Here is a 67,380-nt window from a genome sequence, read left to right on the forward strand (position 1 = left end):
GGACAAAGACGCAGTGAGATCCAGCAGATGGAGCGCAGGTTGGGAGCTGCAGGTTCTGGTCCTTGGCATGCAACTAAAGAGACTCATATAGTGTTGGAGTCATAAGTTACTTGCTACATCTCAGTTTTCCTACCAGTAAAATAAGTGAAACTAAGTCATTAGAACTGTAACATATACTCACATCCTGCTTGTCTAGGATGAAACAGCTCTTTTTAATGTTTGAGCCCTTCAAGTAATTTGTAAGATATTCAAGAATCTCTGGATATTCTCAGAGATGCAGGTAAACCTTCATTCTCCATGTTGCCTCAGTGATAAACATCTCCATTATGTTCTGGTGTACCTATAGCAAGTACAGCCCAGCCCCAGCTGACTACTATTTGACCCAAAGTCAGCTTCCTGAACCTTACTAGCTCCTTTGGGAAGAGTAGTTGAGACAATAGGGACAGTGGGGCCAGCTTTGTGGCAGAGGAGGGTAACTCCCTTTGTGCTATCAAGAAGGAAATTTAAAAAAAAACCTATGACCCCAGTTACCTTACTCCTAGGCTGTCTCTCTCAAGCAGGATCCTGGGACACCAGCATGAAAATCATGGCAGGAAGGGTGGAGGTTAAAATGCAGATTCCAGAGACACACCTCAGACCTACTGAATCTGAGGGGTATCTTCAGATGTCTGCATTTTAAACAAGCTCTCCAGGTGAATATGATCTCTCTAAAGTTTGAGCCCTATTCTACTAAGCACTCTCCTACCCCCAAAAGCCTCAGTCCTGAAGGAGACACTCCTCATTTTAATGAAGACAGGGTTGGATCAGAAACAGTGGGGTTGTCAATGTGTGTCTTCCTCATGCCTTCAGGATTCTCCCGTTGAAGTTCGTGGAGCTTCAAGTCTGTGACCAGCTTCAACGCATCCTGCGGTTGAGGACAGTCACAGAGAAGATTTACTATCTAAGACTCCACTCTGACCATCCTGAGACTGTCTTCCACTTCTGGATCCGACTAGTTCAAATTCTTCAGAAGGGCCTGTCCATCACCACTAAAGACCCCAGGATTCCTGTCACTCACTGTCTGGTACCCAAGAACAGCTGCAGCCCCTCAGGACACTCTAAGGTAAGTGAGTGAGTGCCACCTCAGCCACAGCCAGCGCTGAGGGGTAGAGCTTAGGTGAGCTGGTATGTGAGTGAGCACCCTGTGAAGGCAATCCCTGCCTTTAATTGAAGTACAGTGTACAACCAACTGTGAGATTCACCCATTGTAAGTGTCCAGTTCAACACTTTCAATAAATGTGTAGGGTTGTGCAACCATCACCCCAATCCAGTTTTGGAATATTTCCATCACCCTAGAAAATCCCCTTGTGCCCATTTGCAGTCATTTCCTGTTCCTATTTCCTGCCCTAGGCAGCCATCGATCTGTTGTCAGTTTCTATAAATTTATATTTGTTAGACATTTCATATAAACAAAATCCCACAATATATAGTCTTTTGTGTCTGACTTCTTTCACTCAGCATAATTTTTTCAGGTTCTGCATATCATAGCATAGAGCCAACTCTGTGGCAGAGTCACAGACTATCAGTAATTCATTCTTTTAAAAAGTTTTTTTCCTTTTTATTAATTTTTAGAGAGAGAGGAAGGGAGAGGGAGAGATAGAAACATTAATTGTCCGCCTCCTACATGCCCCCCACTTGGCCCACAACCTGGGCACGTGCCCTGACTAGAAATCGAACCGGTGACCTCTTGGTGCATGGGTTGGTGCTCAACCAGTGAGCCACACTGGCCAGACAATAATTCATTCTTTTTTAAAAAATTTGATTTTAGAGAGAGGAAAAAAGGGAGGGAGGGAAAGACAGAGAGAGTGAGAGAAAAACATGGATTCATTGCATGCGCCTCGACCAGAGATCGAACCCATAACCTGGGTGTGGGCCCTGACTAGGAATCGAACCCACTACTTTTTGGTGTAGGAGACAATGCTCCAACCAACTGAGCCACACTGGCCAGGGCAAATTCATTCCTTTTAATTGCTAAATAGTATTTCATTGCATAGATATGCCACATTTTGTTTATCCATTCACTAGTCGATGGACATTTGGGTTGTTTCCAGTTTGGGGCTATTATGAATAATGCTTCTATAAACATTTGTGTACACGTTTTTCTGTAGACATAGTTTTCATTTGTCATGGGTAGATTCCAAGGAATGAAATTTCTGACTCATATGTTAAGTTTACCTTTAAATTAAAAAAAACTGGCAAACTGTTCTCCAGAGTGGCTGTTCCATCTTACATTCCTACCAGCAATGCATGAGGGTTTCCGTTTCTCCACATTCTCACCAACACTGGTATTGTCTATCTTTTTTGTTAAAGACATTCTAGTGGAAATATAATGGTTTTACTTTGGATTTCCTCAGTGGCTAATGATGTTGAGTAACTTTTCATGGGCTTATTAATCATTTCTATATCTTCTTTGGTGCAATGTCTATTCAAGTATTTTTTTAATTTTACTTTTTTTATTTAAATTTTATTTTATTTTTAATTTTATTTTTGTTACAGAATTTTCTCCTTTTTTACCCCATTGACACCCTCCTCCCCACCCCCTACCCCGTCCCTGGCTTTGTTGTCCATGTCCATTGGTTATGCATACATGCATATAAGTTCTGTGGTTTATCTCTTCCCTCCCCCCACCACCCCATCTTCTGAGGGTTGTCAGTCTGTACCCTACTCTTTTTTTTTTTAAGTCTCACATTTATTACTGAACCAACCTAGTACTGCAGAAAAAAACAAATCAACAGAGAAAAATCGTTGTTCCACTAATTTCTCAATTAAAATTCTTTTTCTTTTTATCCTCACTCAAAGACATTTTTCCAGTTTTTGTTCAGCTAGAGTGGGAGGGAGAGAGAGAGAGAAACATCGATGTGAAAGGGACACATCGAGTGGCTGCCACCCGCACGACCCTACCAGGGCCGGGGACAAACCGCAACTGAGGTACATGCCCTTAGCGGGAACCGAACCTGGGTCTCTCTGGACCACAGGCTGACGCTCTAACCTCTGAGCCAAACTGGCCAGGGCTCAATTAAAATTCTTAACTGTCCGGCCCAGGCCAGTTTGGCTCAGCGGTTAGAGCATAGGCCTGCAAACCAGAGTCCTGGCTTTGGTTCCTGCTAAGGGCACGTACCTCGGTTGCAGTTTGTCTCCGGCTAGGGTTGGGGTCATGTGGGTGGCAACCAGTCAATGTGTCTCTCTCAATGTGTCTCAATGTTTCTTTCTCTCTCTTCCTCCCTCTCTCCCTCCTGCTCTATCTGAAGATAAATGCAAAAAAAATGTCCTCAGGTGAGGATAAAAAATAAATAAATAAAAAAAATTAAAATGCTTAACTGTCCCGACAGTAGTGATCTTTTCAGTCATTTAAAGGTATAAGCAACCTGGAGACAGCATAAATATGTGAGCCATCTCTCATGTGTGATTCCTTTTAGACCAAGTGTGGTTCTTTTTTTTTTTTCTTTGGTATGTGCCCCTAGCGGGAACCGAAGTCCGGACTCTCTGGTCCGCAGGCCAACGCTCCAACCGCGGAGCCAAACTGGCCAGGGCTGGTTCTTCTCCAATGTCTCTTCTTGGAGTTGTACCTGAGACCAGTTTTCATCCATACCCACTGGGGAATGGGTCAATTCTGCTTTTGTTTTTTTGGCCAGGAACCTCTTGATCCTGAAAGTCTTGTGAGAAGACATGGTGAAGAAGAATCAACTGCACCCACCACTATGGCAGAGAAGGAGCTCAAGTCTTCTTTGGTGAAATATCTATTCAAGTCTTTTGCTAAAAAGAAAACAACCCATTTCTTAATTTAGTTTTGTCTTCTTGAGTTGCTACAATTCTTTATATACTCTAGATACAAGTCCTTTATTCGATATATGATTTGCAAATATTTTCTCCCAGTGTGTGAATTGTTTTTTTATTGGTGTCCTTTGATGAAGTGCCATTTATCAACTTTTTTCTTTTATGGATTAGACTTTAGTGTTGTAGCTAAAACTTCTTTGTTCAACCTAAAGTCACAAGTATTTTATCCTATGTTTTCTTCTACAAGTTTTATATTTAGCTTTTACGTTTAAGTTTATGATCCACTTTGCATTACTATTTGTGTATGATGTGAGGTAAGGGTCTAAGTATTTATTGTTTTCGCATGTGGATGTACAATTTTCCCAGAACAATTTGTTGAAAAAATTATCCAGTTCTCCATTGAATTGTCTTGGCACTTTTGTCAAAAACCAATTGACAGTAAATGTAAGGATTTATTTCTGGATTCTCAATGCTGTTTCATTGATCTGTGCCAGTACCACAATGTCTTGATTAATGTAGCTTTATAGTGAGTTTAAAATTGGGTGTTGTAAATCTTCCAATTTAGTTCTTTTTCAAATTAGTTTAGCTATTCTACATCCTTTGCTTTTCCATATAAATTTTAGAATTAGCTTATCAATTTCTACAAAATAGACTGCTGGGATTTTGACAAGGATGTGTTGATTTTATACATCAATTAGAAGAGAATTACCATCTTGACAATACTGAGTCTTCAAATACATGAATATAGAATGTCTTTCCATTTATTTGAATCTTCTTTAATTTATCCTAGCAATGTTTTTATAGCTTTCAGTATACAAGTTCTACATTTCTTTTGTTAAATTTATTCCTAAGTATTTAATGTTGTTGATAGTATTTTGACTGGAACTGTGTTTTCTTAATTTTATGTTTGCATCATTTATTGATAGTATATAGAAATACAATTGATTTTTGTATATCAGTCTTGTTCATTAGATATAGTATTTTTTATGGTTCCTGGAAATTTTCTGCATGCATACATACATACATACATATCATCTGCAAATGGAAGACAATTTTACTTCATATCCAATTCACATTTGTTTGTTTATTGCCTATTGCCTTAGCTAGAACTTTCAGTATAGTGTTTAATAGAAGTGGTAAGAGCAGACATGCTTGTGTCCAATCTTAGAGGAAAAACATTCAGGCTCTCATTAAGTATGATGGTAACTGGGAGTTTTTGTAGATTCCCTTCATCAGGTTGAGGGAATTCCCTTTTATTCCTTGTTTATTGAGATTTTTTTTAAAAATCATAAATGGGTATCAAATTTTTTCAAATGTTTTTTCTGCATCTATTGAGATGGTCATGTGGTTTGCCCTTTATTTTATTAGTATAGTATATTGCATTAACTGATTTTTATATGTCAGATCAACCTTTGTTCCTGTAATAAATCCCACTTGGTCATGGTGTGTATGTATAACCCCTTTTATATGTTATACGATTCAGTTTGCTAGCATTTTGTTAAGGATCTCACATCTATGTTCATTGGAAAAGTTTTCTTGCAATATCCTGACTTTGGTATTAGGGTAATACTAGGCTCATTGAATGATTTGGGAAGTGTTTCCTCCTGCTCTGTTTTTGAGTTTATGAAGAATTGGTATTATTGTTCCTTTGAGTATTTAATAGCATTTACCAGTGAAGCCATCTGGACCTTTTTGCCCCAGGCTTTGCAGTGTAATGTAAGACTGACTCGAGCTACAACATAAACTTCATGAATGCAGGGATTTTTATCTGTCTTCTTCACCGTTCTATCCCCAGTGCCTGGCACACAGTTGACATTCAATAAAGAGTGAATGAATGAATGAATGAATATGAGTAGCTTGCACTTCTGGAACACCTTCGGGGTATCACAGGCAACAGGAATAAAGCGATTTTAGCCAGGTGTAAAAAGCAGCTCAATATAAGGTTTTTCTTAGAGAAGTTCATTTTTTAAACATTCATTACATTCCTACAATAAATATTTGATTTCCCTACATTTAAATATAAAACCAAGTAGCATAAGCTTTATTAAAGTTTATACGAATAGACTATTTGATGACATATTGAGGTATATTAATAAGAATAGGTTATCTACTAAATTATGTCTAAAGTATTCAATGATAATAGTATCTTTTGGGTACCAAAGGATATTTATAAAAATACAGGGGGTAAAAGCAGATATGGCCTGAGAATTGCCTCTCTGAGCCCCTGACATGGCCACCCAATGAAACAGTTGAGTTCCATCACTTTAGGGTCTGGACCATGATATTAGGAATATACAGAGACTCTCAGGTCTTAACCATCTGGCTTTGCTTTTTTTCTCCATCTAGTTAGTACAGACGAAACCCCAAGCCTCCCAGCCCAGCGAGAGCCTCATGCAGTTGATGGCCAAGGCGGAGAGTGAGGCCCTCTCTCAGATTTTTGCTGACTTGCACCAGCACAACCGGTTCAGGTATATGACTGAAATCAGGCCAGCCTGACATGCCTTCGTGCAGCCCAGATGGCCTGGGCTATGAGATGCAAAAACCAAGTAACTTGGTTAATGAGCACAGGGAGGGGCATGAATTACTGCTACTCAGTATCCAGCATTACCCCTGACTCCCGGCAACCTTTTCCCAGTTCTCTTTGCCTTACAGTATTCTCTTTCTCCACATAGCAAGCATAGTAGGCTTGACTACAGAGGAGGAATTTTATAAAAAATGAAAAGTGCCCTGGCCAGGTGGCTCAGTTGGTTGGAGCATCATGCTGTATACCAAAAAGTTGCAGGTTTGATCCCTGGTCAGGGTACATACAAGAGGCAACCGATAGATGTTTCTCACATCGATGTTTCTCTCTCTCCCTCCCCCTCCCTCTCTCCCTCCCTTCTACCCTCTCTCCCTCCCTCTCTCTCTCTCTCTTTTTTTAATCCTCACCTGAAGATATTTTTCCATATTTTGTTCAGATAGAGTGGGAGGGAGAGAGAGAGAGAGAAACATCGATGTGAAAGGAACACATCGAGTGGTTGCCACCCACACTACCCAACCAGGGCCGGGGACAAACTGCAACCAAGGTACATGCCCTTAGCGGGAACAGAACCCAGGTCTCTCTGGACTGCAGGCCGATGCTCTAATCACTGAGGCAAACCGGCCAGGGCTCTCTTTTAAAAATCAATAAATATAACCTCAAGTAAGGAATTTTAAAAAGAAAAGAAAGAAAAGTAACTCTCTAATAAAAATAAGTTAGTAACACAGGTGGAAAAGTAAAACCTAATTTCTAATCCAGTTCCTAGTCCTAGAGAGAAATAAATAAAATGTTTAATCAGTTTTTTCTTTTTTGATTTTAGAGAGAGAGAAAGGGAGAGGGAGAGAGAGATAGAAACACTGATGAGAGGGAACATCGATTGGCCGCCTCCTGCATGCCCCCCACTGGGGATCAGGCCCACAACCTGGACATGTGCCCTGACCAGGAATTGAACCCGTGACCTCTTGGTGCATGGGTCGGTGCTCAACCACTGAGCCACACTGGCCGGAACAAAATATTGTTTAAAAGACTGTCTACTCCTTGGGTTTCTTAACCTACTCACCTGGCCTCTGGTTGGACTTTATAGAGCCACTGTGGTCATTTTCTCAATGTATAGTCTATTCTGGAAAGCTCCATTGTATAGGACCTATTTTCCCCATGCCACTGGGCACTATGACCACAGAGCAAAGATTAAGTGGGACCAGGGTCCTAGTGAACTTGATTTGTGGTTGTTGTTTTTTTTTAAAAAGGGGGAGAGCAGAAATAAATTGCAAATATCACCAGAAGAGAAAAATGAAGTATTGAAGAAGAGATTTTTGTCACCACAGGGACCAGCAGTTCAGAGAAAGAACAACAAAAAAAGTTTTCTTTCGAAATGCTGTTAGTAAGCTGAAAACCAATAGTCAGAGAAGACAATCTCGCAGAGTGGGTAAGAGCTCAGGCACAGAGCTAGGACCAAGTCACTGCTCTGACTGTGAGCCCGCGGGCACCTTGCTTCACTCTCCTGGGCCTCAGTTTTCAGGTCTGTACAGTGGAAATTATGATAGTTCCAACCTCATCCAGATATTGTCAGAATAAATGAGCTCAAAAGCATGAAGTGCTTGGCACATTCCTCAACAGATTTAAGTAAACTTTCAGTAAATATTAACTTGTATTATTAAGTCTGCCTTGGGCTTGAAGTAGAAAAGTACTAATACAAGAAAAAAACTGGTTAGTTGACCACTGTTAAAGAATTTTTACCAGGGTCATCACTCTGCATATCATATCGAAATCTGTAATTAAGAAATTTCTGGATCCAGTGTCACCCCAATAAATTCAACAAAAAGGAAAAAAAGAAATTTCCGGATGTCATACTGCTGAACTGGGGAGTGCTGGACTCTAATAGAACAAGATACGTTGAAGTAACTTTTTGTCTCAAAATGTTTTTAAAAAATTTAATTTTTAAGATTACTATTTGAAGGACGGCTTCTGTTTATATTCATTGGCCACAATTCAGTCACATAACCACACCCAGCTGCAAGGGAGGCTGGGAAATACATTCTCTGTTCTGCACGTGCCCAGCACAGAATTAGATGCTTGCCCCCAGCAAGAGGGGAAGAAGAAATGCTGGAAGCTGTCTGTTATAGACAGCTTTGAATATTTCCAGAAGGCCAGAGGAGACTAAAACTGGAAGGAAAAAATGGGCACTAGCCAGATAAAGAGTGGAAAACATTGTGCAGGTTAAGGGAACAAACAAATGGAAGACTGATGCTTCCCCCTGAGGAAAAAGCTTGGTGAGTTTAGCAAAAGGGAAGGAAGCCCAGCGTGGGAAGAGGGGTGGTAACAGAAGGACATTAGTAAAAGTGGGCAGAGACTGAGCCAGCAGGACCTGGGAAGCCATGCAAATGAATTTAGACTTTAAGTGTAATGAAAGCCTTAGCACCATTTTTAACTAGGAGGTGACATGATCCAATTTACATGTTGAAAAGGTCATGCTGGCTGTTGCAGTGACAGTTGATATGAAGAGAGGGAGAGTAGGTGTGGAGAGACCAGCCAGGAAACTATGGCAACCCAATCTGGGCTGTCACATACAAAACAGATCAGAACGATGTAAGAAGCAGGGAAAAGTTCATTTTTGCTCTACTGTGATCTCAATAATTGCTTCGTACAGATATTTAGTTTCTTCTCTTTAATTACCCAGAACAAAGCCCTGACTTTTCTCCTCATTCAGGCAGGCTCTAGTCTGTTTGCAATTATATCCATTTTTGCATGTTGGCAACAATATGCAATTTACAGCAAAAAAAAAAAAAATGGCTGTGACATTGGACGAAACAGATGGAGCAGTACCCACTCCTCCTCAGCAAAATCAGGTTCTGTTCCCCATCACCCCATCCCCCTTCCCTAGTTTTTCTTCTGGTATCTTTTTTGTTTGTTTGTTTTAATATATTTTAATTGATTTCAGAAAGAGGAAGGGAGAGGGAGAGAGAGAAACATAGATCATCTGTCTCCTGCACGCCCCCTACTGGGGATCAAGCCCACAACTGGGACATGCGCCCTGACCAGGAATGGAACTGGTGACCTCCTGGTGCATGGGACAATGCTCAACTGCCTGAGCCACACTGGCCAGACTCTTCTGGTATTTTAATATGTATCGCACCCACTCAATAGAGCCACAGCTGGCCTTTTTCAGACTTATATTTGCCTCTAAAGCTTTTGTGTCAGGAAAATATAACTAGAAACAAGATTTGAAATGAGAATTTTATGCTCTATTTTTTTTTTTCTTTTTGCCCTTCATTTCCTTGATTCTGAAATGGTTGGCGTTCCAGGAGTAGCAGAAAGACCAAGACCAAAAAGGACAGCTCAGGTAAACAGAGGGTACAGGGCACCTGTATCTCAGAGAACCTTTGGCTCTGCAGATGTATGAAGGAGATCGCCTCCAGCTCCTGATCCCAACTTACCTAACTGTCAGAATGTCCTGTCATACCTTAATTTGAGTTCCCCTAGGCTCTTTGGCCTCCATGGTCAATTTGGCACCAAATCCTACCAATTCCTTTCTTTGAAATGTTTCCTAAACTGACAGAACCTACCCTAGTCCATCTTATCACCTCTTGTCTGGACTACTGCAGCAGTCTTCTCGCTCGTTCATTCATTTGCTCATTCAGAAACATGCACTGAGCACTTGGTAAATGCCAAGCATCGTCGAAGGCTTTGGAGTCCCACTGAGAAAGACAGTACCACCTTCAAAGGGTTTATAATTTGGTGGAGTCAGATGGGTAAATCCCCAAATTACAAAACCTCATCTTCCAGGCAGCACTCCTCCCAGGAAGCTGTCCCAGGGGCCTAGGGTCTGAGCCAAGTCACAGAGGATGAGGACCAGTGGGCCAGCTGAAGCAGACAAGTCGGGGCCTTCTGGGAAGAGACATTCTAAAAGAGCATGACACTTTCTGGAAAAAGCAGCTAATTCCCGGTTTATTTCCAGGTTCTGGTTTACCCCAAATGCACTCATTTTGGCATGCATGATTACATTAACTTCCTCTCTCTTACCCATCTCTCCTGGTCACTTTCTCCTCGGTTAGGTGCCCTCTGCCTCATCTTCTTCTGCAGCCCAGATCTGCTCTCGCTGCACGTGGGCTATCCCTCCCCGTGCCTTAGTCATCCCTCCTCTGCTCCCTACCCCCGAGGCTCCTCTCTAAACCCTCCCTATCCTTCCAGGTACCCTCACACCTTTCTGCCCAGATGAATCTTTCCTTGGTCATAACCTCTCGTACATTGTTCCCTAATTGTTTTATAAGTTTCAGTCTTGTTTCTTCAACCAGTACTAATTTTCTTTCATGCCTCTAAATTATCCACAGGCTGGGAACACAATAGGAGCTCAGTAAATACCCATGCACCACACCACTAATAAATTATTCCTCCAAATTGGCTCAGGAAGCAGCTGGAATTTCAAGTTATATTTAGAATATTAGAGGAGTGTGTAGGTCCCAGGGGAGCTCGGCCAACTTTCATTCAACCCAGGGATTACAAACCCAACTGTCTGTACGCGGTACAAATGGGTCAAGAGTCTCCATGCCACGGATCTAAGACTGACTTTCTCTCAGCTCTATTATAAGTAAAACAGCAGCTGGGCTGACACTTGGTTTCAGCATTGAGGGGACAATAGCGAGTGTTAGGGACAGTGGCAATGAGAAAGTGAAATTTTCTGTTAAGCCTTCAATTCTTCGTTTCTATGCTGTAACAGGCCTGGTGTTGCCAGATACTCTGATTTTTCAAGAGAAGCCAAAAGTCTAGATTTTCATGCGACATACCTCCCGCCCATAAAAAAAAAAAAAAATTAAAGCACAATATCAGCCGATACCTAGTGAGCAAACAAAACCTGTCTACAGGCCAAACTCAGCCCGGAGGCGCCAGTTCCCAGCTGCCGTTCTAAATGGCGAGTGGAGCCGACGCTGGCCCACATGTTCTCCCCTGGGACTGCTTTCACGATGGTGATTCGTTTCTGTTTTTGCACATACATTCGGACACACACACACACACACACACACACACACACCATACCCTATGAGGTTAGGGCTGAGGAAAACAGAAATAGAGAATATTTCGAATATATTCTGGGACTTCAGAGACCAGCTAGAATTTCAGTCATAGGATATCTGGTGTCACAGAACTACCACCACCAAGGTGTCCCTAGGCTGATTTAAATGAATCATCCTGGGATGTCCTGAGAACCTTCTCTTTCCTTGGAGCTGAAGATACCCCCGTTTTCTCTTTTGAACAAGTAGTGTATCCTTTCAGTTGGAAGGGCAGTCACACCTCAGCCTCTTGGAGCTTTTGGAGAGAGAGAGAGAGAGAGAGAGAGAGAGAGAGAGAGAGAGAGAGATTGATTATGAAAAACCAGTATCCCAAAGCTTATGTGTAGCTAAACCTTTCAAACCCCTATGAGCAGGTGATGTGACCTACTGAAGTGCTTCCCAAATCTGAATGTGCAGACTGGAGACCTTGTTAAATGCAGAATCTGATTCAGTGGCTCTGAGTGAACCTGAAACTGTGCATTTCTTTGAAAAAACTTTTTTTTATTACATTTTGCATCCAACACCACTTTGTACCAGTTTCAGGTGCCTAGCACAGTGAATAGAGATGTTCACATAGGTTACAAACTGTTCCCTTAAACTGCACATTTCTAACATGCTCCCTGATAATGCCAAAGCTGCTGGGCTGCGAGCCATCTGAATAGCTGAAGCCAAGTGGACCAAGAACAGGATCTGGCTTAAGGCCATCTGGGTGCAAGCCATTGCTAGTTCAGCTGGTTGAATCTCCTGGGTAAATTCACTCAGTTAACTTCTCCAAGCCACATTGGTTCCCTCCTTTTACTGACATTGCCTTGTTCACACAATATAGTGGTAAAATCATGGGCTCCGGAGTCGGGCTGCCTGGTTTTGAATCCTGGCTCTGCCTCCTCATTATGTGACCATAGGTAAGTAACTTAACCTCGCTGGACCTCAGATTCCTCATCCATAAAATGGGACTATGGCAGCGCTGACCTCTCAGCGTCTTTGCAAGGATTAAACGAGCATTAATGCACATAATTGTTTGGAATAGTGCCTGACCCATAGAAAGCACCCCACAAATGGCTATACTCTGTGAATGAATTAGTAAAGTATAAATGCATTCTCTTTTTAACCTAGAGAAAAATATTTCCAGTGAAGACAGCATCCCTTGCACCCGCGACCTCAGTTGGAGGGACTCCTTCACCTACGGGGAGTGGGAGAGAGAGAACCCCTCTGGGCCACAGCCCCTCTCACTCCTCAGCACTCTGGCCGCCTCCACGAGGCCACAGCTGGCCCTGTTCATAGGTATGGTGCTGGGATTGGTCAGGCTGCCTCCATGGAGTCAATGGAGTTTGACCTCAGACATGGGTTCTGAGCCTAGGGTCCTGCGGGTACTTCCTGGAGGATATGGGGTGGGAGTTGGGGGTGCCAGCCACAACCACCTCAGCCTTTTCCCCCCTGCCCTGTTCTTTTTTACCTCCAACTGTGCTGAGTGAAACCCTGAGTGGGGCACCTCAGGAGCCCCCAGCGGCCCTTGGGAATTCCTACAAAGTGGCTCTGAGAGGGTAGAGACTAGGATGACACTTGTTGCTAGAGCTGCTTTCTCTCCACTGGGTGGAGCCAGGAGGGCTGCCTGCAGAGTTTCCATGGGCTCTTCTTTTGAGGAGGTGGGGAGCTGGCTCTCTCTGTTCCTTCCAGAGCTCTTGGGGAGCCCCAACTGTCTGCTGAACAAAATGAGAAGGAGCTGGGCCAGGAGGGTGGGGTGAGGTAGGGGGCAAACTTTCCTGGGCCCAGCCCTTATCTTTCCATGCACCAAGGCCCATCCATCCATCCATCCATCCATCCATCCATCCATCCATCCATATTTTCATTGAACAAACATTCACTAACTGCTTCCTGTATGCTTCTATCTAACCAGAGATAGAGTGGTTTCTGTTTTCTAAAGTAAAATATTATTAATAAACCACTAACTCTCATAAGATACCTGTTATTAATAGTTGACAATTTAAAAAATTAACACAACTATCTATGTGCCCACAGAAGAGTTTTTTAAGCAAGTTATATCTTACTGAATATTATTCTCTCTTTAACAGGAAATTCTATTTGAGTCACCCTTTCACACTGGGGAAAATCTAAGCAGCCCTCGCCTACACCACTCTGCAGAATTCAACTTTCTGAGGGTCTCTGTCAGGATGGAGAGAAGGAGAAAGCTGCAACTAAGGAAAAACTAGACTCATCGCATGCTGGTAACATAGCCTTTGCTTGGAGATCCATTTGGGAGCATGGCTTCCAGATGAGAAGCATTATTCCAGCACGTAACTCTGTGGTCTCACCACCACACCTCACCTCCTCCCCACCACCAGGTGGGCACACGAAGACATGCTCTCTGAAAGGCCAAGACAGAGGGAATGAAGGAAGGGAGGGGAAGCAGGACCAGAGGAGAGGTGGAAGAGAACAAAATGGACGTGAAGAGGAAGGTGGAGGGAGGAAGTCAGAGAAGATACAGATGAGTGGTAAGAGAAAAGATAGGGAGAGACTTGGAAGAGAAGCTGAAGAGAACAAGAGAAGAAATACACCTCTGAGAGATGCCTCACTAAGCTTCTATTTATCTAATTTAAAAATTGAAAGAAAGGCCATATACCAAAAAGAAATGTATTTTCTTCTCTGCTCAGACTATTCTGGACAAGTAGTATAAGGAACCAGATGAATTCTAGCCAAGGACCTCTATATTTCCCTTTTTTCCAGTTTTTCTTTTCTTTTTTTACTTTTATTTTATTTTATTTTATTTCATCACCATTTATCCCCCTATACCCTCTTCCACTTTTACTCATACCCCAGTTTTTCTTGCTAGTCCCTCTTTTCTGATTCAAGCTTTGGACCTTCTTCCTTAGCCCATCCACTAACTTGGACTTGCTAGCCTGGCCCTGGTGTTCCAAACAGAAGTTTGGGTTTGAGACTACACAAAAGATTCCTGCAGGAGGTCATCAAAGTGTGTAAGATGGGGAAATTTCTCTTCTGTGTTCAAATTTGCTAACTTTGCTAATGCCTCAGCCCCACAAACACAGCCTCAATTTATTTTGCATATGACACCCCCTTGAAATGTCAACACACCTTGTTAGTACTTATTAAATTATCAATTCCAAAGAGAGGACATACAGGTTCAAAGCACAGGTAAAATCAGAAGTTAATAAATTATAGACCAAGAGAGTCACACTATTAAGTGTTTGTCAGATGGCCCATGGACTGGCCTCATTTTTTTTTTTTTTTTATCCTCATCCGAGGACATTTTTCCATTTTTTGTTCAGATAGAGTGGGAGGGAAAGAGAGGAAGAGAGGGAGGGAAACATCGACGTGAAAGGGACACATCGAGTGGCTGCCACCCACACGACCCAACCAGGGCCTGGGGACAAACCGCAACCAAGGTACATGCCCTTAGCGGGAACCAAACCCGGGTCTCTCTGGACCGCAGGCCGACGCTCTAACCGCTGAGCCAAATTGGCCAGGGCTGGACCAGCCTCTTTAAATGTGCAGTATTTCACATTCAATAAAAATCAGACTATGAGTATTTCAGAAAGGCTGCCCAATCTTCCAATTGGAAAGTGTTTTTGGAGATCTTGCTTTGATTTACGATTTTTAGGAGAGTCTTTAAAAAAAGTTTGAAGTGGTTTTCAGACTGAAATTGTTGGAGGGCTAAAAAGTAAGCTCCTTAGATAACTGTCACTCTTTCCAAGGATGAGTTAGGTTCTAATTCTTGGTAATTTCGATATTCACATAGATGATTCTTCCCATTGTCACTGTTCCTTGAACTGCTGCCCAATGGTCCCATCCTCCATCCTCCTCAGCCACTGACTCCCCTGACTTTACCCTAGAGTTTGTTGATAATCCATTATTCCCATCTTCCAGTTATACCACCTCCTACCTTTCCCCCCGAGTCCGATACCCTTCAACACCACCAATCCTACAATCTATTGCTCCTTCTGGGTTTTCACTGTCCCTCATTTTCCTCATTTCCTCATTCCCTTCCCCTCCAGCCTAGATGCCATGATAAATCATCATTATCATTATTTTTAATCTTCACCCGAGGATATTTTTCCATTTATCATCAGATAGAGTGGGTGGGAGGGAGGGAGGGAAAGAGAAGAAGGAGAGAGAGAGAAACATCAATGTGAGAGAGACACATTGACAGGTTGCCTTCCGCACGACCCGACCCTGGGAACAAACCACAACCAAGGTACGTGCCCCTGACCAGAACCAAACCTGTGACTCACTGGTCCCAGGCCGATGCTCTAACTGCTGAGCCAAACCGGCCAGGGCCGATAAATCATTATTATTATTATCACTTTCTTGCATGCACCCTCAACACTTTGCGTGTCTCCAACTTTATTCACGTGGCTAAGTCCCACTGTCCACCAGCTCTGTGCCTGCACCACACCTCTAAACTTGCTTGAAGAGAACCACATAACACACTAATCAGCCTTACCTCAAAGTCATAATCACAAACATCAAGAATGTCCTTGATGTTGCCTGGAGATCATACTGTGTTTCCCTCATTTGTCTTCTCTGCTGAATGGCTATTTCACACCTTCTGTCTCCTCAAATCCCCAGAGCCCCATGATGACCCAGCTTCCCATTACACTGAGAACACAGTAGCAATTAGAAGACAACTTCAAGTGTCCTGGCTGAGTGGTTCAGTTGGTTGGAGTGTCATCTGTACACTAAAACTTTGCAGGGTCAATCCATGGTAAGGGTGCAGCATGCAGGAGGCAGCTGATTGCTGTTTCCCTCACATTGATGTTTCTGTCTCACACACACTCTCCCATCCTCTGACTCTAAAAATTATTAAAAACATCCTCAGGTGAGGATTTAAGAAAAACAACTCCAAGTTCTCACTATCATGTCTACCATTTACCTAGAAACAGACCCACAGCCCTAGTTTCCTTGTTGCTATGGAAGAACTGTCTCTGCTCTAAGCCAAGTCTAACTCTTCCGCTTTGGTACTAGATCTCGTCACATCTCACCTAATCAAGGACATTGCTCTAGCAACTCTCCCTCTTTTTTTTGTTTGTTTGTTAATCCTCACCCGAGGATACTTTTTCATTGATTTTTAGATAGAGTAGAAGGGAGGGAGGGAGGGAGGGAGGGAGGGAGGGAGAAACATTGATGTGAGAGAGACACAGCAATTGGTTGCCTCCCACATGACCCCCATCAGGGCCAGGGATCAAACCTGCAACCCAACTACATGCCTTTGACTGGGAATCAAACACGAGACCCCTTGGTCCATGGGCCAGCGCTCTATGAACTGAGCCAAACTGGCCAGTGCAACTCTCCCTTCTTTTTCCTATACCATCGATTTGATCCTTGCTCCTAGATCCTTCCCACTAGCAATAAACAAGCTGGTATTTCTTTGAAATATACTGTTATTTCTTTCATTTAAAAACAAAATAAGCCCTGGCCAGTTTGGCTCAGCAGTTGGAGCCTGTGGACCACAAAGTCCCAGGTTCGGTTCCCACTAGGGGCACATACAAAAAAAAAAACCAAAAACACCCTTTGTCCATTTGCCCTGGCCGGTTTGGCTCAGCGATTAGAGCATCGGCCTGTGGTCTGGAGAGACCCGGGTTCGGTTCCCGCTAAGGGCACGTGCCTCGGTTGCAGTTTGTCCCCGGCCCTGGTTGGTCGTGCGGGTGGCAGCCACTTGATGTGTCCCTTTCACATTGATGTCTCTCTCTCTCCCTCTCTCTCCCTCTCTCTCCCTTCCACTCTATCTGAACAAAATATGGAAAAATGTCTTTGGTTGAGGATAAAAAAACAAAACAAAACTTGTCTTGGCTTCTGTGCTCCATTTTTCTCTACCTCTACAGTAAACTCTCTGAAAGGGTTTCCAATTTCTTGCTTCCCATTCTCTCTTGAACCTTTCCAGTAGGTTTTTGCACCCACTACCCCACCAAACCTGACCCCCACATTGCTAGAATTTCATATTCATTTCTTCTTGTTGGATGACTAAACCGGATGATGGTAGAGATGGTAAGCCAGCATTTACTCAGCCTGCCTGCTAAGCCTCGGAGCTGACAAATTCTCAGCTGGTGGATCAGCTGCTTTTGTCTCCTTGACATCTTGTGGTTTAGGGTTTTCTGGGCATCTGCGTTGGTAATTGAAGTTGCAGCAGTACCAATATTGAGGTGGCTGCTGACCTTGGGTCTCATCTCCTTGATTTTCCTTGTTTTCTTTATCGTTCTCCTCTCTAGGTTGTCATCGGCGAGGAGGGCTCCATGGAACGTGGTCTGTAGCTCTGATACATATTTGTCTCACTGGTCTACCTTTCTGTCTTACACCCTGGTTGTCAGCACCCTCTATCACTTCTCCCTGCACAGGAGGGCTAGAGTACTGTGGTCGATGTCCCTAGGGTCTCCACAGGTAGAAGGGTGGGAACCGTCGCCTGAGATAGGGCCAGTGCTGCTGGGCCTGGCCTTCAGAAGCACTGTCTGATCCCTCATTCTTTCCCTCATTCTTTCCCTCATTCTCACTCTTCTGATAATCCTGCTGGTAACTGTGTGGAAGACCCCGTGGCTTGGAGAGGGTCTACAGTGGTTACAGTCTACTGCTCATGTATTTTCTGCCTTGCACTGGAATTCCACCAGGGCCTGTAGCATTTGCTGCCTCCACACCCTTTTCTCTTTCAACAACATCCAACTCCATAGCCTCTCCATTTCCTACACTGGAAGGTACGTCCTGGGGTTCTTCTTCTTTATGGAAGTCTGGTGTGCAAATACATCTTCCTTGGTGTCATTCCTGTTAATGAAACCATGCCAGTTTCTTACATCGAACCGTTTTACTGTTCTCTAAACTTTCATTGTGATGACCTTGTCCCTGCTGGCAGGTACTGCTGACTGTGAAGCCACCTAATCCACCACTCCCTGTGCCGCTGTCTGTGGTGCCCAGCTTGGTGTTGGCAGCACTGAGGGTGGGGGTGGCAGGTGGCTGTTGGGTCTCGGCCTCTCTGGCTTCCATGATGGTGACTGGGGTCAGCTGTGGTAGCTGAGGGGTGTGATGGTAATTAGGCTGCTCAGAGCTCCCACTACTGGTTAAACTCCTGGGTATTTCTTTTTAGATGTTCTGCTATTTATAAGTAACATGTCTTGAACTCAACTCATATTTCCCTCATTACTCATCTTGCTCATCCTCCCAGTTTCTTATTATTAAAACTTTAAATTTTTTTCCTGGATGGTCAGGCTCAGTTGGTTGAGCATCCTTCCAAGGACTAAAAGATTGCCAGTTCAATATCCAGTCAAGGGACATACCCAGGTTCCAGGTTCGAGGCGCATATGAGCCAACCAATTGATGTTTCTCTCGCATCGATGTTTCTCCCCTCCTCTCTCTAAAATCAATAAAAACATAGCTTTTAAAAAACTTTACTTTGGGCAGGGGCTAGAGGAATGGGTGAAAAAGATGAAGGAATTAAGAAGTACAAATTGGTTATTAGACTAATGAACCTCAATGGGAAGGGGGAAGGGAGGACGTAATGAGATAAACCAGAGAACTTCTATGCATATATGTATAACCAATGGACACAGACAATAGTGTGGGGAAGGCAGGAGGGGGAGGGATTGGGGACGAGAGGGGTCAATGGGGGAAAAAGAGGATATCTGTAATACAGTCAACAATAAAGATAAGTTTTAAAAACTTTACTTTTTTTTAGTGCTCTTTTACTTTTTTATCCCAGCAGTACCTAAGTCCAGAACTTGTTACTCCCACTTTAAATGTTTTTCTTGTATGTAAGTGTTCATCCTTTTCCCTCGCTCTGCCTAGGCCAGGTCCTTATCCACAGGGATACTGGGTTTGGAGGGTCCCATCTCTGGCAGAGTCCCACTACCTTATCCAGCCTCCTCTAGGACACTTCCAAGGTGGCTCTCCTCCTAGGCTGCAGTTTCTTTATTTTATCCTCCCCCAAAGACATTTTTTCCCCTTTTTGTTCAGATAGAGTGGGAGGGAGAGAGAGGAAGAGAGAGAGAAACATCAACATGAAAGGGACACACTGAGTGGCTGCCACCCACACGACCCAACCAGGGCCAGGGACAAACTGCAACCGAGGTACATGCCCTTAGCGAGAACCAAACCTGGGTCTCACTGGACCGCAGGCCGATGCTCTGACCGGCCAGGGCAAGGCTGCAGTTTCTTAAGGGCTGTTGAAGTGTGTGTTCACCAGCACCAGGAGGAATTTTCATTTTTTTTTGTTAAAATATTTTTGTCTTTATTGATTTTAAAGAGAGAGGAAGGGAGAAGGCGAGAGATAGAAACATCGATAAGAGAGAACATGAATTGGCCACCTCCAGCATGCCCCCCACTGGGGATTTGGCCCACAACTTGGGCATGTGCCCTGACCGGGAGTCAAACCAGTGACCTCTTGGTGCATGGTCAACCACTGAGCCACACTGGCCAGGTCAAATAGTGTTTTAAAAAACTTCCTGGTGCAGCCTGTTCTGTAATTAATCCCCAAAGAACCACTTTCAACCTCACTCCACCTCCCCCATACATAACCTTAGAAACCTTCAGAAGAAGACCCACAATTCCTGTTGCCTTTAGCTCAGCCTCCCCAGATTGTTACCACCTTTCATTACCTATAGAAATTTAGCATCTATGCTTTCCCTTCATGGTCCTATCCCACCTTTTTTCTTTAACCTCCCTCATCACCTACCTGGCCTGAAAACTTACCTCCCACTCTGTCCCCCACTTGCCCTTGTTCCTGTTATTACTCTTGCTGAGTAGTTCACTCAGGACTTGATTAGTTTAGCCTGAGTCAACCCTTCATAGGAAGCTCTCTCTCACTACCACCAAGAATCACTGTCAGTCCTTTGAATTCTAGAAGCATTAGTAGTCAACCTCTCATCTCAGCACATAAAAGTAATTAACTTGCGCCCTGGTCAGTTCAGCTCAGCGGTTGAACGTCAGCCTGCGGACCAAAGTTATTAACTTGCTTTGTATTTAATTCTTTCATAGCCATACTACTTGTCTCAACTGGATTTTAGAGGCTTATATGCTAAGAACACAGTAGGTTTATATTCCATTTGTGTTGCAAGCATAGTAGCTCTTACTTAATATTTGTCTTAATTTCATGACATGAAAATGAGTAAGTAAATAATTTTTTGTGCTTTTTTAAAATCAGGGATGTGCATTCTTTTCTCTTAATATTATTTAAGCAGTAAGCTCAGCGCTGTAGATACAAAGGTGAATAAGGCAGATCTCTACTTTGGAGCTTAGTCTGGAGGAGGACCTTTGAAGAAGCAGCATTTTATACCAAAATTTGGTAAACTGTACTGAAGATACAAAGTGCTATGAAGGCAAATGAGGGAGGACTTACCTAAGAGGTTAGGAAAAGCTTCTAGAGCTAACATCTCAACCAGGATGTCTATGAACTGCAACTTATATTACAAGGCAGAGAATCTGAAAAAAGTGCACTTATTCCAGGTGTAGGAGGTTGCTTGATTAAAGACCATGGAGAGGTGAAAGGGCGGGTTGTTAGGGAATACGGTGGTGGCCAGATATGTAAGAGGGAGTGGTGGGAGATAAAGCAGAAAGATATACACTGGAGCCAGAGTAAAGAGTCTGCTCTAGGCTACCCCATCATGGAGGTAGTACTAAAGGCAAAGAACTTGAGGATTGTATAACAGAGTTGACGATAGATACTGTCAACATAAGAAATGTTAAAATCTGTAGACAATTTTTATGAATTTATTTGAGCCAAACTAATGACAACTGCCAGGAAGCAAAACCTAGAAGGACTGAGAAAATGCTCCAGAGAATGGCATTTTTGTAGCTTATTATATATATTAGAATAAAAGGAGGAGATGTAAGGAGGGATATATGAACTCCCTTGGTGGTAGATTAGGAAAGTGGGAGAAAACAAAGCTGGGAAATCTCTGAGATTGGATAAAAGGCAAGATAGAAAAACAGGTACTTCTTTTAGATTGGTGGGTATAGGATAGTTAATAATTAAATCGTATAGCACATATATATGGTATACCAGAAACAAGATAACAATGAGGGGTTCTGTGGTCTCATGCTCTGGTGCCCACAGTTGTGCATTGAGGGGGGGAGGGGTCTGGAAAAGATTACTTTGACATTTCAAAGGTATGTTATCTTAGATTCAAAAAGACAATAGAGGTCCTGGCCAGGTAGTTCAGTTGTTAGAGCATCGTCCCATACACCAAAGTTGAGGGTTTGACCCGGGTTCAGGGTACATACAAGAATCAACCAATGAATGTATAAATAAGTGGAACAACAAATCGATGTTTCTCTCTCTTACTCTTTCTCTAAAAAAAAAAAAATCCATAAATTAAAAAAAAAAAAAAAGACAATAGGCTCAATTAAGGAAAAGATCGATCTTTGTCAAGGAAGCTACAGAGCTGGTACATGATCACCCACCGTGACCTGCTTTTAGTTAGAAATTTTTATGTTCAGACTATCCTGTTGTGATTACTTCTGGCCTCTGAGTTTATAAGGCCCGCCATGCAGGCCTCCCCCGAGCTTCTCCGGTTTAGTACGTGGCGCCTTTTTCATTCACAATACAGAGGGATTAATTCATCCCTAGGCGCTCCTGGGCAGAAGATAACTAGCAGCGCAATCCAAGAAGCCCTGTGGAGACTCAGTCACGCGCTGTGAACCAGGACGTGGCAGCCAGGCGGCCGCGCCCACACGCTGCTGGGAACAAGGGGCTGGAGCCCGCCATCCCCGCAGGAGTCGGCACCAGTGTAGGACGGGAATCCGGTCCACGCAACTAGGCGCGCTGGCGGGGACGTGGCGCTTTCCAGCCAATCCCGGCTACTCGATTGGGGGACCAATGGCTACCCAATGAAGCTCTGCGTCAGCTGCGGGTTTGTTGTTGATTGGTCGGAAAGCCACTGGCGAGGCGGAGGGGGCGGGGCGCGGAGCCGCTTCCTGTTAGGCGGTGCTTGCGCGCGTGAGCTGAGCCGGTGGGTGAGCGGCAGCTGCGGCACCCTGGTTCTGAGTGCTACCTGAAAAGGTAAGTACAGCGGAGCTCGGCCCTTTCGTATCAGCCTCGTCCCTTTTCGCTTTCCTTTTTTGTCCTCAAGGCCTCGCTCCCGGCACAGCACCTTGTTCCTGGCCTGTGTTTCTGCTAGTTCGGGGACCTGGGGCCTGAGCCGGCTCGCGACCCTGTGGCCCTCGGCGCGCAGCCAGGGTGGGAGGCCGCCGCTCACCTTCCAGCGCGCTCTGGGAAGGGGCTTCGGTCGCAGCGAACTCCGGCTCCCGACTTTACGTCCTGTGCGATACTGTTTTGTGCCTGGCTTGCCACGTCCTCGTCCTTCGTCCCTGGGCCCGCCACTCACCGAGCCCTCGGACTAGAGGGTCACTCTTGTTTATATCCTGAAGGTCGGAGGGCAGTCGGGTAGTGTTATTGTAACAGCTCCCTGCCACCTTCCCCTCGCGAGCCTGCTCGTGTCTGCCAACCCCTCCCCATCCCCAAGGCCACATCCCGAGAGTAGGGTGCATCTGCCAGGAAAGTCGTGTTCGTTGACTTTAAGGGTGTAGAAACAAATGGGGAAAGAAAGCATGAACACAGTATGTGATATTTTTTAATGTTCTAAATTTTAAAGAAAAACCGAATGTTTAGATTTTTCATGTTTAGCCGCATACTTCAGTCAGCGACGGAAAAAATGTTTTAAAGGCATTATTAGGGAATTGTATTTTTACATTGTCTTGTTGCTTCTAGAGCCCCAGTGCCTAATCCTGATTTTTAGCATGTCCCAAGTTAAAACTTAATTCCCTACAGCTGCCCTGAGAAAGTCTAGTAGTGTGGTTTGCAGTTCGAAAGCTGCTTTTGCATCAAGGCAAAAGCTCCTTGGGTCTCCTGATAAAACTTAAGGGACTTCTATCTCAATTCCTAAGTGTATAAACTCCCAGAATAGTGTCTCTGAGAACTTAATTTCATTTGCTTCCTGGCATGGACTATGAAGTCAACATTAATAAATCTTTAATAAGGTTGCTGGGAGGTAGAAAACTGTCATCTCTGATAAATTAGTCTTTGTCATAGAATGAAACTTGACATAAGACAAATACATGCTTGTTTTTTTGTTTTGTTTTTCTTGTTAATCCTCACCCAAGGATATTTTCCCATTGATTTTTTTTTTTTTTTAGATAGAGTGGAAGGGGTGGGGGGGAAGAGAGAGAGAAAGAAACAAACAAACATCCATCCATATGTCTTTCTCACATCCATTGGTTGGTTGCCTCCTGCTCGACCCCAGTGCAAACCTGCAACCCAGATACGTGCCCTTGACCAGAAGTTGAATCCGAGACCCTTTGGTCCATGGGCCTACGCTCTAACTGCTGAGCAAAACCGGCCAGGGCAGTAAGGCGAATACATGTCTGACCTCATTCAGTAGATTTAGTTAACCAAATACCATTGACCTTCACTGAAGAATATGTAGCACTGTACAGTGTACAAATGAGGGTCTACATAAGTAACCTGTACATTGCATTTGTGTGTAGAGAGGATGAGTTTACTTAGGCATAATCTGAGTTTTCAAGGGGTCTTCAGTAGGATCCTTTTGAAAATCACATCTAAGAGAACCATGAGCCGACAAACATGAACTGAGTATGTCCGAGTATAAGTATTGTATGGTACTCATACAACTTTGAAATCAACTCATCACTCAATATAATCAGTTTTCTTCCATTCATCCAGTGATGTGTCAAAGATACTTATTGGTAGTATTTTATATGCATTGCACCAGTATAGATCAGCAGTACATTGATAGTAACACAGATTTTTCTATAACATGGGTATGCCAGGGGTGTAGGAATGACAGAGGTGTAGCCAAGGGATAGCCATTGGAGATACTTGCCAGGTCATAGATTTTCTATGAACTCTAAAATATAGCTGTTGTTGATGTTGTAATTTAAATAATTAGAGTTAAGACTGCTGAAATAACACTTTGCCTGTTGCTGGCAATCCAGTAAGGAGAATTGGAGATTGGGGAACATCAATAGGCAGGAACTGCATTGCTGCCAAGCACAGTCCAACTAATCCAGTAAAATGTATTGGTATATTAAAAGTACAAACACTATATTAGGGACTGTAGAGGAATATTAATTTATATTAGCTGAGATCCCTGCCTTCTAAGAAGGTAGCTTCTATAGGGGTGTTAAAGAGACGATTAGGCAAGCCAGTGTGGCTCAGTAGTTGAGCGTTGACCAAGAGATCTTCAGTTGGATTCCCGGTCAGGGCACATGCCCAGGTTGTGGGCTAAATCCCCAGTGGGGGGCATGCAGGAAGTGGCCAGTTGATGTTCTCTTTCACTGATGTTTCTCTCTCTCTCTCCCTCTCCCTTCCTCTTCTCTCTCTAAAATCAATAAAGGAAAAAAAGACAATTTAATGTAACCTCTGGTCACTATTGTGGAATGGTACAAGCAAGTTTTATAAAAGTTTAGAGGAATGGGTACAGAGCACTTCCAGCTGGAGTGATAATATGAGATAGGTCTTTTCATCTACGATTAAAAACTTATTTATAGACGTTTGGCACTGAAGGGAGGTTGAGCTAAAATAACTACAAAATTCTCAAGGACTTTATGCATGCTACATACGCACAGCAAAATTAAAACTAGAAGCCAAGGCTCTTGTCCCTACATTTTGCATAGCATTCCTATGGCAATTAATTATGTATTAAAGTTTTATCAACCAAAAGAAAACTCTTTTTCCCCAGGATTTTTAGAACCTTTTTTCTTAAAGAAAATATTTTATTCTGTAGCCAGAAAAATGTAGCTTGTACTGGATTGCTTTAGTAGTAGAACTGATGAAGCCTGAGTAATAATACTTTGTCATTCTCAAGATTTTCTTCTGCTGCCATATTTTGCACTTTTATGTACACAACTGTCTTATAAATGTATGCCCTCACTTACACAAACAATTCATTAGAATATATTAATAAACTGCCTGGCCAGTGTGGCTCACTGGTTGAGCATCGTCCCATGCACTAAGAGGTTGACGGTTCAATTCCTGGTCAGGGCACATGCCCAGGATGCAGGCCAGTCCCCAGTGGGGGGCAGGCAGGAGGCAGTGGATCAGTGTTTTCTCTCATGGATATTTCTGTCTCCCTCTCCCTCCCTCTCTCTCTAATATCAATAAAGAAAAATGTTTAATAAAAAAAAAAGAATGTGTTAATAAATGAATTTAAATTTGCTCTGTCACAGGAGAAGCATTGAATAAATGGTTTTCCGTTATCATAACTCTTATCAAATCTTGAAGGATAATATTACTTTAATGTGATAATCCATTGGTAGTACTTGTCCCAAGGTTTGTAAGTAAAGAATGACAGAACCCTGGCCAGTGTAGCTCAGTTGATTAGAGCATCGTCCCATACACCGAAAGGTCTTGGGGTTTGATTCCCGGTCAGGGTACATGTCCAGGTTAGGGATTCAATCCCTGGTTGTGGGTGCATATGAGAGGCAACTGATCAATGTGTTTCTCTCTCTCTCTCTCTCTCTCTCCCTCTCTCCCTCTCTCTCTCTCCCCCTCCCTCCCTCCCTCTCTCTCCCTCCCTCCCTCTCCCGTCCTCCCTCTCTCCCTCCCTCCCTTCCTAAAATTAAAAAACAAAGAATGATAACCAAATAGCTTTAATTTCTAGATTTCATAACCAGGGCCTTAGTATAGTTAAATTGCTATCAGGCTGTCCTGTCCTTGTCTCTGTCCTGCGCACGTGTGCACAGACACACACGCCCTACAATTGAAGTAGACATTTAAGCTGTGAGATCCTGCTTTTGCTGAATTATAGAGGAATGCCTTTTCTTTCCTGAATATCCAACTCAGAGAACTGGAATTTTACAACCACACCCATTTCTCCCACTTGTTAACATTGAGCAATGGGTCTTTGGTCAACCAGAATAACTGTGGGATCATTCAGTGCTAATGTTCTTGAGAAGTTGAATTTAATCCAGGCATCTAAATTTCCCTGAAACAGTTTACTTTGTGTTCTGTTGACCAACATTTTTTTTTTTTTTTTTTATAAAAAATGACTTGAAGGAAGAGAGGAAAAAGGCAAGAATTTAGAACTTTCAAGGAAATTTTTGAATGGATGAAATAAACTGTTTCTTAAGGCTTATTGTTATTGAAAGAAATCCAAGCTTGCCTGGCTGGTGTAGCTCAGGGGTTGAGTGTCAAGCCATGCACCAAGAGGTCCGGGTTCGATTCCTGGTCAAGGCATATGCCCAGGTTGTGGGCCAAATCCCCAGTGCGGGGCATGCAGGAGGCAGCCAGTTCATGTTCTCTCTCATGGATGTTCCTATCGCTCCCTCTCTCTTCTTCTCTCTCTAAAATCAATCAATAAAGAAAGAAATCTAAGCTTATGCATTAATCATCTTATAAATTTACTGAAACAATTCATGAAAATAACTTTCAGAAGAAAATTATTGGTGACATACTGCAAAAGGATGATAGTTAATTGATATATTTTCAAGCCCTTTTATTTGTGTCTCTAACATGGTACTGTGCAATAGAAATATAATACAAGCCACATAAAGTAATTTTAAATTTTCATGAGAGAATTTAAAACGTGAAATTAATTTCAATTAATCCAATAAATACAAAATATCATTTGTTTGACAATAAAGTACAGTATAACACATTTTCACACTAGCTACATTTTCTTTTCTTTTTTTTTTATCATTCGAGGACTTTTTCCCCCCAATTTTGTTCAGATAGAGAAACATCCACGCAAAAGGGAGACACGACCCCAACCAGGGCTGGGGACGAATTGTACCTGCCCTTGGCCAGAATCAAACCCGTGACTCATTGGTCCGTGGGCCGACACTCTAACCGCTGAGCCAAACCAGCCAAGGCAACTCTAGCCATATTTTAAGTGCTTGGTGGCCATGTGTGGCTAGTAGATAACTGTCCTGGGCGTGCAAGTCTAGATTTTTTTTTTAATCCTCACGTGACATTTTTCCATTTTTTGTTCAGATAGAGTGGGAGGGAGAGAGAGAGAGAGAGAAACATCGACGTGAAAGGGACACATTGAGTGGCTGCCACCCGCACGACCAACCAGGGCCGGGGACAAACTGCAACCGAGGTACGTGCCCTTAGCGGGAACCAAACCCCGGTCTCTCTGGACCGCAGGCTGACGCTCTAACCGTTGAGCCAAACTGGCCAGGGCTAAATCTTTTTTTTTTTTTAAGAAAAAATTATTAGATGTTACCCATGGTGAAGAAGGAGCATAATTTTAGAGAGAACAGCTTATGGGTCATTTGAGAAATGGGAGGTGGGAAGATGCATTATTCACAACCATTGATTTACCTATTAGATCAGTGGTAAAGGCTTATACAACCAAGTCCTTCACTTACATATATCGTATGTTCTCTTAACATCTTGTTATCTGTTGATGTGTAGCCCTGATGATGGGAGAAAGAGAAGAGTCATTTAGCTTTCTATCACTTGGTTTTAGTTTGGTTGAAAAATGCTTCAGAAATAACAGCACTAATGTAGTTCTTCATATGCCTTATGTGAACAGTGGTTTTGTATTCTCACATCTTCCCACGTAAAATACCCTGACTTGGGAGATATCCTTTGTTTCTACTTGAACATCCTTATGTGTATATGGATTTAGATAAATCTAGTGCATTTTTTTTTTTTTTTAGTGACTAACCATAAAACAAGGAGCCTTTTTTTAAAGTTTCTAATAACTGAGAGTTGGTACATTTATATGTAGGCACAAAGAGTGGAGATATTATGTGTATATGTAAATTATATATAATATATACAATTACATATATGTAATATATCTTATATATACATATATTTTAAATGCAGGTTTCTCATTTTCCACTGCAAAGATTAAGGTAGGATCATTGGCTTTGTCAATGAAATGGTTCTTGAAGTCCCTTTTAGGTAGTTTTATCAGTGGTAGATAACAGATTCCAGGGTGCCAGTAAGTGGTGAGGAAGCAGAGACAGCAATATAGACAACTCCTAGAGACTGGACGAAGGAAAGGGAATAACAAGGAGGGTCTGGGAAGGAATGATTTTGGATTGTAGAGACCTGAGAAGTATTAATTGGTAGAATGGAGGAACCTATGGAAGGGTGGGATTGAAAGTTTGAGAGGAGGGAAGGAAAGAGATGGGTAAAGATCACTTGGCTTTTACTCTGGAACTTTTCTCTAATCCTATATCAAGATGTTAAACCTCAAATTTAAATGAAGTTTTCCCTCTAAATCATAGTGTGTCAGTGCATCGATATGTTACATTTCTGTGTGTCACATGTATCAACACTTTGTACAGTATCTTTTCCAGGCCTTGATGATGTTAGTGGCTTAAGCATTTATTCATATTGTAAATTTGGGGTTTGCAAGAATTGTTACAGGGATGTAATTAATCATTTATACAATTTTCCTAAATGTTAAGGCTCCTTATTATTAGGGCATAAGGAAAATGCTCTCTGTTGCAGTGACTCTTGATTTTATTTCATTCTGTAAGCCTCTAACATTATAGATATTGTTTGGATATATCACAAAATATCAACATACGTATATTTATTACTTGCCTCTGAAGAGTTTTATTTGTCTCAAGAATTATTAGTAGTTTGACATGGTGGTTTCATTTTGCCCTAAAGTAAAGGTGTACTCACTTTGATGTTTAAGAGAGCTACTAAGCCCTGGACTGTTTTGCTCAGTGGTTAGAGCGGCAGCCCACAGACCAAAGAGTCCCGGGTTTGATTCCCGCTAAGGGCACTTACCTTGGTTGCAGTTTGTCCCCGGCCCCAGTTGGGGTCATGTGGGTGGCAACCACTCAGTGTGTCTCTCTCACATCAATGTTTCGCTCTCTCTCCTTCTCCTTCTCCCTCTCCCTCCTGCTCTGTCTAAAGATAAATGAAAAAATGTCCTCCGGTGAGGATTTAAAAAAAAAAAAAAGAGCCACTAAATCTCCAATTTTTTCTTCACTTTTCCACTGATCTGATTGATCTGTTGAATTTTTGAAGGTAGAATGGTGTATATTCTGGAAGAGTATGTTTTACTTTAAAAATAGGGTTTTTGTCCTAAGAATAGATACATATTTCCTTCAGTCTGCTTTTCCAATCTAGAAAAGTGGCTTGAAAATGTTTGCTTTGCTACCTAATATTGAAAAGTTTTTATAATAGTTTTTAAAAAGTAATGCACCTAAAAAAGTACTATACGTGAGCGTGCTCATTTACAAAAAATAGGTAGCACAACAGAGTACAGTATTAAAGTTCACTCCACACCAGCCCGGCTGGCGTGGCTCAGTGCTTGATTGTTGACCCATGTACCAAGAGGTCGCTGGTTCGATTCCCAGTCAGGGCACATCCCCTGGTTGTGGGCCAGATCCCCAGTCTATGTCTCTCTTCTGCTCCCTTCCTCTCTCTCTCTCTGAAATCAATAAAGAAAAATTATTAAAGTATCTTACTTTTAAAAAAAATTAGTTCAGCCAGTGTGGCTCCGTGGTTGAGCATCGACCCCTGCACCAAGAGGTCACCAGTTTGATTCCCATTCAGGACACATGCCCAGGTTGTGGGCCAAATCCCTAATGGGGGGCATGCAGGAGGCGGCCAATTGATGTCCTCTCTCATTGATGTTTCTATCTCTCTCTTTCTCTCACTTCCTTTCTCTCTAAAATCAATAAAGGGGAAAAAAAAAGTTAAAGTTTACTCCACACCAGCCTTACCAGCCCACCCCATCTCTTCTCCTTTGAGCATAGGGGTTACCCCTGTTTACAGATGTTTATCCTTCCACACCATTTTTGTGCATATACATTATATTTCATACAAATAAAAGCAACTTGGTGAGGTTGTTTGGTTTTGCTTTTTACATAAATGAGATCTTGAGATTGTTTTGCAGCTTGCGTTTTTTTTGTTGTTGTTCACTTAACGCAGCGGTTCTCAACCTGTGGGTCGCGACCCCTTTGGGGGTTGAACGACCCTTTCACAGGGGTTGCCTAAGACATAACAGTAGCAAAATTACAGTTATGAAGTAGCAACGAAAATAATTTTATGGTTGGGGGGGTCACCACAACATGAGGAACTATATTAAAGGGTCACGGCATTAGGAAGGTTGATAACCACTGATTAACAGATCTTGGTGAGTTCTCAATTCAGTGCAGATAGATTCTCCTCTTTTTTTTTTTTTTTTTTGGTACGGCCCCTAGATGGAACCAAACCCAGGACTCTCTGGTCCACAGGCCAAAGCTCCAACTGCTCAGCCAAACCAGCCAGGGTTCTCTTCATTCTTTTCTTTTCTCTCTCTCTTTTTTTTTTATCCTCACCAGAGGGCATATTTTCAATTTTTTGTTCAGATAGATTGGGAGGGAGGGAGAGAGAGAGAGACAGACAGACAAAGACATCGATGTGAAAGGTATACATCGAATGGCTGCCACCTACACGACCCAACCAGGGCCTGGGACAAACTGCAACCGAGGTACGTGCTCTTAGCGGGAACCGAACCCAGGTCTCTCTGGACTGCAGGCGGACGCTCTAACCGCTGAACCAAACTGGCCAGGGCTCTCTTCATTCTTTTTAACCACTGTGTAGTGTCCCATAATACAGATAATTCATTTCAGATGTACAGCATAATGGTTAAGACATTAATATAACTAACAAAGTAATCCCCCCCCCAATAAGTCTAGTACACACCTGGCACCATACATTATTATTACAATATTGTTGTCTATATTCCCTGTGGTGTACTTTATATCCCATAACTATTTTGTAACTGCCAGTTTTTAGCATTGTAAACTATCATTGTTGAATACCTGTGTACCAGTATCTTTTTTTTTTTTTTATCCTCACCCGAGGACATTTTTCCATTTATTGTTCAGAGAGAGGGAGAGAGAGAAACATCGATGTGAAGGGACACATCGAGTGGCCGCCACCTGCACGACCCAACCAGGGCCAGGGACAAACTGCAACCAAGGCACATGCCCTTAGCAGGAACCGAACCCAGGTCTCTCCGGACTGCAGGCCAACGCTCTAACTGCTGAGCCAAACCGGCCAGGGCTGTACCAGTATCTTTATATACAAAGTTGGGTGTTTTGATCAGGTAACATGAAACAAAATGTTGATAAACTTTTAGAAAATTAGCTCAGTTCTAACATTGGTGGGAACAGCTTGGGAAAAGTACCACCTTCTTCCCCTATCTCAGGGAGCTCCAGATCTTCCTTTCACATTGCTTCCTCTCATGGATTTCATCAGTCTTAGCCATCCAGTTTGAGAGTGGGCACTAGGAAGTGACTACCTTATTATCTCCTTCACTACATTTCTGTTTGTCTTATTGGTACTGTCCTATTTGCTTTCCTTCTACTTTTAAGGAATCTATATAACATACTCATTAACTATGCTTAACTTTTTTTTTTTTTTTTTTTGGCTTATTGAGTCCAAAGGACTCTATAAATCCAAGGTAATACAATGTAACTTCCTTTTGCTACTATCTAGGGGTTATAAGAAAAATGGATACATTGAAATATGTTTAACCTAGGTATTTTCAACTTTTTCATATCATGGCGCACAAAAACTTTTACTGAAATTCTGCGACACACCAAAAAATACATTTTTTTTGCCGATCTGACAAAAAAATAGTTACAATTCTGATTTATTCACACCGGACACTATTGTTGCTTTGGCTGTTGTCATTTTTTTATTTGACAGTCTAAGGGAAAAGAGGTCAGGGCCCCTGAATAAATAGTCAGATATTGCATGTCTTAAAAATTTGGGGGGCACAACAGTGTAGTGTGCTACTTTACACCAGTTGAAAATCACTGGTCTAACCTATTGGCCAGATCAGCCATAATGCAGTTTCTTCATATTAAATATACTTTCAGGTCACATTTCTTAAGATATTAGTATGGCTGTTTTGAGAGTTTGGTTAGAATAGTGGTTCTTAATCTGACTCCTTTTTTTCTCTTGCCCCCCTTTCTTTTTTCTTTGTGATTGTCTTTTTAAAATATTAAGAATTAGAGGTGGAATGTAGTGGTTGTATTTTCTAAAAACTCTCCAGGTGATTTTAGGATTTATTCTGGATTGAGAACCACTGTGATAGAAGCTATGCTGATGTTTTAAAAAATTTTACATATAAAATATGAGCCCTTAGCCCTGGCCAGTTTGGCTCAGCGGTTAGAGCTCGGCCCGTGGACCAGAGAGGCCTGGGTTTGGTTCCCACTAAGGGCACGTACCTCAGTTGCAGTTTGTCCCTGGCCCCGGTTGGGGTTGTGTGGGTGACAACCACTCGATGTGTGTCTCTCACATTGATGTTTCTCTCTCTCTCCCTCCCTCTCTCCCTCCTGCTCTATCTCAGGATAAATGCAAAAATGTCCTCAGGTGAGGATTAAAAAAAGGTGAGCCCTAACACTAAGTTGTTCCACTAGTGACATCCTGGAGAAGGTGAAGTCTGTCCCTGGTTTAATCTACGAATTTTTAAGACAAGGTAATGCATTTAACTTATATGTGATGCATTGTTCCCCTGTACTGTAACTTTGTGTTAGTTTCCTAGGGCTACTGTAACACATTACCACAAACTGGGTGGCTAAGAGGACAGAAATTTATTCTTTCATACTTCTAGAGGCTAAAAGTTAGAAATCAAGGTTTTGGCTCTTTGGGAGGATTCTTCCTTTCCTCCTCTTAGCTTCTGGTTTCTTGACTTGTAGATGCGTCACTCCAGTCTATGCCTCTTTACATAACATGGCATTCTCTTCTCTGTGTGTCTTTGTCCAAATCAGTCATTGGATTGGAGCTCACCCTAATCCAATATGACCTCATTTTAACTTGATTACATCTGCAAAGATCCTATTTCCAAATAAGGTCACATTCATAGGTACCAGGGATTAGGACTTTAGCCTATCTTTGGGGAATGCAATTCACCCACAACAAGCCTCTTGCCTAATAACCACATATGGGAAATGAATAAGAGAAATTGAAACTGCAAAAACTTATTTAATTACAGGGGGAAAGCATTCAGAATTCATGTTCTGATGAAGGATTGGTCAAAATATGAAAGCCTGGGAAAATCTTCCCCTTTGATTTTTAATTTTACAGTTTTTTCTTTAAGACCATAACCTCTCTGGATGGTACTATGGGGTAGAGTATGCCAAACAGGTTACTATTCTGAAGTTTCTCTGTAATTTTTTGGTCACATTTTTCAGTAAAGTGTTCCAGCCTTGCCCTTGTTCTTTAGAATCACCCGTTACTATAGAGATTTTGAAAGTATGGAGTAAGGCCTTGGAATCTGTACTTATAGTACTTCAGGTGGTCCTAGTGCCTGGGAAAGTTTGGCATGGTAAAGCAGTTCATCACTGTATCATCTGAATGGTTTGATCTTTGATGGGGATTTGAGATTGAGCCTGGATATGGGAGATGGCTTGGTGCTGTGGGCCAAGGACACTGCTCAAATGTTTCATTGGCTCCTAATCTGATGATCATCAGAATCATCTGAGAAGCATTTAAAACTACAAGTTCCTCGATTCAGCTTCAGAGATTCTAATTCAATAGGGAAAACTTTTTCAAAGCTTCCTGGGCGATTCTAATAACCAGCCTGGTTTGAAGACCAGACCATTGATGTAGTACAAAAAGTAAAGTATTAGAGTCAGTATTTAAATCTTGGTTCTTTCCCTTTTAAGTCTTATGAACTTGGGCAAAAGGATTAAAGTTCTACTTTGGTGTTTTTTTATTTATATTTTATTTATTATTTTTCTTTATTGTTGAGAGTATTACAAATGTCCCCCATCATTCCCCGCCCCTTTGCACCTGGAGAAACATCAATATAATGTGGGGGGGGGTTTTGTTGTTAATCCTCACCTGAGAATATTTTTCCTTTTTTTTTTTTTTGGATAGAGTGGAAGGGAGGGAGCGGGAGAGAGAGAGAGAGAGCAACATTGATGTAAGAGAGACACCTCAATTAGTTTGTCTCCTACACAACCCCAACCAGGGCTGGGGTTGGAATCTGCAACCCAGGTACATGTCAGTGACCAGGAATCAAACCTGAGACCTTTTGGTCTCAGGCTGATGCTATAACCAGTGAGCCAAACCGGCCAGGACTCCATTGATTTTTAGCGAGCGTTGCCTTCCGCACCTGCCCTGAACAGGAATCAAACCCACCCCTTTGGTGTACAGGACAATGCTTCAACTAACTGAGCCATACTGGCCAGTGCCCTTTGTTTTTTCAAAGGGAAACTACTTACAAGGTGGATGTTTAAACTGTAATTCCTTGTCAGCCTACAATTAGATAAAGGAAATGGGTGAACATTTCTCACCATAAAAATGGAAAGTCTGATATTCTACCATACTTATTTTATAAATAAGTAATAATATTTGGGGTTATAGAAAATCAATATTTTAACTGGGTGTGAGCTTTTTAAATTATTAAGCATACTGCCTCTTGAATTAACTACCTTTCTTTTTCTTTAAGATCTGATTATCATGGACCTGCGACAGTTTCTTATGTGCCTGTCCCTGTGCACAGCTTTTGCCTTGAGCAAACCCACAGAAAAGAAGGACCGCGTACATCATGAGCCTCAGCTCAGTGACAAAGTTCACAATGATGCTCAGAGTTTTGATTATGACCATGATGCCTTCTTGGGTGCTGAAGAAGCAAAGACCTTTGATCAGCTGACACCAGAAGAGAGCAAGGAGAGACTCGGGTAAGGTGTCAGCTCTCAAGGGTCTAGTTAGGATAATGACATTTCTTTATAAGTCAGCTCATTCTTTTTTTCTTACTGACTCAGTCACCCAGTAAAGCATTGTTGAACTACATTTTATGAAAGCTAATCACAGAGTTGCTACCACTAAAATTTAATTAACACTTGCTATCATACATTTCTCCATTGAATAACTGTTTTTACCTCACTCTATAAAGCAAAGTCATTTTTGCATAAAAGTGCCAAATATTAAAGGACCCAGCTTGATCCCAAAGGAACATTACCTAGTAGGGGAAGTAATGGGGGTGGGGGTGCTTCTCATCTTTGCCTCTTTTAATTTTTTTTTTCTTTATTGATTTCTGAGAGAGAGCAAGGGAGAGGGAGAGAGAGATAGAAACATCGATGAGAGAGAACATCGATTGGCCGCCTCCTGCATGCCCCACACTGGGGATCAGGCCCACAACCTGGGCATGTGTCCTGACCGGGAATCAAACCGGTGACCCCTTGGTGCATGGGTTGACGTTCATCCACTGAGCCACACCGGCCGGGCACCCCTTTTAATTTTTAAAAACCATTCCTGACCTATTCACTGTTGCCCACGCCAAGTGTTTAAGTGGATAATAAACTGCAAATTAAACCTCTGGACTAACTTTTATAAAGTTTATGATTTCCTAGAATGCCCCTCGCCTTCTTTGTTTTCATTCTCTGAGAGTTGCTTAATTAAAAACAAAACCAGCTCTGGCCAGTGCTGTTAGAGCACCAAAGGGTCTCGGGTTGGATTCCCAGTCAAGGGCATGTACCTGGGTTGCAGGTTCATTCCCCACCATGGTTGGGCATGTGCTGGAGACAACCAATCGATGTGTCTCTCACATTGATGTTTCTCTCTCCCCTTCCCTCCTTTCCTTCCTCTCGCTCTAAAAATCAATGGAAAAATATCCTCGGGTTAGGATTAACAACAACAAAAAACCAATCTTGCCTTTTAGAAGATTGTAAAGGTAATGGTCTTAATGTCAGAGTGTGAGTTGCTGTTTCAGTAACAACTGGGCCATAGTCAGGCTCCATGGCTCTCTCAACCAGTGTCTTTTTACCTAAAGCATTGATTTGGTAGAGTGCCAGTTGATTATTTCTTTTTTTTTTTTATCCTCACCCGAGGATATTTTTCCATTTTTTGAACAGATAGAGTGGGAGAGAGAGAAACATTGATGTGAATGGACACATCGAGTGGCTGCCACCGGCACAACCAACCAGGGCCGGGGACAAACTGCAACCGAAGTACGTGCCCTTAGCTGGAACCGAACCCGGGTCTCTCTGGACCGCAGGCCGACGCTCTAACCGCTGAGCCAAACTGGCCAGGGCGCAGTTGATTATTTCTAACTGAGGATCTGAGAATGTCTTTTGGCTCTTCCAAAGCCTTGGTTTTAAAGGAAATGCAGGATAATTTAATGAGCATTTTCTCCTCAGCGATCGTAGTTTCTGAACTTCAAGAGATTTTTTGGAAAGTTGTATCACACAGTAACTTCCAGAAATATTTTATTGTCATGGATAGTGCTGTGATTAGGAGACATTATAATTATAGGGTTTGTTTTGAGTGATATATTAGGATAAATTTATTTTATTCTACAGTATTTTATTCTTTTTTTTATCCTCACCTGAGGACATTTTTGCGTTTATCTTCAGACAGAGCGGGAGGGAGAGAGAGAGAAACAGCGATGTGAGAGAGACACATCGAGTGGTTGCCACCCACACAACCCCAACTGGGGCTGGGGACAAACTGCAACCGAGGTACATTCCCTTAGCGGGAACCAAACCCGGGACTCTCTGGTCCATGGGCCAACACTCTAACTGCTGAGCCAAACTGGCCAGGGCTATAATATTTTATTCTTAAACACTAACAGAAATAATAAAAAGATTTTTCTATATAGAATGAGAAACTATCCTAAAACACTTGAAAGTAGATAGAAAAACAAGTAATACTGTATTAAAGAGTCAGTCTTCTCTTAGGTTGCTAACTTTGAGAGATCATGCTCACTTTTCATTTTAATCTTATAAATGTGCTAACATTCCTGACTGAAAACACAGCTACATGAAGTGTTCTCAGTCTTCATGTCTTGCCTGTTAATAATGTGCATGTCCAACCCACATTTTGTCTACACATATCTCTCCGCAGAATTACTTTTAAATAATGAAGGGCCCTTAGGCTGTTCTGGCTCTGTGCGGATAGTGCAATGGCTCTGCTAGCAGCTTTCAGTAGAGAATATATTCTTTTTTGTCTTCAGTAGATATCAAAAGTTCAACACATGAGCAGATTCCATATTTAATTAGAATAAGATCATGTTTTTTATGGAATGTATGAATAGCCAAGTACTATTTGCCTCTCCTAAATTTTGGAAATAATGACAAACATCCCCAGTTTAAAAGGTGACATGCTGTTGCATTGGAAGGGAGGGAGAGGGAGACAGACACCCAGAAACAAACCAGTTGGTTACCTCTGGCACTCGCCCTGACCAGGACTGGGTATTGAGCCTGCAATCCTGGTATGTGTTCTTGACCAGGAATTGAACCCAAGACCCTTTGGAGCATGGGCCAAGGGCCCCTGACATTTCTAAACATTGTTTTAGCAAGTGACTATACCTCAAATGTTGGAAACAACAGATTCCCTCTCTTTCATCTATTCTAAAAGGCAAGTAATTATTAGGAGACACTATCATTGCTCATACCTGTAGCTGAAAAAAATGACTTTTTTTAATCCTCACCTGAGGATATGTTTTTATTGATTTTTTTTTTAGGATGGGGGAGGGGGGAAGGGAGAGATTGACAGAGACAGAGATATCAGTGTGAGAAACATTGATCAGTTGCCTCCTGTACACACCCTGACTGGGGATCAAACCCAAAACCTAGGTATGTGCCCTGACCAGGAATTGAACCTGCAACCTTTCGGTATATGGGACAATGCCTCAATTAACTGAGCCACCTGGCCAGGGCAAACAAAATTCACTACTATTTTAAAATCTTTAGTATTAATATCTAAAAGACCACAGGAAGCCCTGGCCGGTTTGGCTCAGCGGTTAGAGCATTGGCCTGCGGTCTAGAGAGACCCGGGTTCGGTTCCCGCTAAGGGCACATACCTCGGTTGCAGTTTGTCCCCGGCCCTGGTCGGTCGTGCGGGTGGCAGCCACTCAATGTGTTCCTTTCACATCGATGTTTCTCTCTCTCTCTCTCTCTCTCTCTCTCTCTGTTCCTCTCTCTCCCTCCCACTCTACCTGAACAAAAAATGGAAAAATGTCCTCGGGTGAGGATAAAAAAATAAATAAATAAATAAAATAAAAGACCACAGGAAGCATTTTAAAACACTTTTTATATGAAGTTTTAATTCCTTTTTTTATTAAGAATGTTGACAAGTAGAACATTTTTCTTATGAGTTTATTCACAACTCCACCCTCCAAGAAGTCTAAGTTTCCTTTTTTTTTTTTCTTTTCTCGTTAATCCTCACTGGAGGATATTTTTTCATTGATATTTAGAGTTGGAAGGGGGAGGAGGAGGAGGAGGAAGAGGAGAGAGAGAGAGAGAGAGAGAGAAAAGAAAAGAAACATCAGTGTGAGAGAGGCACATTGATTGGTTGCCTCCCACATGACCCTGACTGAAGCCAGGATCGAACCAGAATAGAACCTGCAACCCAGATATGCGCCCTTGATCGGAATAGAACCCCCTTTGGTCCATAGACCAACATTCTAACCTCTGAGCCAAACCAACCAGGGCTAAGTGTCCTTAATTTTTACTTATGTGTCCTTCAGATGAGGATTTCTTTGTTTTGAGGTGGTGGTCTTTAATGTAAAAAAAAACTCACCTTTAATATATTTGCTGTAGAAATTAATTATAGCAGTTCATCATCCTTTTTTAGGTCACAGGCCCAGCCCCTTCAGGAGTCTAATGAAAGCTAAAGACTTCCTCAGAAAAGTACACACATGAATCTATATATAATTTTGCATGCTAAAAATTACAGAAGTATTGTGAACCTTATTGGTGTCCACTTATTGATCCGAGTTCTTAAAAAAACAAAGGATTTGTTTTATGCCTTTTGAAATGTTGAGGCATGTGTTACCTCTTAGGAGAAATAACATAATCTCTACTAAGTGCACTGTGTCTATCCCGGAATAAATGCTTATTTAGTGGTGTCAACTGCATTTGTGGTGTTCTCCAGGATCGGAATACAACACCATTAGCTTCATAAATTTACATAGGCTTTTAAAGATCAGACTTCAGAGCTTCGTGTCTAAAATAGGAGGTGCCCACTTCCAGTGTACTTTCATAACTACCTGCAGGCTGGATGACCAGAGAGATAAGAATGGCTTTTATATTTTTATTTATTTTTTCTGCTTTTGTTGCTTTATTATTTATATTCCCATGACCTCTTAGAAAAGTAGACTGAGGTCAATAAAATTAGCTGACCCAGGTGAGTAGGGAAAGGAGGCCAGGGAGCCTGGCTTTTTTTAATCCTTACCCAAATTTTTTTTTTTGCATTTATCTTCAGATAGAGCGGGAGGGAGAGAAGGAGGAAGAGAGAGAGAAACATCAATGTGAGAGAGACACATTGAGTGATTGCCACCGACAAGACCCTGACCGGGGCCAGGGACAAACTGCAACCGAGGTACGTGCCCTTAGCAGGAACCGAACCCAGGTCTCTGTGTACCGCAGGCCGACGCTCCAACCGCTGAGCCAAACCGGCCAGGGCGGCTTTTATATTTTTAAATGGTTGTGTAAAAAAATAGATGCAACTAAGTAAAAAGTCATATGGGGGCGGGGGGCAAAAGTAGGTTTACAATTGTTTCTATGGAAAATATTACAACAGCTCAGTCCATTTGGTTCAGTTGGTTGGGTGTCGTCCCAAGCACCAAGAACTCACAGGTTCAATTCCCAGTCAGGGCACATGCCAGGGTTGCAGGCTCGATCCCTAGTAGGGGCTTTGCAGGAGGTAGCCCGACGACATTTATCTCTCGATTTTTCTTTCTCCTTCTCCCTTCCTCTCTCTGAAATCAATTTAAAAAAAGAAAACACAATAATTAATAGATGATAACACAAGAATAAACTCATGTACTCACAACTGTAAACCTACTTTTGCCCCACCCTGTATTTACTGTCTTCAGAAAAAGGTTGCCAACTTCTGTATTAATTTATTTGGAGTATTTTCTGTTGAAATAAATAGTGTTGTTCAGCCACCTTCAGTGAGAAAAGCCCATCTTGAATAGTCATGTCTTTTTTTTAATCCAAGTGATCGAGGCTACTTATTATAACTTATAATAGTTTAAAACTTTCTTTTGGGCCCTGGTCAGTTTGGCTCAGCGGTTAGAGCGTCGGCCTGCGGTCCGTAGAGACCCGGGTTCGGTTCCCGCTAAGGGCACGCACCTTGGTTGCAGTTTGTCCCCAGCCCTGGTTGGGTTGTGTGGGTGGCAACCACTAGATGTGTCACTTTCACGTCGATGTTTCTCTCTCTTTCTCTCTCTCTCTCTCTCTCTCTCTCAGTCTATCTGAACAAAATATCGAAAAATGTCCTCGGGTGAGGATAAAAAAAAAACAAAAAACTTTCTTTTGGGAATGGGAGGGGTTCTGATACCTTGCCTTTTTTTCCTGAATGGTACAGTGGCACTGTTGATAGCCAATACCATTAGATAATTTAGAAATTTTATTTTATTTTTTTAATCCTTATCTGAGGACATTTTTCCATTTCTTGTTCAGATAGAGTGGGAGGGAGAGAGAAGAAGAGAGAGAAAGAGAGAAACATCAACATGAAAGGGACACATCGAGTGGTTGCCACCTGCATGACCCAACCAGGGCTGGGGACAGACTGCAACCGAGGTACGTGACCTTAGCGGGAACTGAACCCAGATCTCTGGACCACAGGCCAATGCTCTAACCGTTGAGCCGAACCAGCCAGGGCTAGAAGTTTTAATACTGGTATAATGTTAAAATTCTACAGGGTTAAAGTTGCAAATGGCTTTTTTGTCCTACGTCCATGTAGATGAAGGAGGGTATTTATTTATTTTTAATCCTCACCCAAGGATATTTTTCCATTTATCTTGAGTTAGAGTGGGAGGGAGGAAGAGAGAGAGAGAGAAACATCGATGTGAGAGAGTCACATCAATTGGTTGCCACCCTCACGACCTCAGCCAAGGCCAGGGTACATGCCCTTGGTCAAAATTGGACTCAGGACTCTGGTCCACAGGCCAGCACTTTAACCACTGACCCATAGTTGCCAGGGCAATAACGGAGGGTATTTAAGAGATGGCTTCTTGCCCTGGCCAGTTTGGCTCAGCAGTTAGAGCGTCAGCCCATGGACAATAGTGTCTCGGGTTTGATTTCCGGTCAAGGAAATCAAGATACGTGATGTATCTTGGTTGCAGGTTCCATCCCTGGTCCCAGTCAGGTTCATGCAGGTGGCAACCAGTCTGTCTCTCTCACATAGATGTTTCTATTTCTTTTCCCCTTCCCACTCTAACAGTCAATGGAAAAATATTCTTGGGTGAGGATTAAAAGAGAGAGCGAGAGAGAGATGGCTTCTTACTTTACTGTTTCTTTTTACGTTTCAGATCAAAAGCTGTAAGATTACACATTTTCTGAAAGAAAATGCATGTTAATTATAAGATTTAAGTTATGCCTAACACCAAATCAGTATCAAGAGGAATCTTTTCTCATAGTGTTGCTCATACTCTGTGATTCTGATCACTTTCCAATGTATTCATGAAATGAACATAGACTGGGAAAAGATTATTTGCTGCCAAGTGACAGTCTTTTTTCAATCCTGCATTTAATAAAGCATAGGAGTATGCCATGATTTCAATTCTGTTAAAATTTTTTATTTGAAGTTCCCATTCCAGCCCTGGCCTGTGTGGCTCAGTTGGTTGGAGTGTTGTCCTGTACACTGAAACTTCTGGGGTTTGATTCCTAGCAGAGCACATTCCAAGGTTGTGGGTTGGATCTCCAATCACGGTGCGTGTATGGAAGGCAACTGGTCGATATTTCCTCTAACATCAATGTTTCTCTGGCTTTCTCCCTCTCCTCTCCTCTCTCTCTCTCTCTGAAAAATCAATAAGAATATATCCTCAGGTGAGGATTAGGAAAAAAAATTGTAAAGTTCCTATTCCAAACTGGGCCACTTACTTGTGTGACTTCATATATGTTGTCTTAGCCTCTATGAGTAGGTGATTGCATCTTTACATTGGAGTTTTCATATCATACACATATTTTGAAATCAAATTAGGATAACAGATCTAGAAAAAAGCTCATGAAAGGCAAAGTACATTGATTCTTGAACCTTCTAATTTTGCTTTATCATCTGCACACTAACCATCTCAGCTTATTAACATTCTCATAATCAGAGATATGTGTTCTTCCCACATTATTTCCTTAGTGTTCTATTTGTGTGGTTATGTGTAGAATTCCAGTTCGACATAGTGTATAATAAAATAAGGTGCTTTTTTTTTTCTTTATTGATTTTAGAGAGGAAGAGAGAGAGGAAAATATCGATGAGAGAGAACATTGATTGGCCATCTCCTGCATGCCCCTCATTGGGGATCAGCCCACACCCTGGGCATGCGCCCTGACCAGGAAATAAACCAGTGACCTCTTGGTGCATGGGTCGATGCTCAACCACTGAGCCACACCGGCTGGGCTAAGCTGCTTATTTTTTTAGAATAAGCTTGGTTCTGTCTTTGTGTGCCTGTGTTTGTTTGTTTTTTAAATACTCCTGACTTGAGGTATAAATGATTCCAGAACTATTTTTAATAACTTCATATTTTTAACAAAAGTGTTATCTTTTTTCAAAAGGAGCTGACTGGTTTAAATTTTTGAATTTTTAGAAAACCATGTTAGTAGTTGTGATTATATACCAAGAAACTGAGGTTCTCCTAAAAGCAATAAAAATATACATATATAGCCCTGGTTGGTGTTGTTCAGTGGTTAGAGCACCACCCCATGCACTGAAGGGTCTCAGGTTCAGTTCCCGCTTAGGACACGTATTTGGGTTGCAGGTTCAATCTCCAACCATGGTCAGAGCATGTGCAGGAGGCAACCAATCAATGTGTACCCATCGATGTTTCTCTCTCTCTCTTTCTCCCTCTCTACCTCTGTCTCCCTCCCCTTCTTCACCTCCCTCTCCCTTCTACTCTCTCTAAAAAAATCAATGGAAAAATATCCTCAGGTAAGGATTAACAATATTATATATTTATATTACATTATGTTAATATTATTATATACACACATATAAAGATCTGCATGTTGTTTGATACAAAGAGTGGAGAACCCAGATAGGAATGGGTATTCACTCCTGAATCCCAACCATCATCTGAAACCTACCTCTATAGCAGCAGTTCTCAACCTGTGGGTCGCGACCCCTTTGGGGGTCGAACGACCCTTTCACAGGGGTTCTCTAAGACGTAACAGTAGCAAAATTACAGTTATGAAGTTGCAACAAAAATAATTTTATAGTTGGGGGTCACCACAACACGAGGAACTATATTAAAGGGTTGCGGCATTAGGAAGGTTGAGAACCACTGCTCTAGAGAGAGAGGCTAGGTTTGCTTTTGGATTCAAGTGAACCAGCCATGGACTGTGCTTGCCTTTTATCCAGGTGGCCCATTACAGACCAGTAACAGGTCACTTAAGAGAAAAATTCTCAGTTGCCTATTGGATAGTTTTGTTTTGGGGACTATTTTTATTTCCATGCTTTAACCTTGGGCAACAACACGTGTAGTCACAGCACACACCTGGCTAAATAAATCCAGAGCCTTGTGTCCTTTTAACCTTTTGCTGGATTTCTCTGCATTTTCTACAGAAAGATTGTAAGTAAAATAGATGGCGACAAGGACGGGTTTGTCACTGTGGATGAGCTCAAAGACTGGATTAAATTTGCACAAAAGCGCTGGATTTACGAGGATGTAGAGCGACAGTGGAAGGGGCATGACCTCAATGAGGACGGCCTCGTTTCCTGGGAGGAATATAAAAATGCCACCTACGGCTACGTTTTAGGTAGGTCCCTACTACCTGGGGGAAAAGCCTTGTGGAGCTGGCACCTTGAAACGTAACTGTTTTGTCTTGTAGAATGATTGTAGATAAAATAGACGCGGATAAAGATGGGTTTGTGACGGAGGGGGAGCTGAAAGCCTGGATTAAGCACGCCCAGAAGAAATACATATATGACAATGTTGAAAACCAATGGCAGGCGTTTGATATGAATCACGACGGCTTAATCTCCTGGGATGAGTACAGGAACGTGATTTATGGCACTGACCTGGGTAAGGGGCAAGATGTCAGCCTGGCAGAGACCATGGTCTTGAGTCAAAGAAACAAATGGGTCACGCAGTGAAGGAAAGGAAGAAACTGCGTATCTTAAATAGTTCAATGCTGAGCTGATTTCCCTTCATTTCATTAATTTTAAATTTGTGTATTTTTAAAATTTGTTTAATTTTGGTTTTCGAAGGCCTGGCATCTTCTACATCTTTTAGCATTTCAGATATATTTTTGCCATGTTTTCTTTCTGTCATCCCTCAGAGAGACCGTTTTGGAGTAGATCTTGTTTCAAAGGCTGCATTGTTCCAACAATGCAAAGCAAGATGCTTTGATTTTTCTCTTGACATAATCACATTAAGGTGTTGGACCTGAAATTCAAACCAAATTAGATTCCTTTATAAGTAGTGGAAATAGGAGGAAAATTAGTCTTTCCTTAATAAAATATACATCAACTACAACTTTCCTTGATAAAATATAACTATTTCAGTATGCCTGCTTACTGACGTTCAGAAATGAAAATTTCCCATTTGTTTTCTCTGGCACATGAGTTTTATCAGCCTGCTTTGCAAATGCTTCAAGGCAAATAAATATGACTTTGATTGCTTTCTGTTGATTTGGTAGCATGTGTGCTTGGGCCACCTGTTAGTAATTTTCTTTTACTTATTACACTTGCCTGCTACTGAATGCTAGGTGGCGATCTTACTGAGTTGATGATTTAGGGTGTTTCTGTTAGTGAGATTCCTCTGTTGTCCATGGTTACAATTTGAGACAAAAATGTATAAATATTCCTTCTTGCATTTTTATCTCAGAAACTGGGCAAATTTCTGGGTTAAAGCAGGCGCTTTTCACCCCTGACAGTGAATGTATAATGTTCTTTTTCCCCACTAGATAGCCAGCTGTCCATGTTAATTACAGGACCGCATGCATTTCGAGTGAAGAGACTTTTATTTCTGTGTCAGCTTGTTCTCATTCCTAAGATTAAAGTGGCAGTCTCTCTCCAAGCTTGACACTTAGCCAAGAACCAAACATAGACTTCACCCAATTAAGAACACGTGTATTAAAAAGTCAGGGCAGATGGAGGAGTCATTCGTGCTTTTTGCTCTCTGGCTGAGACCTAACACCCTCCTGATTTATTTGGAATTAATTATAAATACAAAACAAAGGGTAGGCTATTGGTGATCTAAACAGAACGGTGTGTTAATAAATCTCAGCTCAGACCTAGGCACTCACTGGCTGCCCAGAATGAATTTTAAGCTCTTTGGATGTTTATGTGCATACAAATCTGTTGAGAGCTCTGTTAGCTAACAGGGCAAATGATTTGATGTAATGGGTATTTTTACTGACTGAGACTGCATAAGCTGAAGCACTGGCTGGAGAAACAATGTCTTTATAAGGCATCTTTCCCTGGAGGCATGTGGGTAGACAGTACCCAGGGGATAATGAGTTGTCTTACAGAAGTGCTGAGGAGTGTTTCGTGAGTGTATTCTTGATTCATTTTAGAGTTCAGGTATAAATCATCTTAGCTTTTAATTAAATTCTGTCATAATGAATCTGCTTTCCACCAAAGGACCGGTAACATTGTCTCTGCCACAGGTAAAATATGAAAAACAAAGATCCACCATGCCTATACCAAAACTAGATCAAGAGCCTACCCAATGCTGTGTGCAGACGGTGCTTAGGACAGATAAAGCATGTTGAACTGTGATGATAGGCACATGAGTTTAGTCATTGAAAATAAAGTTTATGCTAAAAAAGGAAAAGTTTTCATTGTGATGTATGTGCATATTATCAGCCTCCTTGATTCCAGTCACCATGTTTTACTCTAAGGAGGAGAAGAGAAAGGCTCTTGGCTAAGAATCTAGTCTTTTTTTTTTTTTTTTATGTACAAAGAGATAGCATTCTGTGGTAAGGTAGATGTCTTGAATGGCTCATTCATGGAAGTTCACTTAGTCCAACCTAATGAAGCCGATGTCCTTCACGTACTGACGGAAACACTGGTGGCACATATTGAGGCCATATTTCCGGATCAGACCGTGCCCGTTTGAGCAGACGGGGCAAGAACGGGAACCCTGGCCGAATTTTCTCGGATGGCTCCAGTAGAGTTGCTGGTGACTCATCTTGTTCGCTCGGAAGCAACGAGGCAAAAAGCCAAGAATCTAATGTATAAGTTGTCTTCTATCTTTCTTGTTTATGTTATGTAGTTGGTACTGAAACATTATTTGTTTAGAAGAAATAACAGTATCTGAGAAAGTTATATTTTCCTTCAATTATCCATCTACAGCCTATCATGACTTTTTTTAAAAAATATGTTTTTATTGATGTTTTAGAGAAAGAGGAAGGGAGAGAGAGAGAAAAAGATCGATGTGAGAAAGAGAGACGTTGCTTGGCTGCCTCCTGCACGCCTCCCACTCGGATCAAGCCCGCAACCCAGGCATGTGCCCTGACCAGGATTGAACCAGGACCTCTCAGACCATGGGGTGATGCCCAATCCACTGAGCCACATCAGCTGGGCATGGCTTTGAATATATACATATAGGGTCCCCAAAACCTCATGATGCAGTAAGCTGTCTTACTGAGTTTTGACGCTCAACAAAGCATGAAGCTTCAAGCTGCTCAACTCTCAAAATAGAGCAATAGTCTTTTTTTTTTAACTGCTTAAAGTATGGAAAGATTGAACTACAGTGTCAGAAGTTAGTAGGGTGATGTTATTGTTAAAGGGGTCCTGTGTGTCTTTATAAAACTAGTACAATGTCCTTTTTTACTTGGTCAGTATGTTGCAGAAACAATTATTCCTTACCTTTAATGTGGTGTCTTAACTTTCTTACTTTCAAAGTGGTAATATTCTGTTGCTTGAATCTAACTGGCTTATTTAATGGGGTAGAAGGCCTTTGATATCTAGCTTTTTTATTTTAATTTTTTTTTAATCCTCAACATTTTTCCATATTTTGTTCAGATAGAGTGGGAGGGAGGGAGAGAGAGAGAGAGAGAAACATCAACGTGAAAGGGACACATCGAGTGGTTGCCACTCGCACGACCTAACCGGGGCCGGGGACAAACTGCAACCGAGGTACGTGCCCTTAGCGGGAACCGAACCCGGGTCTCTCTGGACCGCAGGCCGACCCTCTAACCGCTGAGCCAAACCAGCCAGGGTGATATCTAGCTTTTTAATGGGAACCTGATGTTTAATAAAAATAGCAATGGCTAACATTTATTGAAAGCCTACTATATGCCAGGCACTCTTCTAAGTAATTAGATTTATTTGCTCATTTAAACTTCAACAGTCCTGTGGGGCAGGAACCATTATTATCTCCATTTTACAAATGGGTAGATTGAAGCACAGTTAGGTTACTTGCCCAAGGTCACATGCTAGAAAGTGATAGAATTTGGATTCAAACCCAGACCATGTGGCTTTAGAACCACCACTACATCTCGGATAAAACTAAAAAACTCAATCCCTCAAACAGCCTCAACAGTCAGTAACAGTGAAGAATTTACATAATTGGTTACATAGTCCAGGAGCCAGGGTTTCATGTTGAATAGCAAGCATTTACATTCAATTTGGACCTGACTTTGAGGTCTTTGATTACCCAAACTGAATGTCTGTACTGCTGCAATTGTACCTGTGTAATCAAAGAGTTATTTCTTCATTGCTTGGTTTATCCTTGGAGATTGATTCCCCAGCCCACATATTTTCATGTTTTCTGGAAGTCTTTTAAGATTTAACCTAAATTTTTATTTTCTAGATGATCCAGACCCTGATGATGGATTTAACTATAAACAGATGATGGTTAGAGATGAACGGAGGTTTAAAATGGCAGACAAGGATGGAGACCTCATTGCCACAAAGGAGGAATTCACAGCTTTCCTGCACCCTGAGGAATATGACTACATGAAAGACATAGTAGTGCAGGTAGGTGAGAGCAGGGATTCTCGACGAATATAATTTCTCTTTTTGTTGCTTATGTGTCTTTCCCCTTTCACCTTTCCTGTGTATTTGGAAGCAGTGCAAGTGCTGGCCAGGTTGGATCCAGGCTCTGTCACTCTGTTTTTCTGTGATCAAGTCATTTATCTTAGGTGCTATAGACTTTCTCTTTAGTATGACAATACTTATCATCAGATCATGTATTTTGCCATTTAATTGGTGGCTTCATATTATAAGCATGAGAGAAAATCCTATTTTTTAAAAATATCTCATGACCTGTAATCAGTTATGGAGTAATAACAGTGATACTAAATAATTCTCACAGAAGGCAGTTACCAGTAAAACAGACTATAGCTATAGACATACTTACTGGTCACATCTGTTAATATGGGTTCCGCAGGACTAGGACTACCAGATCATCATGGGTTTAGTGGATAGTTCATAATTAAGCAGTACCCGTGTCTCTTCAAGAAGACTCATAGTTATTTTAGGTTGAAGTATAAAACACTGAAAATGTTTTATCATTAATAGTCTCTCAATCTTTTCTGTCTAGGAAACAATGGAGGATATAGATAAGAATGCTGATGGTTTCATTGATCTAGAAGAGTATATTGGTAAGTTTGTTTCTGGCATTTCTCTTAGAAGGGGCTGAGAAGCTTTGGGAGATAGGTTCTTCCATGGAAACAATTTATCCCATTGGTCAACTCTTAGCACATCATTAAGCTACACCAATGTGAGGAATAGTGGGTTGTGGTAAATTATCTGTAACAGAACTGTCCAATCAAAATGTAAATGTGAACCACATACGAAATATTAACTTTTTCATAGCCATATCAAAAAAAACATAAGTTTGACTCAGTTGAGTGTTGTCCCATGCACTGAGAAGTCACCAATTTAATTCCCAGTCAGGGCACATGCCCAGGTTGCAGCTGGATTCCCAGTGCAGGAGGCAGCCGGTAGATGTTTCTCCTCCCCCATCTCCTTCTCTGTCTAAAATCAATAAAAACTATTTTTTTTTTTTATTCTCACCCAAGGACATTTTTCCATTTTTTGTTCAGATAGAGTGGGAGGGGGGGAGAGAGAGAGGCCTTGGCCGGTTTGGCTCAGCAGTTAGAGTGTCGGCCCTCAAACCGGAGAGTCCCGGGTTCGGTTCCTGCTAAGGGCATGCACCTCGATTGCAGTTTGTCCCCAGCCCCAATTGGGGTCGTGTGGGTGGCAACCAGTCGATATGTCTCTCTCACATCGATGTTTCTCTCTGCCCCCCCCCCCCCCATCTGAAGATAAATGCAAAAAATGTCCTTGGGTGAGGATTAAAAAAAAAATACATGAAAATAATTTCAGTAATATTTTATATAACCAAATATTATAATTTCAGTATTACCATAAATTATTGAGGGTTTTTGTTTTTCCTACTAAGTCTTTGGAAGAGTATTTTATACATAAAGCACATCTCAGTTGGGACCATCCACATTTCACGTCCTCAATAGCCACACATGGTCACTGACTACCATACAGGCCAGCACTGATATAGTACATCCCAGATGCCCTGTGGAAGTGACAGTAAAGAGCTGCAGGGAGCCTAGACTGGCATAAGGAAACCCAGGAGAAGAAGACAAGGATTAGAATAAAAGAGATAGGTGGATGAATAAGGGACCAGGATTACTGGTTCATTAGAGCTGTGGTTCTCAACCTTCCTAATGCCACGACCCTTTAATACAGTTCCTCATGTTGTGGTGATCCCAACCATAAAATTATTTTTGTTGCTACTTCATAACTGTAATTTTGCTACTGTTATGTCTTAGGCAAACCCTGTGAAAGGGTCGGTCGACTCCCAAAGATCGCGACCCACAGGCTGACAACTGCTGCTTTAGAACCTTTTGTTTTCACTGTGTTCTAGTCATGTTTCCCATTTAGGTTCTCTTAAGTTACTCCTTTCTGCCATTTTTTCCTTGTAGTTGTCTATTTTTTAAAAAGTTGTTTTGTTTTGTTTTTGATGTTATACCTTTAAGGCTAATTTCTCCCAGGTAAAGCTGTTTTTATTTCTTCAGAATAATTTCATGATTTCCCCATTGCCTTAAAAAAAGGAGCTGCCTCTCTTACCAAGTGTTGACCAAATTGTTTCCCAATTACTGTGATAGAAATTAAGATAAGTAAAGAAGCCCTGGCTGGTTTGGCTCAGCGGCTGGAGCATCGGCCCTCCAAACGAAGAGTCTCTGGTTAGATTCCGGTCAAGGACAGGTACCTCCGGTGCAATTTAATCCCCGGCCCTGGTTGGGGTCCTGTGGGAGGCAACCAATTGATGTCTCTCACATCAATTCACATCAATATTTATCTCTCTCTCTCTCCCTTCTTCCCTCCCTCCCACTCTATCTGAAAATCAATGGAAAAATATCCTCAGGTGAGGATTTTAAAAAAAGATAAGAAGAGATGAAAGATAATTATTTTTTTTTAAACTGATCTTTATTGTTAAATGTATTATAGCTGTCCCCTCTTTTTTCCCATTGACCTTCCCCTCCCCAATCCTGCCCCCCCTCCTGCCTTCCCCACACTATTGTGTCCATTGGTTATGCATATATGCATAGAAGTTCTCTGGTTTATCTCTTCCCACCCTCCCTCCCCCTTTCCCTTTGAGGTTCATCAGTCTAACAACCAATTTGTACTATATTTTTTTAATCTGTTGTTTAAATATGTCTTTATTGCTTTTTTAGAGAGAGGAAGTGAGAGAGATGGGAACATCGATGTGAGAGAAACACTGATCGGCTGCCTCCCGCACACCCAATTTGTACTTTTGTACTTCTGAATTCTTTCATCTTTTTCACCCATTCCCCCAGCCCCCTCCCATTTGGCAAACAACAGAAAGTTCTGTGTATCTATGAGTCTGTTTCTGTTCTGCTTGGTTATTTTATTTGTAGATTCAATTGTTGATAGATACATATTGTGATGATGATGTATGTTGGTGTGGACCCCTTCAGGATCATCTTATTTGGGACTCTCTGTGCTTCTTGGACTTGTATACATGTTTCCTTCACCAAGTTAGGGAAGTTTTCTGTCATTATTTTGTCAAATAGGTTTTCAGTTTCTCTCTCTCCTCCTTCTGGTACCCCCATGATGTGAATGTTGGTACACTTGAAGTTGTCCCAGAGGCTCCTTACACTATCCTCATTTTTTGGGATTCTTTTTTCTTTTTGCTGTTCTGATTGGATGTTTTTCCTTCCTTATATTCCAAATCAATGGTTTGCTTCTTGGCTTTACCTACTCTACTATTGATTCCCTGTAAATTATTCTTTATTTCAGTTAGTGCATCCTTTATTTCTGACTGGTTCTTATTTATGTTGTTGATGTTCTCACTAAGTTCCTTGAAGGTCTCACCAAGTTCCTTGAATGTCTCACCAGGTTCCTTGAGCAACCTTATAACCAGTGTTTCTGCATCTTATTGATTGCTTATCTCCATTTTGTTTAATTCCTTTCCTGGAGTTTTGTTCTTTTTTTTTTTTTTTCATTTGGGACATGTTTCTTTGTCTCCTCATTTTGGCTGCTTCCCTGTGTTTTTTTCTGTATATTAGGTAGAGTTGCTATGTCTCCTAGGCTTTGTAGAGTGGCCTATTGTTGTAGGTGTCCTGTAGGATCCAGTGGCACAGCCTCCCTGGTAATCCCAGCTGGGCTCTCAAGGTTCACTCCTAGTGTGGACTGTACACCCGTCTTTTGTAATTGAGTCTTGATTGGTGTTGGCATGCCAATGGAAGGGATTTATTCAGGCTGATCAGCTGCAAGGACTGGCTGTGCCCACTGACCCACTGACCACTGGCCTCTGACTCCCTGGAGGATCAGCTGTGCAGGAGCCCAACACACAGAGCAAGACTGACTTCATCCAGGCTCTTGTACTTACTGAGTTCATTAATTGAGTGTGTCGCTTGTGGAGGTGGTTGGGTGGTGGTGCTTTGATGTGGTCTGAAGCTGTCCACTGGGTGTGCTGGCTCTGGGGCAAGGCGAGCCTCTGCCTATGTTCTGCCTGGGGCCACCCAGCATTGTGTTTATTTGTTTGTTTTTGTTTTTATTTTTTTAGAGAGAGAGGAAGGGAGAGAGAGATAGAAACATCGATGTGAGAGAGATACATCAACTGGCTGCCTCCTATACACCCCTTACTGGGGATCAAGCCTGCAACCTGGGTATGTGCCCTGACCAGGAATTGAACTGTGACCTTTCAGTCCATGGGATGACGTTCAATCCACTGAGCCACACCGACCGGGCATGAATATCTTTGTTACAAATGTCATTTCTTTTTTTTTTTCCTTATCTGAGGACATTTTTCCATTTTTTGTTCAGGTAGAGTGGGAGGGAGAGAGAGGAAGAGAGAGAAAGAGAAACATCGATGTGAAAGGGACACATCGAGTGGTTGCCACCCACATGACCCATCCAGGGCCAGGGACAAACTGCAACCGAGGTACGCGCCCTTAGCGGGAACCGAACCTGGGTCTCTCTGTAGAGCAGGCCTACGCTCTATAACCGCTGAGCCAAACTGGCCAGGGCCAAATGTCATTTCATTTTGAAAAATACTAGGTAATTTTATATTTTGCATTCCTGATTTACTGATAGTAACTTAATTTAGTGTACCACTGGTTTTGTGTTCTATAAGCCAGTTTGTTTTTAGTCCTCTGATCTTTATTTTAAGCATGAAAGGGAGACTTAAACCCTACCTCTATCACCTGTCACTTAAACTGCATTGAACAATAATTTCTTTACTCAGATTTTGTCTAATGAGACCTGATATTTATTTTCTAGAGTTATTCAGTTGAATTACTCCTTGAAAATTTACTGCTTTTTCCCCTAAGACTCAGTAATATACTTTTGAGTATTTTAGAGAAAGAGGGATGAGCACTGGAACATAGGATTTTTTTTTCAATGTGATTTTTTTAGTTGAGTTCTTCAGTGGAAATAAATATCTGTGTGCATTTACTGAGCCCATTTCAAAGTTGACGTTTTCTACTGTTAAAAAAAAAATATATATATATATATATATATATATATATAACCTGAGGACACTTTTCCATTTTTTGTTCAGATAGAGTGGGAGGGGGAGAGAGAGAGAGAGAGAGAGAGAAACGTTGACACGAAAGGGATACATTGGCTGCCACCCGCACAACCAACCAGGGCCAGGGACAAACTTCAACCGAGGTGCGTGCCCTTAGCAGGAACTGAACCCGGTCTCTCTGGACCACAGGCTGACGCTCTAACCGCTGAGCCAAACTGGCCAGGGCCTGCCTGTTAAAATATTTGTGTTTTTTTTGTTAATCCTCACCCAAGGATATTTTTCCATTGATTTTCAGATAGAGTGGAATAGAGGGAGGGAGGGAGAGAAACATCAATGTGAGAAAGACACATTGACCAGTTGCCTCTAACCGGGGCCAGGGATCAAATCTGCAACCCAAGTACATGCCCTTGACTGGAAATCGAATCTCTGACACTTTGATCTGCGGGCTGACACTCTCACCTCTGAGCCAAACTGTCCAGGGCTCTACTGTTAGATATTGTACTCTTCATTCTTGGTTTTTGCTATCTTACCACTATTCCTAAAACTGAGGGACTCATTTGAACCTTCTGAGGGGACGAAATAGGTTTTATAACAGTTAAGTACTATCATTTACCAAGCATTGAGGCCAAATGAGATAGTTCTGTCTCCCTCCCCATCATATAGATTCAAGGGCAAAGGAATTGTGTCTTGACACTACTGAAACTCAGCTGTGTATATGCTGCTTTCTTTTGCAAACCATCAACTGATGCTAACACTTTTACACCCAACTAATGGGCTTTGTTAAGCTGAAAGTCTCCCAGTATCTTCTGGTTTCTAGGGATGTGCTATCCTGTTGAGAGATCCTAAAGAAACAAGTAGTCTTTGACTCTTACATTTAGCATTAATAAAAAGTCTTCAGTTATACTGTTGAATTTTTGTTTTGTTTTGTTTTGGTTTTGCTTTTGCTTTTTTGGCTTTATTTCATTGTATGCTCTTATCTCCTTTGTCAACCTTTTTAAATTATTAATTTATTTTTGTTACAGATGTTTCTCCTTTTTCCTCCATTGACACCCTCCTCCTGATCCCCACCCCCACCCCGTCCCCAGCATTATTGTCCATGTCAATTGGTTACACATACATGCATATGAGTTCTGTGTTTTATCTCACCATCCCCTTCTTCTGAGGTTTGTCAGTCTGTACCCTACTTCTATGTTTCTGGGTCTATTTTGTTCATCAGTTTGTTTTGTTCATTATATTCCACAAATACAATGTGTAATTTTTTTAATCTTTAAATGTATTACAGAGCATTGAGGACATACACAGAATTAGATAGAATAATATAATGAATCCCCAGGTGCCTATACCCAACCCCAACAGCCATCAGTCCATGCCCAATCCTTTCACTTCCTTACCTACCTCCTTTATTATTTTGAAGTCAATCCCAGTCATCATTTTATTGATAAACATTTGGTTATGTATCTCTTAAGATACATGTGTATTCCTAAAACTTTTAAAACATAATTTCAAGAAATTAGTACTTTCTTAACATCATTATGTAGATTGAATTCTTTTTTTTTTTTTAATCCTCACTCGAGGATATTTTTCCATTTATCTTCAAATAGAGTAGAAAGGAGGGGGACAGAGAGAAACATCGATGTGAGAGAGACACGTTGGTTGCCTCCTGCATGACCCCAACCAGGGCCGGGGACCAAACCACAATCGAGGTATATGCCCTTGACCAGAATCAAACCTGCAATTCTTTGGTCTGTGGGCCGAGCTCTAACTGTGACCCAAACTGGCCAGGGTGATTGAATCCTTTTTAAATAGAAAATTAAGTAGTATCATTCTTCTCTCTACTCATCTAGCTTTAAAATGCACTTACACTGTATTGTATAGTCTAGCTTTTATTAAAAGTATGTCTTTTATGCACACACTTACTCTAATTCACAACTTCGCAGTCTGTATACTGTGAAAGGTCTCCTTGACCCTTGGCACAGCTAGGGCAGGGTACTTGCCCAGTGGGTCATACAAATACTATATTTTCTGAATGTGCTGTATTGTGGTGGGTGGGGAGAGATTGGCAAGTCCTACTCTGAGGAACTTCTTCTGTTAACGCAGAAGGAGTTGTTCTTTCTTAACCCTCAAATTCAGAAAAATGACAGTACTAACTGTCAAATTACAAAAATAATGTAATTTAGTAATGAGCTCGATGTCCTCTGTTCAGGGGAAAACAATTCATGTATTAGGCTACAGTGGCTCACAAGCAGTGGAGTCCTGGGAGATTTGTGGCAAGAGCGAGTGTTGGAGGAGGCAACACGGAAACGGCAGAACTGGCTAGGAGGTCGGGGATTTCCTTTACACGGCTAGAGGTCCTCTTTTCCAGGGTCAGGTAAACTGAGCTGGAGGATCGTGATTGGTGTAGGTTAGGTTTCCATGGCAGTGAGGCACTTCCTATAAGTGCAGGCTGACTTGGGTTTAGATTTGTGTCATGGGCCAGGCCACTGGGACAGCTTTCATTTTGTGGGTCCCCACATACAAATTACATTTATCACAGCTAAATAACTACCTTTGCTTAGAGCTACTAGAAACTATTTAAACTTCTATTAGGTGTGTTTCCAGACCTTCTATGAAGTGTACCTACAGTTACTTAGATGTCACATAACTCAGGAGTCTTCAGACTTTTTCACTCACGTAATTCCTGAAAGAATTTTGACAAACAGTATTCTCTTACACATTTTGAAATTGGCATCTTAAATATTTAAGTAGAAATTTAAATAGTTGTATAGAAAAATCTCTGTAAATATTGATAAAGTACGTTAACTCTTAAATAAATCTTGTAAAATTAAAATACTATAGCAACTTTCTAGCTACCATTATTCATATAAATAATTTAAACAAACCAACTTTAAAAATGTAATTAGGAAATTCATGCCCTGACTCTGGTTAGACCATTGGCCTGCACAGGGAGGGGTCAATTTTCAGTCAAGGTTGCATGTTAGATCCCTGGCCCCAGCCAGGGCACATTGCAGGAGGCAGCTGATCAGTGTGTCTCTCTCATATCGATGTTCCTCTCTCTCCCTCTTCCTCCCTCCCTCCCTTCTACTTTCTAGAAATCAATGGAAAAAATATCCTCAGGTGAGGATTAAATAAATAAATACTAGGAAATTCAAATTTGGATTGAGTATAAAATAACAAAAAGTTGTTTTTGTAAAATGTGATAATAGCATTATGGCTTTATAAGAAAATGCCCATTATTTTAGAGATACATTCTAAAATATACCAAGTAATTGGTTGGGGACAGTTTTGACTTGTAACAAACACGTCTCAAGTTTTCCTGAGAATTTAAAACAGCACCTTTCCAAAACCAGTGGTCAGGTCTAATTAGTTACCATGGAGTGAAATGGAATGTAGGCAACAACTGTCTTGTAAAAGTTCGTCTTTTTCTTGATGTTAGTTGTCTCCCCTTATTTATGCATTTTTAAAAAGAGATACGGACTCTTTGTTTTCAAAACCAGCTGCTGGAAATATTTTTGTTTTAAGAGCAATTAAGGTGCAGGTAAATTCCTTGTTTTCTAAGTTCTCTCTGACCTAAAATACCCTTAGAACTTTTATTTGGTTCCAAACAGTTGGATGAGGAAAGGGGGTTAAACCAGATCAGCATGGAGCAGTCTTTGGAAAAAGGAAAATCCATCTTTTCTGTGTATGTCTGTGCACACAGGTGACATGTATAGCCATGATGGAAATGCTGATGAACCAGAGTGGGTCAAGACAGAGAGAGAACAGTTTGTTGAGTTTCGAGATAAGAACCGTGATGGGAAAATGGACAAGGAAGAGACCAAAGACTGGATTCTTCCCTCAGACTATGATCATGCTGAAGCAGAAGCCCGGCACCTAGTTTATGAGTCAGACCAAAACAAGGTAAGTCTGGTCAGGCCCAAACAATCTAGCAGTGGTGGAAGTCTATTTCTAGGGGATTGCCTAAAATTCCTATTAAGGTACATAAAGCATTTACAGTCTTAATTAATCTAAGTCTGCTACCAACCTAAAGTTGGCAATTGAAAACTTACAGGGCAGCATTCACTGTCTGATCTCATTTTAGAAATCCCTTTGCCAAGTGTATGTAGCATTGGAGGAATTAAGGCTTCAGAAGAGAACCTCTGTGTGTGTAACCTGTGCCCAGCATGTTCTCTTTGGATCCCCAAGAAATTTTCCTTGCTTTTTTTTCTTTGTTGTTTTCTTTGTTCTTTTACCAATTACAGGCTCATTTTGCCTACTCAAGGCTGGTCATATACTTTTTTTTTTTAATGTTTTATTGATTTTTTTAGGGAGAGAGATAGAAACATCAGTGTGAGAAACATCAGTTGACTGCCTCCTGCACGCCCCCTTTTGGGGATTGAGCCCACCACCCCAGGCATGTGCCCTGACCGGGATTCAAACTGGGACCTCAGTCCGTGGAATGATGCTCAATCCACTGAGCCACACTGGCGGGGCTGGTTATTTCCTTCTTAAATCAAATATGCTTTTTAAAATGAAGTCCTTTGTGTAGTAGGTTATAAAAAAGCTTTTCCTGGAGCCTGTTAAAATTGTCCTTGATCAGTTATCTGCGAGGCATTTGTTTCATTAAAAGAGTGGTGTTACCCATCTAAACTGGGGGATTTTTAGCATTCTGAACCTTCTTTTATCTAGGCTGATCTTCAGTTTCAAAAGCAGTTTCTTATCATCAAGCCTTTTTAAGGGTCAGTCTCTTTTGAGTTCTTACTCAGTCACTTCAGTAGACAGGTGCTGTGTCCTGAGGATTGTAAGAAAAAGAAACTCGTGTAATCATCCCTTGGGAATCTGGCCTAGATAGTTTTTGAGATGAGTATCTGAGCCTTCATTGAGGATTGTGTCTGGAATCTGACTGGTAGCTAGGGCATAATAGAGGTGAGGACTCCGCTTGATATTAGCAGATTTTGTTGTTCCCGTTAGGCTATGACTTGATCACTCTAAGTATTTTACCGAGTTCTTCTTGGCTATCTACCCTTGCCTAGGAGACGGCCTGCATTTTGCTTGAAAGGAGGGCATTCTCCCCTTAAGAAACAAACCTGTGTCTCTCAGCATTGAGTTACTGATTGAGCTCTATTATCTCTGTACTTCCACTTTTAACTTTCTTGATAAGAAAAAGGTATTAATTACTATTTGTGTGTGTGTGTGTGTGTGTACATGTGTGTACGTGTGTGTGTGTGTGTGTGTGTGCAGGCTGGTGATGGGGGGGTAGAGTTCACATTTAATTTACTGGGAATTACCATCTTAAATCTTCCCAAACCACTATTGATTGTTCTATAGCGGTGTTTCTAAATTTGGAGTGGGAAATATATTTGCCTTAATTCTCCATTCTCTCTAATTTCAGGATGGCAAGCTTACCAAGGAGGAGATTGTTGACAAGTACGATTTATTTGTGGGCAGCCAGGCCACAGATTTTGGTGAGGCCTTAGTACGACATGATGAGTTCTGAGCTGCAGGCAGAGGAACCATGTTTCTTCAAAAATAATTTATTTTTACAGCTTCTGGTTTCACATGAAATTGTTTGCGCTACTGAGACTGTTATTACAAACTTTTTAAGACGTGAAAAAACATAACGAAAACCATCCTGTCCCCATTCCTTCTCCTTGCTGAGGGACTGGAGGGAAACTGTGCTTCTGAGGAACAACTAATTAGTCCACTTGTGTTTGTAGATTTCCACTTTGTATTATGTATAACATGGTGTTTATTTTTGTATTTGTTCTTTGGTTGGGAGTATGATGTCAAGGATCAAGATCCTCAACTCATAGGCAAACATTAGCCTTCACTCTTTCTCAACCCTTATCATGTAATTTTTATAATTCTGACTTAACTAATTTTTTAAGCCTGAGATCAATAAGAAATGTTTGGAAGAGAAGAAAAAGAAAAAATATACCCCACAGTTTATATTTAGAAAGATGATAATCTTGCCTATTGGAAAGTATATTTCATCAATAGTAGGGGCCATGTATTTTATTCCTTTGCTACAGGTTCAGCAACTAGCTCTGGCATTATCTGGGCAAGGACAGATCCCTGTACTGTAAGAAAGCTTGGCTCAACTTGATTCATTCATCCTTTTTCCCCCCCTTTAGGACTAGCTGTTTGCTAATTTTGTCAAGCACAGCTGTGGTAGGAAGAGTTGGGGCCAGCGTCCTGAAAATCAAGTAGTGAGTGTGATCTTTTTATAGAACTGGACATAGAAACAGCTGGAAAACTGAAGGAAAAATACAAGTGTTTTCAGGGCACACACTTTTTTTCTGGGTGTGCATCTGTTGAAGTGTTCGAAACTCTTGCCTATTGAATCACTGTAAGGGCCCTATTCTGCTCCTATTTCCCCAGATGTTCTGAGGAATTAATTTTGCTTTCACTGCGGTTAAAATGTGCTTCTTTCCAATCATGTCATTGAAAGTGCCTTTCATGAGAGAAACGATCACTGAATGAGGACTCTCTTAAGAAACCCTAAGACAAAATAAAGAGAAGATTATTTGGACCACCTTATATGTAAGCTTAGAGCCTCCCAGTATAGTGTGGGAATTTTTTTTTTTTTTCCTTCTCTTTCAGACAGTGGTTAAATAGCAGTATTAGTTAGGAGCTCGGTTGCAGTGTTTTTATTTTGTGAGCTGGTTTCCAAAAACCACATGCTGCTGAATTTACCAGGGATCCTCATACCTCAGAATGCTAACCACTTAACTACCAGGCCTTTTTCTGTGTCAGCTGGAGAGCTTGGGTTCAGACTCACCGGTGAGGGGCCTACAGAGTCTTTGGTTTGAGGACCATTGCTTACCCTTCTGCCTTTGACTTGTCATTTCCTATTCCCCCACCGCTCCCTCTCCCCACTGCCAAAATTAAAGTTTATCTTGGATCAACAGATTGCCAATCCTTATCAAAGAGAGAGACAATGTAGAAAGAGATAAAGAAACTGTCCTCTGTTCCCAACTCACTTTACCCCTATTTTACATAACACAAGCTCTGTCTTTGGTCCCTTTCTTACAGGTGGGCTTCTTTTGAGAGAATTTGTTGTATTCCAAGTTTTTAGCCCTCAGGTTACTAAGATAAATATATATATATATATAGCTAACCTTTATTATTTCATATATCTTTCTGAATAATATTCGGGTGGTGCTGGGTGATTATAACCTGAACATAGGTATATCCTTTGGTCTTCCATGATCATGTTAAGGTGGGCTACTTGGCCTGGTAAAAAGCCAGACATATGTAACTTCACCCCAGCTTCTGCATTGAGCTCTTGAGAGTGGATACACTCTTATAAGTTTAACCCCAGTATAGAGGGCATGGAAATTCTCTGCTCTCCAGATTCCCCATTTTTATTGTTAAGACCAGAGAGAACTAATAATTCCACCAGCCCTGGCTTAGTTAGAGTGCACGTGACCAGCAGGAGAGCCTCGCAGCTTCCTAGGGTCAGAGAACCCAGGCCTTATGTCAAAGTCACACTTAGAAAGCAAGCCTTCCCCTGCTGAGACAGCAACCTCTGGATGCTGGGTTGTTCAGCAAGCATCGTACTCTAATCTCTGATGGTCCCCTGGATTACTTTTTGTTGTTGTTTTAAATCAAGCCTGAGGCTGGTGGACAGTAGCTGCACACCCATATTGTGTGTCCTGTGAATGCTAGCTCTCTTCAATTTGGATGTTGGTTATTTTTTATAGAGTGTAAACCAAGTTTTATATTCTATAATGCAAACAGGTACCTATCTGTTTCTAAATAAAACTGTTTACATTCGTTGTGGGGTGTGTGTGGCCTTTATTCTCTTAAGAAATAGAAAGCTTACTCAGAATTATGAGTGCTATAAAACGTCACAGAAAAGGAACTCTCCTAGAAGGTTTACATACCCCTCAATCCAGAGAAGTTACTGCCACCTTCCAAACGGGTGACTTCTTTCCCTGAAGCCGAGCGTTCTCACTGCAGCTGGAATCCCCTTCCCCTGGGCCCCGGGACGCTCATTACATAATTATACCAGACACAAGTCATGCCTGGATGTACACACATTTATCTTGATTTTTATTTCAAAAGGGCTCTTTCAGAGGGTGGAGAAGGGGAGTATAAAATATAAAGTAAAACAGATTTTTAAAACATTTTGGTGTAGTTTATAACTGGTATCAGGATGTGTAATTTTATTTTGAGAACATAAACTGTTAGCGTTAGTAAATACACCTCATAAGACAGATACATAGGGTCAGCCAGACAGGAGGGGAAGGAAGGAGACACCCCGAACAGTTCGTCCGGCTCGGGCTGTGGCCGTGGCTGCTCCCGCCGGAGCTGCAGCAACGCATGTATGGCAAAGTCTCAAACTCATGTTTGGGGCCTACTGAAGGTTTTGTTTGTTTTTTTTTCTTTATGTCTCTCTCGTTTCTAAGGTGTTTTCTCGGAAAGTATTCTCTTAGAACAGATCCCCAGTAGGAAAAAAATGTTACTAAAAAGGAAGATAATTGTTATCCATACACTGAAAACTCAACCATACCCCTTTATAGTTAGTTGCCTTGTATGTAGCCATCACTTCTGCAAGTGCTGGGAATCTTGCCACTTAGGAGTAGAAAGGGGTGATGGCTGAAACGGCCTTGGATGTGTTCTGAGGTGGACCCAAGTGGAACAGGATGGAACAGGAGCTTTGTAGGTAGGAAGGGATAATAGGAAAACAGAAATTTGGTTCCCCAAATTGTCATCACTCCCCTTCTCATCTGTTTTCTGAGTTATTAGTGATTTGGTTTTTAGCAGAGAAAGTAGAAATTTCCTTAAATGTAAAATCATAGTTGCTGCAAATAGGCCAATGTGGTGCCTTAGTTGGGGCCAACTTGGCTAGAAGAGAGAGCAGAAACTTCCGTTTTCTGGGAGCTGGACAAGTCAGACTCATCTGTCATGGACTTCCTACACACCATCTCCATCATGCAAGCCCGGAACTGGAGGGAAAGAATGGGAGGGAGCCCCCTGGGCAGACCAGTGCAGAGGAGATAACATCAGGCAGTTTGGGGGGGAAGATCTCACTCCGCATCCTCAACGCCTGGAACAATGCCTTGTACCTAGAATCTCCTCCGGTGGTTTTGAGTATATCTTCCCAATCCTGAGACCATTCCAGTCCAGGGTTTCTCCCTTGTCTACAATAATCCTACACGGGGAGACCTCACTGTCGGGGAAACAAACTAGCCTGCCTCCTAGGAGCAATGTCAAGCAGCCTTAGAAAGGTGAGCAGGTCCACCCACCCACACTCCCCCATTCCTAAAAGGTCCTTCCAATGGGGAAAGATCTCACATTCATTTTGAATCCAGCTCGGAGTGAAGAAACAATTCTCAAAGCCGAGTGTTTGCCCTACAAGACAGGAAGGAGCTCCTAGATTCGTTGAAGTTGGTGTTTTAGCTCAGATTTGAGATTTGGGGGATAGGTCACCTGGTATCTTCAGATGATAAGCTGCTTTAGATTTCTACGCATGTGTTGTGGTTTCTGTGCTCACATGCTCCCGCAGGCCAGGAGTTGTGCGGGACAGGATAAGAATTTGTGAATTGGGAGGACTAGAATGTAAGGGAACTATTGATCTGTCAGTTTTTCAACAAAACAGAAAACCTTTTCACTTATCCTTTCCTTTGGAGCAACTTGACTTTTATGGCTCAAGTTCTGTCTTCCCTGGTTCTATGATCTTGTCTCAATGGCCACACCTTCCTCCCTGTGCTTACTAAGGGCTTCCCATGTTCACCCCCAACCCTTTGAGTGCAGTCTAAGGTACTCCGAGTTAAAAGTCACTGGTGAGGAGAACCAGGTCTTTTGGACTAGGGTCTCCCAGGAATGTAAATGAGGACTTTACCTGCTTATTCATGAAGCAGTAGATGATGGGGTTGTAGACACAAGCACTCTTGGAGAAGAAGGCAGGGATGGTGACAAGCCGCAGGTCTAGCCCGTGGTTACGGTTGTTGACCATATACATGGCCAGGGCAGCATAGGGCACGTAACAGAGACAAAAGGATCCCACCATCACCACCACCATGCGGCTCACCTCCTGCTCAGCCTTCTGGGTCGAGGCTGACTCCTGCTGTTGGGCTGCAACCTGGGAAGAGCACAGAAAAACATCACATTCTCTCCTCCCCGGCCCTCGACTCCCAGATCTCTGGATGATTTGTTTACCAGAGGGGCATCTGCTCCAATTGCCTCTCTTCTGCCCCAGGTTCTGGCCTGCTCCCTCCTTTAGGAAGGCAGGATGTGGGCAGCTGTCTGGTCTGTGACACTGGAAGGGATCACATGTCTTGATACCTATGACTCCACCTTATTCTTCATTCCATTTCATCATTCTCCTATCCCCACCTCCTTCATGGCTTTTAGATATTCCCTCTGCTTGTCTATGGAATTTCCCGATGTCTGATGTTCTAGAACACTCACCCACTCTTCCCTCTCACAGGGAGCCCCAACCCCTCCTCCCTGACCCTCACAAAAGCCACTCACAGCCCTGAGGGCCCCCAGCAGCTGAGAGTAGGAGAAGCAGATGAGGGAGAGAGGCACAATGAAGCAGAAGATGAAGAGGAACCAGGTATAGTACTCGCTGCGATATTTGGTGCCCACGGTGTACCAGTCGGGGCCACAGGAACATTGCAGGCCCTCGGGGATGAACCTGTAAGGGACCAACACTCACCCACTGGACAAGCACCTGCTCACTGTGGGGGCCACCACGTGAATGTGGAGTGGGAGCCCAGATTCCTGGATTGTGTTCTCCACGTGGACTCCAGAGGGTGCCCAATGACTGGGCAGGGGAGGTTTTTCTGTCCTCACAGAAAGGGTATAGCAATTAGGACTTGTCTCCCTCAGCCCTTTCTCTCACCTACTCCACCCGTTCTTTTGTTTTTGTTTTTCTTTCTTTTTACCACCAGTTCTTTCAAAAGTAGGTGTCAAAGATAAAAATGGTTATCGCCAACTCTTTCCACCCACACCAGCCTGAGCTCCTAGCTAAGGCAGCATCACTGCCCTGCACTCACCGGCTCCAGCCAAAGAAGGGTGGGATGGAGACTCCGATACCAATGGTCCAGGTGGCCAGGACCACCATCAGCGCATGCTTGGAGCTGAAGCGGAAGCTGCCGAAGGGCTTGCAGACAACGATGTAGCGCTCAAAGGCCAGGAAGGCCAGCGACCAGCCGGTTACCAGGCCTGTGGTGAAACACAAGGGTGATGGAGCAAGCAGCCCCCCAGCCTGGCAGGCGGAGTGGTTTACGGGGTGGGGCAAGCACTGAGAGAGGGGGTTGGACTGATGGCTGGAGTAGAGTTTGGGACTCGGGGGCTCAGATTTTTAGTCTGGGCTTTGTACTTCATTATGCAAATAGCAACAAACTCCTCTCGACTCCTTTTTTGGGATGCACTCCAGGCCAACAGCCTGGTCCCTGATTGCAATCCTAGTCCAGTGTCCTTTGCCGCCCTCCCCCACCCCTCCGCTGCATACCGGCTGTGGAGCCCAGGAAGGCTTCCAAAGCGCAGACGTGGCGGCCGAAGATGAAGTATCCCTGACAACTGGCAATAAAGACAGTGAAGACAGAGAAGATGCAGAAGAGGAAGCCCCCCAAGGACACATTGACCAAAATATAGTTGAGTGGCTGCCTCAACTTTTTGTAGCGCAGTGTGGCCACCAGGACTGTGGCATTGAGTGGTGTCCCTGCAAAGAAGACAAAGCCCATGAAGGCTGCCTGGAGGTGGAAGGCCCAGACAGGAGCAATGTGGTACTGAGGACCATCCCAAGGTCCCACCGAGGAGATGTTCTTGAACAGATAAAACTCCTCCTCCCCTGACATTTTGCTTATGGATGTCCCCCACCCCCTCTGATTCCTCTTATAGATTATCCTCCTCCCTCCACTTCTCCCCACCTCACCAAAGAACCCATCCTCCAAAGCCACTTTTGGGTTCTCTGAATGATCAGTGCTGATCCTAAGCCTCCTAAAGACAAAGTTTGGGATTAGAGACCCTCAAACCCCTACTAAACCTCCTTTTGCAGCCCCAAAGCCGATTACGTGTTCTTCAGGGGATAAAAGATTGGGCTCAAAGATTCTGGACTTGCAATACTGGGTGCTGGGATGAACAACAGGCAGTTCACGGGGGCCTGGGAGATGCTGACCCATATTTAATAAAGATGCTTCCACCACTTTTAAAAAAAATTTTTTTTAATTGATATTAGAGAGAGAGGGAGAGAAAAAGAGAGAGAAAGAGAACAAAACATTGGATCAGCTGCCTCCTGCATGCCCCCTCCCAGGGCTGAGCCAGCCCGGGCAACTGGCAACCTCCTGGCGCACAGGATGATGCCCAACCAACTGAGCCACACCAGCCAGGGTTTCCACCACTTTTTTATTTCCCCTTTGAAGGGTGCTCTCAAGGGCACCTGTCTCCATTTAGCTTCTGGCACCACTCCATCCCTATAGGTGTCTGCACCCAATCTGCCCCTTTGTGGAAGTTGCCCCTAAGTCTCCCTCTCCAGAGATTTGGGGTTCTCAACTAGCCTGGGAACCAGCCTCAGGCTGCAGGAAGGGACAGGGAACGGGGAATGTCCTGGGAGCATCCTAGTCGACAGCCTTCATGGAAGGGCACGGGGCAACGTGACAATGCCTAGAGTCTAAGGCATCCCGGGCTGCCCCTGTTTCTTCATGTTGGTTCTGCCCGGAGAGTATACCTTTCCTGCTCAGACCTCCCCGAGCCAGCTTGAGGTTGGTTGGCTCACTGTCCCTCTCACACCGTGTTCATGCCTGTCTCTGCCCTCAGCTCGGCAGTGCCCAGGCTGATCCAGTCTTATCTCCTGTCTGCTCATCCATGTCCTGCCAGCCTTGCCAGCCTTCACAGCCTAACTCGCCAAGATCCTTGCTGTGAAGCCCAGCCTGTGATGTCAGCTCTGCTGTCAGCTCCGCCTACACTTACATTCAACACTGCCCTTCAGCCCTATGGCTGCATCCTCTCCCCCAGCGCAGCAAGGCACAAATATATAGATCAGTTACACGTGAAAAGATGACCCAGTAATGGCAGAATAGTATGTATTAGATGAACCCCCCCAATAGGTAAAAATTATAAACTTTGGACAAAATATGAACAACAGTTACTTAAAAGCACTATAAAGCACCCAAAAGCAGGCACAAAAGGAAAGGACTCAACACTTGAATGAAAGGAACCATCTACACTTAAAATTTTTTCTTTCTTTATTGATTTTTAGAGAGAGGAAGGGAGAGAGAGAGATAGAAACATCGATTGGCCACCCCCTGCACGCCCCCCACTGGGGATCTGGCCCACAACTTGGGCATGTGCCCTGACCGGGAATTGAACCATCGACTTCTTGGTGCATGGGTCGATGCTCAACCACTGAACTACACTGGCCAGGCACCGTGTTTTTTAAAAAATTAATTTGAGAGAGAGAGAGAAACATTAATTTGTTGTTCTATTTATTTATGCATTCATTGGTTGCTTTTTGTATGTGCCCTCACCAGAGATTGAACCCACAACCTTGGCTTAATGGGACAAATGCCCTAACCAACTGAGCTACCTCCCACTAGGGCACTTTTTGCTGTGTTTTGATGTGCTGGGTGCGTGTGCGTGTGTGTTATGCTATGAACGAGTGATGTCCATAAGTCCTGTCCTCAACGGCCCTGCTCAGCTCGGGCAGACTCATGCCTAGGCTTCTTTTATGAAGTTGGTCCATCCTGTGTTTGGTCCTCCTCTTATCCTGGGTTTTGCCAGGGCAGCACTCCTGTCCCCAGCAGCCCACATCCATTTGGAAGTGTGTGCGTATGTTGGGGGTGGGAGGTGGAGGGTTATGACTAACACAATAGCAGAGGAAGGATTACTGGTATTTAGTGGGCAGAACCTTGCTCCAGACAGGCCACACAAAGAATGATCCTGCCTCAGACTCCAACAGCACCCCCAGAGGGAAGCACTGGCTGGGGCCCAACCCTGGTCTCAGCCCTGAAACATTCTCAGTAAAATCCCCCTAGGAGCCCTTGCTAGGAGCAACCTCACTCTCTGGCACACCCCCCAGGATGAACAATTTAGGGAATGTCTGCTGAGGCAATGGAACAACGCCTTGAATGTGCTTTTATTTATAAGCCACTTTAAAGTCGGGTAACGGCTACCCAAAAAAGACTCTTTGACTTTAGACTAGATGAGCTGTTGCCTTTCTCTCTGGTCCAGATACTCC

The 67,380-nt window shown here is 42.5% G+C and overlaps 4 protein-coding genes and 1 pseudogene across 9 annotated transcripts in view; 2 read left to right on the forward strand and 3 right to left on the reverse strand.

The window, feature by feature from the left end:
- FAM71F1 (family with sequence similarity 71 member F1) overlaps window positions 1-13,612 on the forward strand; it is a 15,960-nt gene extending 2,348 nt beyond the window's left edge. The window contains exons 3-7 of the mRNA XM_036247318.1: window positions 850-1,102; window positions 6,160-6,281; window positions 9,634-9,671; window positions 12,490-12,657; window positions 13,446-13,612. Coding sequence (XP_036103211.1) covers window positions 850-1,102; window positions 6,160-6,281; window positions 9,634-9,671; window positions 12,490-12,657; window positions 13,446-13,459 — 595 coding nt within the window. The 3' untranslated portion in view covers window positions 13,460-13,612. The remainder of the gene's footprint in view (window positions 1-849; window positions 1,103-6,159; window positions 6,282-9,633; window positions 9,672-12,489; window positions 12,658-13,445) is intronic.
- Window positions 13,613-17,385: 3,773 nt separating this feature from the next.
- Window positions 17,386-18,357, reverse strand: LOC118619694 (annotated as a pseudogene).
- A 3,919-nt stretch (window positions 18,358-22,276) lies between these two features.
- On the forward strand, window positions 22,277-59,777 carry CALU (calumenin). Of its 4 annotated transcripts, none has more exons than XM_036246977.1 (8): window positions 22,319-22,366; window positions 32,649-32,777; window positions 34,755-34,986; window positions 44,074-44,267; window positions 48,006-48,172; window positions 48,738-48,798; window positions 56,911-57,110; window positions 58,582-59,777. In XM_036246977.1, exons 3-8 carry the CDS (start codon window positions 34,766-34,768, stop codon window positions 58,684-58,686), a joined length of 948 nt encoding a protein of 315 aa, XP_036102870.1. In that variant the 5' UTR covers window positions 22,319-22,366; window positions 32,649-32,777; window positions 34,755-34,765; the 3' UTR covers window positions 58,687-59,777. The 4 variants fall into 4 exon arrangements, with proteins under 4 accessions (XP_036102868.1, XP_036102871.1, XP_036102870.1 ...); XM_036246974.1 differs by lacking the exon at window positions 44,074-44,267 and adding an exon at window positions 43,808-44,001 and having other exon boundaries at window positions 22,327-22,366; XM_036246975.1 differs by lacking the exons at window positions 32,649-32,777; window positions 44,074-44,267 and adding an exon at window positions 43,808-44,001 and having other exon boundaries at window positions 22,277-22,366.
- Window positions 46,148-46,393, reverse strand: LOC118620020 (40S ribosomal protein S29-like). The gene has a single exon (XM_036246979.1). It carries the CDS (start codon window positions 46,377-46,379, stop codon window positions 46,209-46,211), a length of 171 nt encoding a protein of 56 aa, XP_036102872.1. The 5' UTR covers window positions 46,380-46,393; the 3' UTR covers window positions 46,148-46,208.
- A 1,808-nt stretch (window positions 59,778-61,585) lies between the features above and the next one.
- OPN1SW (opsin 1, short wave sensitive) lies at window positions 61,586-65,118 on the reverse strand. Of its 3 annotated transcripts, none has more exons than XM_036247003.1 (5): window positions 64,657-65,118; window positions 64,199-64,367; window positions 63,672-63,837; window positions 63,040-63,279; window positions 61,586-62,143 (listed from the first exon to the last, which is right to left on the reverse strand). In XM_036247003.1, exons 1-5 carry the CDS (start codon window positions 65,000-65,002, stop codon window positions 62,024-62,026), a joined length of 1,041 nt encoding a protein of 346 aa, XP_036102896.1. In that variant the 5' UTR covers window positions 65,003-65,118; the 3' UTR covers window positions 61,586-62,023. The 3 variants fall into 3 exon arrangements, with proteins under 3 accessions (XP_036102896.1, XP_036102898.1, XP_036102897.1); XM_036247005.1 differs by having other exon boundaries at window positions 62,050-62,171; window positions 64,657-65,002; XM_036247004.1 differs by lacking the exon at window positions 61,586-62,143 and adding an exon at window positions 62,361-62,549 and having other exon boundaries at window positions 64,657-65,002.
- Window positions 65,119-67,380: the final 2,262 nt, after the last annotated feature.

Source organism: Molossus molossus, unplaced genomic scaffold (genome assembly GCF_014108415.1).
Source record: "Molossus molossus isolate mMolMol1 unplaced genomic scaffold, mMolMol1.p scaffold_m16_p_7, whole genome shotgun sequence".
Taxonomy (NCBI): domain Eukaryota; kingdom Metazoa; phylum Chordata; class Mammalia; order Chiroptera; family Molossidae; genus Molossus; species Molossus molossus.

Excerpts from the sequence above, each read along its gene's own strand:
- LOC118620020 (XM_036246979.1), bottom strand. The coding sequence starts at position 46,379 with ATGAGTCACCAGCAACTCTACTGGAGCCATCCGAGAAAATTCGGCCAG.
- OPN1SW (XM_036247003.1), bottom strand. The coding sequence starts at position 65,002 with ATGTCAGGGGAGGAGGAGTTTTATCTGTTCAAGAACATCTCCTCGGTG. Across the intron at positions 63,838-64,198 it reads CCCTTCTTTGGCTGGAGCCG|GTTCATCCCCGAGGGCCTGC; the intron begins GTGAGTGCAGGG and ends GGTCCCTTACAG. Across the intron at positions 63,280-63,671 it reads TGCTGGGGGCCCTCAGGGCT|GTTGCAGCCCAACAGCAGGA; the intron begins GTGAGTGGCTTT and ends TGCTCTTCCCAG.
- CALU (XM_036246975.1), top strand. The coding sequence starts at position 34,766 with ATGGACCTGCGACAGTTTCTTATGTGCCTGTCCCTGTGCACAGCTTTT. Across the intron at positions 48,173-48,737 it reads TGAAAGACATAGTAGTGCAG|GAAACAATGGAGGATATAGA; the intron begins GTAGGTGAGAGC and ends TTTTCTGTCTAG. Across the intron at positions 48,799-56,910 it reads TGATCTAGAAGAGTATATTG|GTGACATGTATAGCCATGAT; the intron begins GTAAGTTTGTTT and ends CTGTGCACACAG.